Source organism: Nicotiana tomentosiformis, chromosome 3, assembly GCF_000390325.3.
Source record: "Nicotiana tomentosiformis chromosome 3, ASM39032v3, whole genome shotgun sequence".
NCBI lineage: Eukaryota > Viridiplantae > Streptophyta > Magnoliopsida > Solanales > Solanaceae > Nicotiana > Nicotiana tomentosiformis.
In genome coordinates, this window is record NC_090814.1 from 70,993,680 (window position 1) to 71,065,768 (window position 72,089).

General features: G+C 37.0%; 1 protein-coding gene, 1 long non-coding RNA gene and 1 pseudogene across 5 annotated transcripts; 2 read left to right on the plus strand and 1 right to left on the minus strand.

Annotated features, from left to right (window-relative positions):
- The first annotated feature begins 14,696 nt into the window (after positions 1-14,696).
- On the plus strand, positions 14,697-42,740 carry LOC104099667 (polycomb group protein EMBRYONIC FLOWER 2). Of its 4 annotated transcripts, XM_009606726.4 has the most exons (22): positions 14,699-14,910; positions 21,484-21,566; positions 21,695-21,863; positions 22,324-22,379; positions 23,550-23,667; positions 23,752-23,911; positions 23,993-24,034; positions 25,123-25,262; positions 27,719-27,781; positions 27,890-28,011; positions 28,817-28,881; positions 29,652-29,704; positions 29,850-29,903; positions 29,989-30,048; positions 30,475-30,521; positions 30,624-30,745; positions 34,709-34,895; positions 35,969-36,017; positions 38,566-38,649; positions 40,583-40,662; positions 41,764-41,853; positions 42,356-42,740. In XM_009606726.4, exons 2-22 carry the CDS (start codon positions 21,532-21,534, stop codon positions 42,477-42,479), a joined length of 1,920 nt encoding a protein of 639 aa, XP_009605021.1. In that variant the 5' UTR covers positions 14,699-14,910; positions 21,484-21,531; the 3' UTR covers positions 42,480-42,740. The 4 variants fall into 4 exon arrangements, with proteins under 4 accessions (XP_009605037.1, XP_009605021.1, XP_009605028.1 ...); XM_009606733.4 differs by lacking the exon at positions 21,484-21,566; XM_009606742.4 differs by lacking the exons at positions 30,624-30,745; positions 34,709-34,895 and having other exon boundaries at positions 14,697-14,910.
- On the plus strand, positions 28,018-28,648 carry LOC138907057 (uncharacterized). Its single transcript, XR_011414762.1, has 2 exons — positions 28,018-28,165; positions 28,300-28,648. It is a non-coding gene; the product is annotated as an uncharacterized lncRNA (long non-coding RNA).
- A 158-nt stretch (positions 42,741-42,898) lies between the features above and the next one.
- Positions 42,899-44,507, minus strand: LOC104099659 (acyltransferase Pun1-like; annotated as a pseudogene).
- Between the last annotated feature and the right edge of the window lie 27,582 nt (positions 44,508-72,089).

The following is a 72,089-nucleotide window of genomic DNA, read 5'->3' on the forward strand; positions in this document are numbered from 1 at the left end:
AATGCATAAAATGCATAAGAAATACGTTAATAAGATTTTCTCGGAATGTCATAAAATCAATATGCCTTTCGGATAAACTTTATCAAATACGTATTTTTCTGAGACCCATGAACAGAAGATATAATAATAATTCACATGGGGAATCAATAATATAGACACCCCTAATATTTCTATGAATAGAGTTATTTATGAAAATTATGCACTTGCTCGTTTCGTTCGTGTCGTATAGATCATGTCAAAAAGAGAGAAGGGGTAGCCTTAACATACATGTACCGATTCTCTTGATAATTTGTCTAACACACGTCAATTGTAACAACACATAACGGCGGATCGAAGTAGGAAAAGATTTGTATGATATTCTTGAGAAAGATTGTACCGTACTCCATTAGAATCGCAAAATCCCATTTCTCTAACATTACGTAGTCTCGTATGATTTTTGTAGCAAAACCACGTTGCCAACATCTAAACTTTTATGAAACAGTTTGCTGAAACTTTTCCACCATTACTTAGCACCATAACCTCTGATTTTTGATGTATGGAGATGTCTTCTTTGAGAAATACGTTACTAAGCCAATCTATCTTACTACATTATGTAAGAAAGGCTTTTAAGATTATGCCCTTGTGGGCCCCACAATAGGATGACTAAGCTTTGGCCTAAAGGCCCCTATTTGCCACTAATTTTTAACGACTAAGAGTCACTACATGGGCTGCTACGTTAAGGAGGGGTCAAACTTATCCAACATTTTATAATTACTTAATTAATCTCCCACCCAAAATCATTAATAACCCGATTATCCACATAATTAAGAATTATCTCAATTTACTTAAAACACTACTCACTTTTAATACACTTTACATACACTTCTATTATGGTCATGTGGTACCTTGTATGACACTAGTCTATAAATACGGGGTATTGTAGCTTGGACCTTATTTTATCTCAAAATGTCAAACTTCGACGAAAATTTATTTTCTTCGATTTGCTTACCCTTTCACCTTCACGAATTTACTCATCACTTGTTTGAAATAGCATAATGCTTATAATCTCAAAATAATCCCGTTCCTGAATTACGTCAATTAACTTACGACAAAACTTTAACGTACGAAAATGTGGGATGTAACATCTCATTTCCGAGCTTATATTAATTTACTTATGGCGTACTTTTTACGTACAAAAATATGGGGTGTAACAATGAGGACAGGAAGCTCCGTGATGTGTCTTTCATGGTTGGGGAGAAGGTGTTGCTGAAGGTATCACCCATGAAGTGTGTTATGAGATTTGGGAAGAGGGGCAAGTTGAGCCCCCGGTTCATTGGGCCTTTTGAGGTGCTTCAGAGGATAGGGGAGGTGGCTTACAAGCTTGCCTTACCACCCAACTTGTCGAGTGTGCAACCAGTGTTTCATGTTTTTATGCTCCGGAAGTATATTGGCGATCTGTCTCATGTTTTGGACTACAGCACGGTTCAGTTGGATGGTGATATGACTTATGATGTGGAGCCGGTGGCCATTTTGGATCGATAGGTTCGGAAATTGAGGTCAAAGGATATAGCTTCAGTGAAGGTGCAGTGGAGAGGTTAGCCTGTGGAGGAGGCCACCAGGGAGACCGGGCGAGATATGCGGAGCAGATACCCACACCTATTTGAGACTCCAAATATGTTTCTAGACCCGTTCGAGGACGAAAGGTTGTTTAAGAGGGGGAGGATGTAACGACCCGACCGGTCGCTTCGAGAGTTATAGCCCCGTTCTCCCCATATCTGCTTCCTTTTGTTCTTTTCAACTATATTATGATATATCGGGTTAGTTGGTTTGGGTCCGTAGTGGTTTCGGAGTAAATTGAGAAACTTAGTCTCTTTAGTATAAACTTAAGTTGAAAAAGTCAACCGGATGTTGACTAATGTGTAAATGATCTCGAATTTGAATGTCGATGGTTCTGTTAGCTCCGTTAGGTGATTTTGTACTTAGGAGCGCTTTCGGAATGTGATTTGGAGGTCCATAGTTGAATTTGGCTTGAATTGGCAAAAATAGAAACTTTGGCGATTTTGGTCGGCAGTGAAAAATTTGATATCGGGGTCGGAATGAATTTTCGAAAGTTAGGGTAGGTTTGTGGTGTCATTTGTGACGTGTGTGTAAAATTTAAGGTCATTCGGACGTGGTTTGGTAGGTTTCAGCATCTTTTGCGGAATTTGGAAGTTTAGAAGTTCTTAGGCTTGAATTCGAGGGTAATTTGGTCTGTTGATGTTGTTTTGAGTGATTTGAAGGCTCAACTATGTTCGTATGTTGTTATATGACTTGTTGGTATATTTGGTTGAGGTCCCGAGAGCCTTGGGAAGTGTTTCGGATGCTCAACGGAAGGAAGTTTTGGACTTAAGCTTGGCAAATTTTTCTGGTGTTCTAGTGTTTTCGCACCTACGGTGGGACTTAAGCTTAGGAAGTCGCAGATGCGGGCAAGGCTAGGTTAGATTGGAATCGCAGATGTGAGAAGGGGGACGCATCTGCGAGCCCGCAGATGCGAGGCTGAGACGCGAATGCGGAAGAGAGGAGTTTGGTAATTTCCGCAGAAGCGGGGGAAAATGCGTAGGTGCGCGTCCGCAGGTGCGAGACCTGGGATACAGGTGCGGGGCCAGTGCGTTAAGTGAGTTTCCACAGAAGCGGAGTTCCCAACCGCATAAGCGGCTCCGTAGGTGCGGATATTGGATCGCATGTGCGGTTTTGCTCGGCAGAAAGTATAAATAGAGGACTTCGAAATTTTTCCTCATTTTCACAATTTGGAACACGGACTATGGATCTTTTGGAGTGATTTTTGGAAGGAAATTCGAGGGTTATCACTGAAGTAAGATCCTTGAGCCTAATTATCCTTAGGTATGGTATTTTCCCGTTGATTTCTCATCTAATTAGTAGGGTTTTGAAGTGAAAATTGGGGGTTAGGGCTTGGGACTTTGGAGAGTGTAATTTGGGGATTTAAGGGACCAAACGATATTGGATTTTGATAAATTTCATATGGTTAGACTCATGAGTGAATGGGCTTTCGGGTTTTGTAATTTTTGTTGGATTCCGAGACGTGGGCCTGGGGGGCTGGGTTTGAGTCGATTTCGGATTTTGGCTATAATTTGGTATTTTTCTTGTGGAATTGGTTCCTTTGCCTATATTGATCATATACTATTGCTTGTGGCTAGATTCGAGGCGTTTGGAGACCGATTTGAGAGGCAAGGGCATCGCGGAGTAGGATTTTGCTTGGTTTGAGGTAAGTAATATTTTCAAACTTGGTTCTGAGGGTTCGAGACCCCAAATTATATGTAATGTGATTGGTATTGAGGTGACACATATGCCAAGTGACGGGCGTGCGGGCGTGCACCGTGAGAATTATGACCTGGGTGATTCCATGGCACTGTTTAGTGACACTATCCTGTTGATATCCATGTTTTCATCATGTGATAAACAAGTTGAGCTGTAAATCATGCTAAATATCATGTTTAGGCTTTGTGCCGGTATTGTTTGGACCCTTAGCGGTCGTTTCTTGCTGTCATCTCACTAGTGTCATTTACTATTTCATACTCAGTCATGATTGTGCATTTTCATATCATACCTTGGTCTCAGTTATTTATTGACTCATCATATCATTGTTCCGGGTTTTTTCATGACATTGTGAGCCTGTGGTGAGACTGGAGAGGTTAATGACTGAGTGAGGTCGAGTGCCTGGTTATGAGTGATAGTTATAGGATCGGGTTGCACGCCACAACAGTTATTTTGATGATTATGATAACGCTTGGGTTGTAGGAGTCCCTCCGGAGTCTGTAACACACCCCGAGTGAGCGCGGATGATATTATTGAGGGATGGATTTCCCTGGACATGGATTTGTCCAAAGTACTTGATACCTGTAGATGGATTTCTCCACAGGGTTGGATTGCCCTTTTTCCTCGGTACTAGTGACTTATAGTCAGAGTTGTATATATTTCGGGATGGATTTCTCTGGGCCAGATGGCCATATACAGTACCGAGTGGTTGGATACTTGAGAGTGGAGCACATGATGCATTTCATACAGTCTGTGTATTGGCATGGAGAGATAGCTGAGTTGGTGTACTCGCGTTACTCCCTGCACCTCGTGTGTAGATCCAGGCGATACCGGTCGTAGCGACAATTGCTGATTGAGAATTCTAGCATTTTGGAGACTATCAAGGTAGCCGCACAACGTTCGTGGGCCTTGACTCTCCTTCTTTATCTTTGTCGTACTTTCAGTTTATATCTCTAGACACTATAATAGACTGGATTTCTGATCTAGACGCTCATGTGCTCAGTGACACCCTGGTTTTGGGCTGGATTGTATCACTTGGGGATTTTTTTATGTTTCAAATAGTTTTTCTTTAATGTTAAATGCTTCCGTTAACGTTTTCAACTTATTGTTGTTGGTGTTGGGTTGTTGAGTTGAGGCTGGCCTATTTCCATGATAGGCACCATCACGATAGTTGATTTTGGGTCGTGAAAATTATATACCAGATAATGATAGGATCGGGCTAGATGACACGACATTTCTGTAAATATCCTTCTAGGGAATCATGCGTATTAATTGTACAAAGGGCTAGTGTATCTGGGAGTTTTCCTAATATGAATTATGGCGACCCATCTGGTGAGATCCATTATATATATATATACTATTCGCAACAACCAGATTTTCGGCGAGGTATAATCAAAGGCTCTATGCGGGCTCAAAGGCGCAAAACAGTTATTTGGAAACTCTTTCAAGCAAATGTGCATTCCCCCCTCTTTCTTGAGAGAATAACCCCCCCCCTTCTTTTTTCTTTTGATATCTCTGGACTGATTAAACCAATTTTTAGAAATTGGTCAGGTAAAGAAGGAGAATTCAAGATTCTAGAGTCTAGAGAAGAACAAACAAAAAGAGAAGAGAAAAAGGAAAAGGACAAAAAAGGGGAGAACAAAAGAAAGGAAAAAGCACGGATAGAGATAGCAGAAGCCTGGGATACCATTCCTTTTGCGCAAATAATAAGAGGTTACATGTTAATAACTCAATCAATTCTTCGAAAATATATTGTATTACCTTCATTGATAATAGCCAAAAATCTCGGACGTATGTTATTCTTGCAACTTCCTGAATGGTCTGAAGATTTACAGGAATGGAATAGAGAAATGCATATTAAATGTACTTATAATGGTGTTCAATTATCAGAAACAGAATTTCCAAAAAATTGGTTGAAAGATGGCATTCAGATCAAAATATTATTTCCTTTTTGTCTGAAACCTTGGCATATATCTAAACTGTACTCCTCCCGTGGAGAGCTAATGAAAAAGAAAAAACAAAAAGATGATTTTTGTTTTTTAACAGTTTGGGGAATGGAAGCTGAACTTCCCTTTGGTTCTCCCCGAAAACGCCCTTCCTTTTTTGAGCCCATTTTTAAGGAACTCGAAAAAAAATTGGAAAATTCAAAAAGAAATATTTTATAACTCTAAAAGTTTTAAAAGGAAAAATAAAATTATTTCGATATATGTACTCGGGGGGAGGAGGTGGCTGCTAATCGAGAGTTGAGTTATTGTTGAGAGGAAGATTGTACCACATATTTATATTTGTTTAATTCGCGTATTTATTCTGCCCCATTTCTATTTTACTTCTTACTGTATTTGTCTTATTGGACCACTAGTAAGCGTTGATGTCGACCCCTCGTCACTACTTCTCTAGGGTTCGGCTAGATACTTACTATGTACACGTTGCTTACGTACTCATACTACACTTGCTGCACATTTTTGTGCAGGTACATATATGTCTAGAGGCCATGTGAGAGCAGAGGCATGTATACATGCGGGGACCTAGGTGAGCTGTATTCTATTTGTCGACTCGCAGCTAACAGAATCTCCTTATTATTTACATTTTTCCTCTCCAATTTGTATTTCGGACAACTGTTATATTTTGTTTTATATTCCTAGTTAATGCTCATGCACTTGTGACACCGAGTTTTGGGATGAATATGGGTTGTTCTGTATTGAATTTGTTTAAAGTATTATTATTTACTCTGTAAATCCCCATTCTTTACTATTTAAATTGAAGGAAAAATATGATTTAAAAAATAATAAAATGAGAACCCAGTTAAGTAATTATTGTTGGCTTGCCTGACAGTGGTGTCCGGCTCTATCATGACCTTTATGGATTTTGGGTCGTGACAGCTTGGTATCAGAGCATTAGGTTCACTTAGGTCTCACGAGTCATGAGCGAGTCTAGTAGCTTATTGCGGATCGGTATAGAGACGTCTGTACTTATCTTCGAGAGGCTACAGGGCTGTTAGGAGCACTTCTCTTCTTGATTCCTCATCGTGCGAATTGATTCCTTTGAGGCTTATTCCTTCGTTTCCTTCCTATTTAATCTTATGCGACGTGAAGCGCTTGTTATAAATTGGGAATCGAGGAAGTTTAATGGTACTACAGATGTGGGTGTTTCTCCCTGCGTATTTGATTGAGTTATTGCCGTTTCAGCTCAGTATCAGTATCTACTTGTGAGGTTTCCGGTTATCTGCATATTGTGAGTTATTACGACTAAGGAAAGAAAACGTCAGTGGTAGTTCGAGCAAATGATTGGAGGAATGTGTGTTATACTTAGGCTTTATCAGTTCATGTTCAGTTTTGAGAAGACTCAGGGTTTATGCTTCGTGTGGAGGTGATGTACAAGGAAAGTGATCCAGCCGGGTGCTTCTTTAAGAGGGTGTTCATGTGCTAGCAGGGCCTTGGAGTTGATTATAGTCGAGACCAAGTCAGGGTGAGTGACTTTCAACAACGGTCTTAGTGGATTCAAAAATTTAAGTGCGGTGCCTAAGGATTTCAAGCCAGTAGTATGGTTATGTATTTGATCTTTTGCAGTGGATTATGAAAGGTGTCTTGGAGTGTTCTACATTATTGTCGGTTTGCGGTGTGACATTTGAGGAATGGAAGAAAATAACTTCGGATTCATAGAGGGGTTTTCAGAATGGGTGTACCAGTTGAAGATGCAATTATGTGCATAAGGAGGGTATGAGATGGTTCGTAGGTTTTGGAGACAACGTGGTCTATGAAATAAGGTCACTCAGGATGAGTGCGGATTTGGGTTCATGATGTTTTGAATGGATCTATCATTATTTCTACGGCAAGTCCCGAGTAAATTAGAAGAAATGACTCGGTTAGTAATGGTTGAATCAGCACGGTTATGGCAGTGGCCAGTTTCTCCAGCGTTAAGTTATACATTTAATTTGTGGTTGTACACTTGGGCTTGAGCACCACCACAACTTGGTTGATTTGGGAGGTATTTGATTCGTATGGCTTTGTTATGTAAATGGATTTCAGGAAGAGTTATGGCAGTTTAGATTACGACATGAGGTTGTATTTTCTGCGGTTTGGGAATTAGGTTGCGTGTTGCATTGGTTCTTCCGAAATGAGCTACGTAAAAGGTTTCTATATAATGAAGTGTTTATCCTATTAGTGGATCATGGGTTATTATGGAATTCTGGTACTCTCACGTGTTGGCATGTTAGGTGCAGCGAGCGGCATGGAAAATTGGAAGCTGAGGATCAAGGTTGCGGTTCGGTGTTGAAACAAATGTCACGAGCTCAGATGATCAGGGAAGAATTCGGATGTTTAGAGTAAGTTGGTATTGTCTTTAGCGTCACCTGAGATCGATGTCCTGTGTAAGAGGCTTTGTATACTGATTTGCGGCTTCTTGATTTGCTTTACAACATTAGTGTGACCGGTGGTATAGATGTGCAGACTTGTTACCTGATGCGGAGGGTCGTGGGAGTGTATCCCATAGGAATATTGTATAAGTGTGACATGTAGTCACTTGATTGATTAAAGATTTAAAACCAATTATGGAGATTGTGGTACTATCGCTAATATGAGAATTTATGCCTGAAGGGCGCTCGGTTCATTTGGTTGTCGGATGTGGAAGTTTGTTCCGAATTTGACGGTTATTCTTATGTGTCGTGAATAGGTCATTGTGGGTCCTCGAGGGGCTATTTAGCCAAGCATGGTATGATCAGAATCAGTTTGAGGTCCATGGATGGATCTAAATGTGAATGTGGGCTCTATATCAGGCCGAATATGCTTATCTCAGCATAGCGTTGTTTTCGGAAGGGTCTTCGGGCCTTGGATGTTATTTCTGTCGTCAGCTATTCCATGTAATATATATTATACCAAGTGGGCTGTAAGGTGGTTTGATTATTCATACTCGTATTGAGATCCCGTATGGTTTGTGGTATTATGTGAGCAGGATGGCTCTCGAGATGCATGTCATATATTGCACCTTAGTGGTGCTTGAGTTTTGTAGCGTGTGACGCTACCCGTCTCCCTAGGATTTGTATTATTCACTTGGCGTGCTTATGGTTGATATTCGGGCATTTCATGTGTATGAGTGTTATGACTCGATGTGTGTTTTATTTAGATTATTATGTGTGGATCGGGTGGCACGCCGCCACATGTACATGGTTGGATAGGGTGGCACGCCGCCACAGATATGTTGGTTGGATCGAGTGGCACGCCGCCACAGATATGTTGATTGGATCGGGTGGCACGCCGCCACGGGTATCATGGTTGGATCGGGTTGCATGCCGCAACGGTATCATGTGTGGATCGGGTTGCACGCCGCAACAATGTGTTATTGAGTACAGTTTCCCATATCTATTATTGCGTATTTTGCTTCTCATTTCCTGAGGAAGGTTTATAACATCCTTTCGGTTGTTTAATTAGTTACGTGGGTTGAGTAGTTCTTTCCAGAGTTCGTTTTTCCTTATGTATCGCCTTCGAGTCTATAGCTTGTTGGCACATTGTGGCATCATACAAGATTTTTGGCAGTGTTTGAGGTGGCTTATTGCTTGAGAAGCTTGTACTGGGTGAGACGAAATTATTGGACCTGGGATTAGTGCGATCAGATTTATATGAAGCATATTAAAGAGTAAATATTGTAATTCGGTCCAGAATGAGGTAATGGTTCTTGTCGGGAGGAAAGACTCCATAAATTGTGATTCAGCAGGTGGTTATGAGTTCTACACATCTTCTCTGTCGTGGCAGTATTGCAAGAGTTGGAATAGGACTTACATGGGTCATTAGGTGTGTTGTGAGCATCAGATTCGTGGGATTTCAGCTGTTATTATAGGGGATGTTATTATGGTCATGTGAATTATGCAGTGCATGGTGTGGATTTCGCGAGGGTATGCAAATATGTATTGGTGCATCGTGTAGTGATTAATATGGTAGCATGGGTAGGTGCAAGAGGTATTAAATAGCGATTTCAAACAACTCCAAAGCAGTTCTTAGCACGTTCGCGGACGAACGTATGTTTAAGTGGGAGAGAATGTAATGAACCAACCGGTCATTTTGAGCTCTACTACGTCATTCAGCGGTTTGAGACCCAGAGCAGCTTCACTTCAGGTATTATGACTTGTACGCGTGGTCGGAATTTAATTTCGGGATGTTCGGAGTTGATTTGAAAAAAATAATCTAATTTCAGAAGCTTTAAGTTGGAGGAATTGATTAAGGGGTGTTTTTTGCGTAAACGACCTCAGAATCGAGATTTGAAGGTTCCAACAGGTTTGTATGATGATTTTGGACTTGGACGTATGTCCGGATCGGATTTTGGATGACCCGGGAACGTTTCAGCACATATTGTGGAAGTTGCCATTTTGGAAGGATTTCATAAATTTGGGTTGGAGTGAATTTCAATGCTATCGATGTCCGTTGGGATTTCTAAGTTTGGGAATAGCTCCGTATGGTGATTCCGGTATTGGGAGCGCGTCTGGATGTGGATTTGGAGGTCCGTAGGTCATTTCGGGGTCATTTGGTGAAAGTTGGAACTTAGAAGGTTTTTTTTCAGAAGTTTGACCGGAAGTGAACTTTTTGATATCGGGGTCGGATTCTGATTCCGGAAGTTGGAGTAGGTCCGTAATGTCAATTATGACTTGTGCGTAAAATTTGATGTCAATCTGAGTAGTCTAAGTACATTTCGGCGCATTTTTAGTGAATAGAAGAACTTGAAGTTCATAAGTTTGATTCAATTGGTTTTGGGGTGCGATTCTTAGTTTTAATGTTGTTTCGGATGTTCCGAAAGTTTGATCAAGTCCGCTATATGATTCTAAACTTGTTGGTATGTTCAGGCGGGGCCCCGGGTGGCCCCGAGTGTCAATCGGACGAGGCTCGGACCAAGTCGGAAGCTTGGAATAACAACTGAAGCTCCCAGGTCTATCATAATCGCACCTGCGCTTGGTCAGCCGCAGGTGCGGGCTCGTAGGTCTGATCCACGAGCTGCAAAAGCGAGAAATGGAGGGCAGCCCAGAATCTGCATATGCGAAAGATTGGGTGCACCTAAGTGAGCGCAGGTGCGAGAGACATGGTTGTAGGTGCGACTAGGCTCGCGGAAGCGGCCCTCCTTGTTCGCAAATGCGTACCCATCCAGATGAGGGAAAGGCGCACCTGCGAGGCATTTGCCGCAGGTGCGGGACCGTAGGTGCGAAAGTCGTTCGGCAGTGAGGGTTCATTTAATGCGGGACTTAGGCCATTTTTATCATATTTTCATTCACTCTTAGGCGATTTGAGATCTTTCAAGGAGAGCATTTTGACCTAGCTTTGTAAGGTAAGTAATTTCTACTTAATATGAGTTTAATACATAGATTATGGGTAGATTTTAGCATGAAAATTGGTAAAAATTGTGGAATTTTGATAGAAAAACTAGAAATTGGTATTTTTGGATTTTGACCACGAATTTGGATATGGAATTGGAAATAAATTATATAGTTGAGTTCGTGAGGTTATGGGTAATAGTTATCTTCACAAAATTTCGGAATCTGGCCACGTGGGCCCGAGGGTTGCTTTATTGATTTTCCAATGGAATTGAAAATTGTTATAAATTGATTAATTATGAGTATTAGAGTACATTTTGATTGGGTTGCATCTTAATTGACTAGTTTGGAGCGACGAGCACCAGTTTGAGGTGTTAGAGAGGCTTTGGAGCCGGTTATGGAATTTCGGAGCGAGGTAAGTCTCATGTTTAACTCTGTGAGGAGGAAACTACCCCTAGGTGTTGTAATTGATATTTGCTACTTGTTGCGGGGGCTACGTATGCACGAGATGATGAGAGTCCATACATAGCTATATTCATGTTATTGTCCGGGTAGACTCAGGTTCATGCCATGCTATAATTATACTATTTGAGTTGTCTCTTGCCTATTAAATTCCTTATTACATGCAAAAATTTGAGACTAGACTTGTGTAGAGCGGTAGACTCATTATTGTAGAGATTGGATGAACTTTATGACTTGTCACAGAATAATTGTACTCCTTTTATGAATTTCCCTCGCGTTACGTGTTCTCATCGAAGGGCTTTCCCCAAAACTTTCCTAAAACTCACATGTCCCTTCGTGAGTGGGGTCAAGGACCCGTCAAAGCTTTCTTATTCTAATAGGAGCGGGCCGTTCGCCTCGGCATGATAGATACATCTATGGTTCTTGCCGTTCAACCCTCGGCAGTGCACACACTTTATGGGATCGGGTCGTTCGCCTCGACAGGATTATGTACCACACTCTCATGGGAGCGGGCCGTTCGCCTCGGCAATATATATAATAGATGTATCTATGGTTATATACCAGATTATGATGGGATCGGGTCGTACGCCTCGGCATTTATGTAAAAATCCTTTTAGGGAATCGTGCGTATTAATTGTACAAAGGGCCAGTGTATCTGGGAGTTTTCGTGATTTGAATTATGGCGAACCATCTGGTGAGGTCCATTATAGATATATATGTACTCCGGGGGAGGAGGTGACTGCTAATCGAGAGTTGAGTTTATTGTTGAGAGGAAGATTGTACCACATATTTATATTTGTTTAATTTGCGTATTTATTCTGCCCCATATCTGTTTTACTTCTTACTGTATTTGCCTTATTGGACCACTAGTAAGCGTCGATGTCGACCCCTCGTCACTACTTCTCTAGAGTTAGGCTAGATACTTACTGGGTACACGTTGCTTACGTACTCATACTACACTTGCTGCACATTTTTGTGCAGGTACATATATGTCTAGAGGCCATGTGAGAGCAGCGGCATGTATACATGCCGGGACCTAGGTGAGCTGCATTCCATTTGTCGACTCGCACCCAACAGAGTCTCCTTCAGAGTATTTACATTTTTCTTGTCCAATTTGTATTCCGGACAACTGCTGTATTTTATTTTATATTCTTAGTTAATGCTCATGCACTTGTGACACCGGATTTTGGGATGAAGATGAGTTGTTCTGTATTGAATTTGTTAAAAGTATTACTTATTTACTTTGTAAATCCCCATTCTTTACTACTTAAGTTGAAGAAAAAATATGATTTCAAAAATAATAAAATGAGAACCCAGTTAAATAATTATTGTTGGCTTGCCTGACAGTGGTGTCCGGCTCCATCACGACCTTTATGAATTTTGGGTCATGACAATTGTGGCGAGAATGAACTTTTCAAGCAATTTAACGTGAGTACTTCATTTGGATATTCATTTTTGAAAAAAGAAGAAACATCTCAACTTATATGTTCAAAACCGAAAATTCAAAATATCCAAACCGATTAATCTAAAATCGAATTTAAAAAATTTGATCCAATTCGAGCTTATTTGGATTAGATTTGAATTGTCATTTTTTCAATCCGAAAATCGAAAGTTTCATATTCGATCTGAACTGCCCGAACGCCCATCCCTATTTGCAAATGACATAAGGGGATGTAACGGAAAGGTGGAGAAATATGTTAGTAGTTGCTCCCTTCGAGAAAGTTCAATGGATTAGGTAAAGTGAATAATTGTGTTCTTTTACTTCCCTCTTAATGGCACAAAATAAGTAGAAGGAAGAATTAATAATTCCACAATGATATTCTGCCAAATTTCTAAAATCAGCTTATTTCGAAAAGTGTCTTTTAAAAAAATATTTTTTGTAAGAAACAGTTTGTATTTGATTAATTAATTTAAAAAATACTTTTGAATAGCAATTTATGTATTGCCAATCTTTTAAAAAGTTATTTTGGGAAGAAACTATTTCTTTTGCTTCTCAAAATAGGTTTTGCTTCTACTCAAAAATATTATTTTCATTTTAAAAGCTTAACCAAACCGCTTAACTTTAGGAAAAAAAAATACTTTTGGCAAAATAAAATAAGATAAAGCACTATTGACTCAAAAAAAGCTTTGCCAAATATGCTATTTAAGTAGAAAAACTCCTATCCCTTGTTCTAGGGTCACACTGTAATGCAATTTATAGTGTATTTTCGTACTATTTGGTGGATACAAATGTGATCATTAATAGAAGTAGATAATGTACTAGAAAAATATTAAAGTTCTAGGTTTAATTGCAATTCTCGGTAGGTTCAGTTCTAATTGCAACTCTTGGTGTGAGCTTTTATGCCCTAGATTAATTACTTGGCAGGACTAATTTGATTACTTGTACTTCTGAATTGAACAAACTATCCTATAAAATATTGAGATTCACCTAATTTGATCGGACATCGTCATTATATAATTTCTTTTAGAAAAGAATGATAAAGATAATATGTATATATTTGTTTATTTATTTGTCGCTTTGGTCAATAAATTTGATTAAAAATAATTATTGCTTTAGAAAATTTAAGACATTAATTCTTTCTTTATCAAATCCACCTTTGTCAAATATTTGATCTATATAATTTATTAAAAAATCTCAGGAATCTATCAGTTTTCAGAATTTAAGCAAAGGCAGTGAGCAATGTAGTCAATTAACACTTTTGATTAATACTAGTATTAAATAATAGGGAAAAGGCCAAATATACCCCTCTATTTTCGAAAATTATTCACATATACCCTTCGTTATACTATGAGTCAAAATATATCCCTGTTACTATACTTTGGGTTCAAATATACCCCTCATTTAAACGGAGTGACACGTGTCATCGTCCTATTGGTCAATTCTAAATATCTTATAATTAATTAAAAAGACCAATACCTATTACCCATACCCGAAAAATAATTTTCTAAAGCAAAATTTTTTGTAAAAAATTGAAAAAACTGAAAAAAACAAAAATATTTTTTCCCCCAGTTTTTACAAAAATATTGCTTTAAAAAAACTGAAAAATATTTTCTAAAGCAATATTTTTGTAAAAACTGAAAAAAAAACTGAAATTATTTTTCAGTTTTTACAAAAAAATATTTTTCAGTTTTTCAGTTTTTTTTAAAGCAATATTTTTGTAAAAACTGAATTTTTTTTTTCAGTTTTTAGCAAAAATAATTTTATTTTTTCAAAAATATTGCATTAAAAAATATTTTTCAGTTTTTTTTAAAGTAATTTTTTTTGTAAAAAGTGAAAAATAAAATATTTTCGTTTTTTTCAGTTTTTAGTAAAAATAATTTTATTTTTTTCCAATTTTTACAAAAAAAGTTGCTTTAGAAAATTATTTTTCGGGTATGGGTAATGGGATGAGTCTTTTTAATTAATTATAAGATATTTAGAATTGGCTAATAGGACAATGACGTGTCACTCCGTTTAAATGAGTGTTATATTTGAATCTAAAGTATAGCGATAAGAGTATGTTTGAATTCATAGTATAATAAAGGATATATGTGAATAATTTTCGAGAGTAGAGGGATATATTTAGCCATTTTCCCTAAATAATACAACAATAATAAAATGTGCCCGTTTTATTTTTCTGGGTGGTCAAATTAGTCACAACTCACACATTGTTCTTGTTCCCTTGTTAAAAGTTTTGACCCATGCCCAAAAACGCCTCTGGTTGAGTGGTCAAACAAATCGAAACCGAATACGGATCCAATAAAATCCGACCGATTTTAGGTCCGCCAATTTCAAACGACGCCATCGTTCCTTCTTTTCGGCGATTCAATTGAACGGAGCCACCATCCACCACCAGCTGCGAACTCGTTTTCTCTGGCGAAATCGAACAGTAAGTTTCATTCTCTCCTCTCCTCATTTTCTCTTCTCTGTCTCTAATCCCTAATTCCTTTATCTGATTGTTCGGAACATTGCAATCAATTATAACTTTGTATATATATATATATATATATATATATATATATATATATATATATATATATATATATATCATTATTTTCCTAAGAACTATCATTGATTGGTGAAATCTTTGCATATGCTAAGCTTTGGTGAGCTAAGTTACTGGGTAGGTGTGCTTGTAGGGGTAGCAAGAATCGGAGGTGTGCGCTAGCTGGCTCGAACACCACCAATATAGAGAAGAAAAAAGTTGAAGACAGTCCTAGGTTTTATGTGAAAAAAAGATAACTTTTTTATTGATAATGAATGTAAATTTATTCGAACCTGATAAGCACTTTAGTAACTGTTCAACTGCAAATTGATTATAGCTTTTGATTGATTTGCAAAATTTGAAGAAATAGTCTTTAATGATAAAGAATAAAGTATCTCTAATTAGTTCATGTGAGTGAAGGGTGAAAACCAGCTTCGTTATATGAATTCAGACACTCATCTTTAAAATCAGGAACTAATTGAGAAGCAGGGAATCTAGAAAAGTATTAGATGTTAGAGGGGTTTTCAGACCTACAGAAGGTTCTCTAAATTGTCCTCCAGCAGGATCAGATTGTTAGAGAGAACAAAGTATCTTGCCTCCATGCATGTTTTGGAGGCTGACCTGAACTAGGCGAAGTTGTTGTTCAGTTTGATCAAAGTTTTTCAACAAATTCAGCAATTATTTGTGCTGGAATTGATATATTTAATGAGCTATTGATTGATTTACGCTAGATTGATAATTCCATTGGGTTAAGTTTGCGCAGAAGTAGTTTGCTCTGCTTCAAGGAAATGGAATTGCTAACTGTTGAGAAATTTGGTCTGGTGTCAGGTGGGGTGGGACATCGCTGGCAGAGTCTTCTTTCAAGAAAGGTAGTGGGGACTAAGCAGGGGAGAGAGTGAAGGGCATATCTGCATTAGTTTAGGAAGAATATTTGGGGTTGTGCGGTGGGAGGGAGAGGGAAACAGAAATTGGGAAGGTTAGAAGACTTGACTGGTTATCAGATGCTAAAAATTAAAATTTGTTTGAACTGTGACCTCGGCGAAAAAAGATAGCTTTCATTAACCCATGAATCAACGTTGCGCGAACATCTTTGTGATCTCCATAATTTTCTTTTCCTCCCTTTTGGTGTTTGATCACTATATGAAAGACACTCTTTTTTTGACAAGTTACTATATGGGACTCATTCATTTTTTTTGATTTTGCACCGGGTGTCCGAGTCTCTTTGAGCCCCGACTAATCCCGGGGGTGCACAGGCCCTCGGCAAGGAGTTTCCCGCAAGTGCACCACGGTTAATTCAGGTTTTACCCAGTCCGATGGCCCTCAGAAATTGTTTGCACCCAGTGGGTTTCGAACTTGAGACCTTGAAAGGGAGCAAACCCCAAGGCTCAAGTCAATTGCCACCAGGCCAACCCCTGAGGGTTGGGACTCATTCATATTCTACATAAGGACAAAAATATTGCGGATCAATCTCCCCCCTCCCCCCCCCCCCCCCCTTGTGTGTCAGTCTTGATTGTTAGGGAGAGAATGATTCCTGATCTTTTTGAGCAATTAATACTGTTAAAGTATCACATTTATTTGCTAATTCATCGCAGTTGACCGTTATGGGCAACTTATTCTTCCTTCAGTTGAACACTACTTTTGAACGGTTCCTGTATTTCGCTTAAAGCATTTGCACATGAGTTCCAATGGTGTATTGCTGTGTTCCCCCTTTCTTTATAAAATCAAAGAACAAAGTTTTATCTTGCTATAGCCACAAGTGTAGTCCCTTTCGCTTGATGAAGAAACTGCACACCAGTTGCCATGTTAAGCTCCGTTCACATGTTCTGCTTGGTAGTTCCAGTCGGTTCCTATTGGTTTTCTGCTTATCAAGGTTCCTAACATGTAATGTCATATTCTTCATTGTATCCTTTTCTTAATATGGTTATTGGGTTGCAGCTTGAAATGTGGCTATTTGTTTTCATAAAATGGTATAGTGAGACTTCATGATTATGCTTTTTCAAATGAAATGAGAACAATTCTTCTGGATATCTCTCTCTTTCACTTTCCCCGCCCCCAATCGAAGAAAAGAGAGAAGTAGGCTTCATTTGTTTGCACTTAATGGAGGTCTGAATCTTAATCATTCAGATCTCAGACATTAAGTGCGTTTGTTTTTAAGTCTGAATCTTAATCGTTCAAATCTTAATTATTAAGTGTGTTTATTTTATTTATTTCACAACCACTTAATGGGTCTGATATGTCTAAATGATTAAGATCTATAACAAAGACTTAATTCCATTAAGATGCTATTATCCACATTCGCTACTAACCGCCGCCACCGTCCACCACCATACTTAATCACAACCACAACCACCCTCCACCACCATCCTCAATCACTGCTGTCATCGTCCACCATTATCGCTACCCCCACCCCCACCATTATCGTTTATCACGATCTACCACCCCATCTTTATCAACTACCACCACCCAACACCCTCAACACCACCACTAAATCAACCTCAACCACTCACCCACCTCAACTACCACCACCAACCACCACCACCACCATCATCAACTATAGCCGTCATTACCCGCCATTTTAGAAATATTATGTTGATAGAACATTAGATTAATTAGTATTTTATTTGAATTTCGTATTTATTAACTTTCAAATAAAAATAAATTTTGTACATTTAGATGTTAAAAAACAAACAGTCTTAATTATTTAGTATTCAGATCTTAATACACATCTTGATATTCATATGTGCATTCTGATTCAGATATTTTAAACTTAATACATATCTTAAAATTCAGATGTGCATCAGACTCACACATCTAATATTAAAAAAACAAATGAGGCTAGACTCATGTACAACATGAAGGAGAAATCTGAATTAGATATTTGTAACACCCTAATTTTTATAAAATATTATATACATTAATTGACTATTTTATTTAAATATGTATATGTTGTTTAAAATTTTTTCACCCTTTCTTTAAATTTAAGTTTTCATGTTATTTAAAAGCTATTTTGTTAAAAGAATTAATTTTCTTTGTTTAATTCATATATGTATTTGTATTTAGTTCATTAGATACTTTAGAATTTCTAGCTTAGTTAACTTATGAAAAATTATTTACTAGTGACAGACCTTTAAGGAGATGTAGAGATCTTTTGAGGGCCAATAAGGAGAATAGAAAGAAAAAAAATCTTATGGGGGCTAGTATATATATTTTGAAGAGAGTAATGACTCTACATATTAAAGGTGAAATGGGATTATAGTGTAAATTTGTAAAGTATAATAGAAAGAACTTTCTATGATTTTTCTTTCCTATTCGTTTGATATCTCAAAGTCTTCTCCTCCTTCCTCTATCAAACATCATTGAAGAGCTCAACACATACACATGCAGCTCTTTTTTTATCACTAAAACCCAAGTTTTAAAACATTAAAACCTATTTGCTTACCTATTGAAGGAAGATTCGGATTTTACCTTCAAGAATCAAGATGGGTTGAGCTTATTTTTGAAACCCTAGGTTCTAAATTTTGTGGAGAAACTCTCTAAGCTTCTTACTCTATCTATATGTGAATTAATACATCTTTAGCATGGTGAATTTTAGTAATTTAAAATCAGAATATAATCCCGTTTTTGATCGGACAGCAGTTAGTATTTTGGGCATAACTTTTTCTCTAAAAATCGGATTGGGGCGAGTCAAAAGGCTGTAAAAAGATAAGAGATATATCTGCAATTGTTGTAGAGACCAAAACGTCCAGTTCTGTGGTTTACTGCCTAAAAAATCTGCTGCAATACAGGGCAGAGCTGCTGCCCAGGTTTTCTCCTTAAGAATTGTGAATTGTGGAGACCCATTTAGGCCCAGGGGTTGGCCTGGTGGCAATTGACTTGAGCCATGGGGTTTGCTCCCTTTCAAGGTCTCAAGTTCGAAACCCACTGGGTGCAAACAATTTCTGAGGGCCATCGGACTGGGTAAAACCTGAATTAACCGTGGTGCACTTGCGGGAAACTCCTTGCCGAGGGCCTGTGCACCCCTTGGATTAGTCGGGGCTCAAAGAGACTCGGACACCCGGTGCAAATCAAAAAAAAATTTAGTTTATATGTTCTTAAACTCCAGACCTTAAGTAAATATTTGATTATGTATACAAAGGACATTCGTATAAGCTAAGAAGGTTGGCTTAATGGCTTGACTTGCTTTGAGGATCTATACTTAATACTTGGTTGAGCTTTAGAAACTTGAATTTTCATTCTCTTTATTTTGTTGGAGTACTTGAATAGCTTGAGCCTTGGTAAAAATTTCCTTTACTTTAAGTTGTTATATTGGTTGTTCCTATATAGTACCTTACTTGCTATGACTAATTTAGAAGGTATGTTTTGGGACATTTTAATTATTTGTCTACCATTGAGGGTGAATTTTTGTAGGTGAGTTAAAGAGATATTAGAATTGGTATTGATTGAAGTATTTGTAAAACTCATTAGCTCGCCCACATATACGAATTGCTTGAACATTATTGTATTCTCATTGGGACTTTGTCCTTCTTGTGATAGTGACTTTGTCACTAATATTGGCATTGCCTCTTGATATTATTCGGATCTTGCCCCATTTTGACTTTGGATTCACTTTTCATCTTACTATGAACTTTTGTCCATTTTAAGTATGAGTGAGAAAGCCACATTCAATATGGTTCTTGATTCTCTTGATTATTGGGTTTTGACTCTACTTGATTGGGGACCTCGGTCCTTCTTGTTATTTTTCATGCTTGATGTGATTGCAAGACGTATATGTTGGGCGAAAGTGACTAATTAACTAATTGATCGATTTATTGAATTAACTTGAGAAGCTTTCTTGATACTTTGGATATGAATGTTAGCATTTTTGACTACTACTTGGTTAGATATTCATTCTCTACAAACATTGTATCCTCATTATGAACTTGATGAAGATTTGATGAACTTTTATTTATGAATTTCTTTGTTGTACTTTTGTTGATACATAACTAACTTATTAATATGAACAACAACAACAATAACAACCCAGTATAATCCCACTAGTGAGGTCTGGGGAGGGTAGTGTGTACGCAGACCTTACCCCTACCCTGGGGTAGAGAGGCTGTTTCCAAATGACCCTCGGCATCCTTCCCTCCAAGAACTCCCCACCTTGCTCTTGGGGTGACTCAAACTCACAACCTCTTGATTGGAAGTGGAGGGTGCTTACCATCAGAGCAACTCACCTTATTAACATGAAGAATTAGCTAATTTTATATTTATAAGTTTCATATAATCTATATATTATAGGAATTGGAGAATTTAATGGCTCCAAGCCTAAAGTTATGTGGCAATAAGTTCTATGGTTAGCGATAGTTTGTTACTATCATAAGCGATGTACCGAAAGAGACTTGAGGATGGTCATACAAGTAGACTCTTTGGAAGCTTAGATGAAGATCATAATTACGTTAGCATATATATATATATATATATATATATATATATTTAAACTTTTCGAGACTTGTACATGATCCATAAGATACTTAGATATGTACTTCTGAATGAATATGGGGTCATGATTCTATTATTTTGGTAACTTGATTTTGTGAATGATTTGACCATCTTGGCGTTGTCTTTGCCCAAATCTTGTGCTATGTTTAATTTGGTACTTGCATTGACCTAGAGACTTAACTAGTTTGTATTTGAGATTAAAAGTTAAATTTCATGCTTAGAATAAGTCTTGAATGTTGTAGTATGAGGAATATTCCTCTACTAGTTATCAGTGTTGTCAAAGGCTTATTTAAGGCACGCTTAAGATCCGAAGCTCAAAACAGCTCAGGAAGGGCGCTTCGCCTCGCTTAAGATGTGCTTCAATGTAGGCAAGACACTAAGGCATGTGCCCTATTGGCCATGGGTTCTATCTTGAATGGAAGGTACTAAAGGACAAATATAATTTGCAAATAACTATAGTAGTTGTTGAGGAAAATATTATAAATGAATTTATTTCTTTTTTTTTTTTGAACTACAGATAATTATTTTTATTTTTTCCTTCATTGCGCCTTTTTTTACTAAAGCCCGCACTTTGGTTGCGCTTTGCGCTTAAAGCCTCAATAGACCTGGAGCGTTTTTTAGAACTTTTATCCTCTGACAACACTGCTAGTTATTTAATACAACCTAAGGTGTTGATTTAATTCAAATAGGTGCTGCTCACTCTTTTTAAAAGTAATATTCTCGTACTTTTAAGAATATTATGAGATTTTACTATGTTGAAATGTCGTATTTTGTACCTCGTTCATGTGGGCCTATTTCCGCTAATAGATTATGATAATTATATATTTAAATTAGTTTCAGATAATAATTGCTAGTAGCTTAGCTTAGTTTTTTTGTATAAGTGGCAACCTCCCTAGGGGGTGCTACAATATTACCATTATCTTTCCTTTCCTTGTTGCCCATTATGTCATGTACTTTATGATTCTTTGCTCACATGTTTTTAATTTCTGAATTTAGTGAAGTTGAAAGAACTATGAATATACATTTGAATACTGTCTGACAAGGATGCCAGGCATACCTTTAGTGGCTCGTGAAACCACGTAAGATATTCCCTGTGCCCTGCATTTGAGGTCTTATAGTTATGTTTGTCAATAATTACATTTTAAAATACACCAATGCACTTACTGAAACATGGATATTGATTGTTATAATATAATTTGTGGAACAGGCATTACACTTGCTACTGCAGTTACTCTACAGTTACGGACTCAATGTGCAGGCAAGATTCTGCTACACATTTGTCTGCAGAGGAGAAGATTGCTGCTGAAGAAAGCCTTTCAACTTATTGCAAACCTGTTGAACTCTACAACATTCTCCAACGCCGTGCCGTTAGAAATGTAATGTACTTAAAGACCATTTTTACCTATTCCTCAAGGCTAACATTTTTGGCATTAGTTTCCTTGTTGATATAAATGGTCTTGGAAAGATTGTTGATTTTATTGTTTTGGTTTATATGCATCAAACATTCATTTTAAATAAGCACATCTTGTTTAAGTTGAAGTGTTTCCGGTAATACTCAAGACTATTGTCATTCTTCTCAGAGCTGATGTTTCATATATACGTATCTTTTGTCAGTTCAAGCATTCTTGACAAAAGCATACTCAAGATTATTATCTTTCTCTCACCCATGATTTTGAGGGGACGTTTTTGGTCCTGACTCCCTCCCATTTTTGCTGGCTGCCAACTGTTAAGAGTTTTAATGTAATTGGTCTCGTCAGTTTTATGATGTGCTAATTATACATTCATCATTGGCATTTCGTGCAAGATGTTTCTAACAGAATGTAGAATCTCATGCAGCCTTCCTTCCTTCAAAGATGTTTACAATACAAAATTCAAGCAAAGCACAAAAGGAGGTATATTTTGATTGTGATTGCTTTCACTCCCAAATTACCCCTTATGCAAGGTTATGTCTCATATGCTCTATACTAGAGGCTCTGAGGTACTTCTGATTGTCCTGTAATATAGTCTATGCTGATTTGGAAGTGAAGCTCTAAATTTGTGGGGAGACATGCCTTCCTTTACTTGATTCTATTGGGAATGTTTGTTTGAATTATTTCGCAATTATCGTTGCTGTTTACTCATTATTACTGTATTAAATTTAAAGAATTTGTATAGATGATCACGAAATGATTCAGTGGTCTATATCAAACAAGTCCCAAGTGATAATATAAGTCTTCACAACCTGATTCAGTGTTCATACTTCGTAGCACTACACTTGACTCTTTGGTAAACATTTTTCTTTCAAACATTTGTTCATGGGTACTTACACCTTATAGGTGCAAAGTAATTTCTTAGAAGACAGACCTAATTACTGTGGCCAACTTTGTCTAAGTCGAAGGCAAAGTCTACTGATTACTGTTTGAAATAGCTGATGAAACACAATTTAGTTCAGTCTGTAGTTGGCGATCAATATGATACATGTTATTCATCATATCACCTTATAATATCATCCACTGTTTTAAAGCAAAAAGCGTAAAAAAGCAACGAGGTCCATGAGGCTTGAGGCGAAAAGCGAAGTGAAGTGCTTGCTTTTTTAAGTGAAACACACAATTTCATAAGATTAAAAAATGCAAAATGTATATTAATTTTATACTATAATAAGCAAATTTCAATTAAAATAACTAGTTTGAGCAACCAATATACAATACCTTGACTTCTTTTAACAATAAAAATAAAATAAAATAAAATATACCTTTACTTATCGCAAAATAAAGCCAATTCCTTAAAGGTGAAATTCAAATACCTCTATTAATAAAATACCTTACTTATCTAAAAAATCTAAGTCCTTAAAGGTGAAATTCAAAGAATCAGCTGCTTCTTGGTAGGATCACTTTGTGGGTAATTGTTCGAAGCCCACGCTTCACTGAAACACATGGCTTCACCATGAAATGATAACCCCTTGCTTCACATCACTTCATCGCATTAAGCAACCAAGCGATGACTTTTAATAACATTGATTTCATCAGTGTATATATACTTGCAATTAGATTGCTTTGGTTTACCACTGTGGCTAAATTTTTTAGGATTCAAATGGCAATATCTGTACCAGCAACTGTGAACGATGAATCACAGGTCCAGAATGTTTTTCCTCTGTGTGTAATTTTGGCAAGGCCAGTATCAAATGCTGCAGGTGCTGAGGCAGTAAGTTCTTATTTTGTGCAAATACACCCAGTAAGTAGTAATCTTGTATGCTGTTGGGTACCTCGCTAATGCCATTGGTTACAGCATTCTGCTGTCTATCAATTTAGGCGGGCATGCATATCAACTTCTTTCACTGGAGTTGATGGAATAAATCGAGCTCAAGCAAAATTCTTTCTCCCTGAAATGGATAAACTTTCAGCTGAAATAAGGGCTGGCTCTCTTGTCATCCTGTTTGTCAGCTTTGGTGGGTATAAAGTGTTTTCTGAAACTTTATTTGTTGAGATTCATTATGAGGGCCAACTATAAAAGGTTTCTTCCTTTGCAGCTGAACTTGCTAGAGATCATTTGGATACATCTTCATTTCCATGTAAGTAGCATGGAAGTTGGAAAGATCCTTATTTTGTGCAGTTACCGGTATCAAATAAGCTTTATGATTGCTGGCATTTGTCAAACTCAGCAATTTTTCATTTTGTTCTCTCTTTTGGTATTCATATTGATGCTTTAGAATAAGTTAAGCATATATTGAAAGTCTAACGATCTATAATGTGCCAAATCTAGAAGCATGTTTCTTCAGTTTTGAGTGACCTATTTCACAAGCCTGAAGTAAAAGAAAGAAGACTATAATGAAATGACATAGTATTTGCAGTATGGTAACCTAGGTCTATAGTATTTCTTTCCTATTCTTGTCTTTCTTAGAAAGCATTTCCTTCTGGATCTTCATACTTAACTGATTGAGGAAAGTTCAGAGTATCCTTCTACTTGTCCCTTTATGCCCTTATAAAGTGATTCTCCTTCACATCCACTAACACCGTCTCTTTAATTTTCCCTTCTTCTCTTTTCTATCTCTGTGGACCTGACAAGATTTGGACGTCTTTTAATTCAATGCTGGTGGTTCTAGCACATTTAGGACCTTGAAACATGATTTGATGATATTATTCCTAAAGTCTACAGCAACAATTGTGTGAAACCAGTCAAATTCAAAAGGAACACTGGAAACTTTTTATATCTCAATCTTATGGCAGCACAGGCCAGCTTAAGAAACAACCATAAACCTAAACATGATTATGAATTCATGTTTGTCGTTTGATGTTTAAAATATATAATACAAAGTTTGAATGTTATATCTGGAATGTTGTCAACAAATGGATCTCAACGAAGTCCACAGACTTTTCTCAGCACTTGGAACATGCACTCATTGCTTAGCTCCATTAGCTCATGAAAAGAAAAACCACATAATGGTTGTTGTTATGTCAAATTCCGTTGTATTAGGCTTTCTGCAATCTTTATTGTCTTTTGCTGCTTTATACTTTTTCATTATGTCTGATAACCTCCTTTTTTCTTATTTAGTTGGTTTGAATGTTGGGATGTTTTCCCTCCATCAAGAACAACTTTTCTTCAGGTTTCTCACGGTCCATCTTCTTTCTTGTTCTAATCTTATTTTCAAAATTGTGATAGTGAATCTTGAAGGGCACTGCTTGTTGGGAAGAATGCCGATGGAATTACTTCATCTATTGTGGGAAAAGTCTCCCAATTTGAGTTTAGGGGAGAGAGCTGAGATGTTGTCAACTGTTGACTTGAGCCCTTGTTTTATGAAGGTACACTAGCAGAAGTTTCTAATAGAAGTATGTAGTACTTGTTTAATATTGCTTAGTGACTTATTGTGAACCAACATCTCATTGACAATCTGGAAGAGTGATCGAGTTGATAACTAATTTTTCTCTCCTTCAAAACTTGCATTCTTAGTTTAACAAAACTTGTGGTTTTTGGAAATTTTCTTCAACCAAATACCATTAGAGCATCACCTCAATAAATTGAGGTCTAGCCACTGGTGAGGGTGTTGCGATTGCCCTAACTCAGTTCAATATGCCTCCTTTTTCTTTAACAATACCGAAATAGATTTAAAACCAGCTTCTCGGATTAAAAACACGACAAATCTTCCATACAAATGTTGAATCTGGATATGATCTATCTCCATTATTTGCTCACTTGACTACATCGGAAGCTCTGAATCAATGTGCCTTCTCTGAGGCGTTACTCTATTTGGAGTTGGCTTTTGTTAGTTAAGGCAGATATTTTTTCTCTTCCTCATGTTGCTCCTTTATATTATCTTTAGTAATTCCGGAAGTGAAAACGAGCAATTTCTGGTCCTCTATTATTTTAATCATAAGTGTAGGGCTTGATAACCAAGTCATCGGTTCTTCACATATCTGGTAGAGAGGATGCTTCTTCTAGGTAGACTGTTTTCACTTAGTGTTTCATGATGTAGAATCCGTTCATAGTGGGCATTGCAAGATGTTCTGCAGAGGCTAGTTCTTCTGGACAAATGATACTGAAAGGGCATTGCTGAAGTACTTCTGATTGATTTGCGCATGAAGTTATTCTGGTATTGATATTATGGTCACACGTAATGAAATAAGTAATAGTGATGCGTAATCACACATAATTTGTTGCCGATAATTTTTTTCATATATTTTTTCCTGATAAAAAGGAACTTTATCTTCTTTTAATATGTGGAGTGCAAGTCAGTGACGTGACCCATGAAGCGGACGTGGATGTGAGACTTGATACACAAGTCATCCCCAATAGAGGAAATTTCAAGTGCCTTGGGTCTATAATCCAAGGAAATAGGGAGATTGACGAGTATGTTACACATCGTAGTGGAGCGGGGTGGATGAAATGGAAGCTCGTATCCGGTGTTTTGTGTGATAAGATTGTGCCACCAAAACTTAAAAGTAAGTTCTATAGAGTGGTGGTCAGACCAACTATGTTGTATGAGACAGATTGTTGGCAGAGTGTTGGCCAGTCAAGAATTCCCATGTCCAGAAGATGAAAGTAGCAGAAATAAGGATGTTGAGATGGATGTGCGGTCATACCAGGATTGATTAGAAATGAAGATATTCGGGTTAAGATGGGAGTGGTCCCCGTGGAAGACAAGATGCGGGAAGCGAGATTGAGATGGTTTGATCATGTGAAGAGGAGGCATAGATGCCCCAGTAAGGAGGTGTGAGAGGTTGGCCTTGGTGGGTCTGATAAGAGGTAGAGGTAAGCCAAAAAAGTATTGGGGAGAGGTGATTAGGCAGGACATGACGCTGCTTTAGTTACCGAGGATATGACCCTTGATAGAAGAATGTGGAGGTCGAGAATTAGGGTAGAGGGTTAGTAGGTAGTCTAGCGTTTTTCTTTTTCATACCAGTAGTGTTAGTGTTAATCTTGTATTTTCTTATTCTTAGATTTCTATTACTACCTGTAGTAATAGAATAGATAGTCCCCCCGTTTCAATTTATGTGAACCTATTTCCTTTTTAGTCCGTGCCAAAAAGAATGACCCCTTTCCATATTTGGAAACAATTTACCTTTATGCAATGATTTGTATACACACAAAGTATAGGTGTCTCATTTTACACCACAAGTTCAAAAATCTTTTCTTTTTTCTTAAACTCCGTGCCCAGTCAAATAGGCTACCTCCCTCTGGTCCTTAAGAAGTGACCTTTTGGCCTTTTTATTTTGGTCCAAAATAAGTGTCTTCTTTACAAAATCAAGAAGAAATTAACTTTATTTTTCCAAATTTGGTCTTATTTACATATCCCAATGTGTTCAGTTAACAATATACAAATTTTAATTAATGGTAATTTAGTCAAAACACCTTTTGTTTCTTTCTAGGAGTTAATATTTTTTTAAGGGGTGTTCCAAAGGTCAAAAGGTCACTTATTATGGACCGGAAGGAGTATCACTTTTGTTTACTTATAAAAAAAAGAGATTTCTATTACTACCTGCAGTATCTTTCGCTTCGGTTTCTTGTTATCTTCCTGTTGTTACTGAACAACGTGTCTATCTTCTGAAGGTAGGGGTAAGGTCTGCATACACACTACCCTCCCCAGACCCCGCTAGTGGGATTACACTGGCTTTGTTGTTGTTTCTTGCCAAGAGATCCTTGATTTCTTCCTTGAGGAAAAAGAAACAATTACCCCCCCCCCCCCCCCAAAATCCCAAAAAGAAAGGAAGAAAAAAATAAAACCAAGATTCTCTGATGCCTATTGTGTCTTCATCTGCAGACAAGCTGTTTGGACAAAGACAGACATATTTCCTTGCAGTATCCCCGCAGTTCTGTGGCTCTGGTAGGCCATTTTGTACTCAGTGCTTATGTCCTTGAGGATTGTAGTAAAGATTTTTCATCTCTTTGCTTATATAATTGATTTTCTTGAATAATGGTTGGATTATGAAAGGCAACAATACAGCAGCTGCAAGTCAAAATAGCTGCAGAAGAAGCTGGTGCTGGAGAAAAATCAGCTTATGATTCATTCTCCTATGATGACATTCCTACGACTTCATTGCCTCGAATAATACGGTGAAGTTACCCATTTCTGGTCTCTTTTTTGCATTGCATTTCTATTTTGTCGTGTATTGCCCTTCTTGTATTTCTGTTTATGCAATGCTCCTTTCACCTAGCTGTACAAGAAATTATCAGTACTACTGTTGTTGACACCGATATTTCCAACATTGTCCAGCATTGTGTTAACTCTTCCCCCCTGCACCTATTTGCATTCAGTTTATTGCTTATTTAAGCCCGTGCCCCTAGGTAGATTTGGCTCTTTAGATCAGGTCAGCATTCAGGGCCATACTGCTCTAGCAAAAGTTACTGACAGATCCCACAATTGTACTGTTGTATATCTACCTTGTTAGAGCAGGATTAACTTTTCCTTTTATATTCCCAGCAAGTTTTGTGCATGTCTGGTAGACCTTATCATTCTTACCCATTTTTGCTACCTTCACTCGTTTGTAATTGACTCAACATATTCACCCAAATTGATCAAGCCTGTTGATCCTTCTTGTTTCCCAATGTGAATGTAGTGACGCAACTCAATATCATAAAATTGCTAAATATCGAACCATGCTCTCTGTGGTTTTGAAAGATTGCTGATTTTTGTCTTTTCTGCTGCATGTCCCTTTTCAAAATTTTCTTTTCTCTTTAGCAAACAACATATCCTTACCTATAAAAGAAAAAAAAAGTTCTTTTCTTTTCTTTCCTTTTGTTTAAAGAGAATTTTGGAAGTGGCTACTTAGCTTTCTACTAAGTTAAAGAGATTCAAAAAATTTCATGTGCATTGTGAGGTAGACATGTAGCTAATCCTTTTACTTATTGCGCTTTCTAGGTTGAGGACAGGAAATGTTGTCTTCAACTATAGGTACTATAACAACAAGTTGCAGAGAACAGAAGGTAAAACTTCATTTTATTGTAAAGCTATGGCTTGTTTGACTTCATATTTAGCTGGTTTCATTTTATTTATCGTGATATTGCTACTGATATCTTTGGTTTGCTCTGGGTGGTTAGTTTCTTGTGCTTTTGAACTTAGCTCAGACTCTATGTTGGTTAGTTTTGTTTTATAAAGGGTTTCTGTTATTTTGATGGATTTAAAATGATTAAAGCAGGCTTCTTTTCCAGTTAAAAGATCAGCTCCATTTTGTTGTTCTCTTCAAAATAAAATGTTCTTGCCTAAACTGCATCCTGAACTCACTGGTATTTTGTTACTTGGACGTCTCACTTTACTTTGATGTACCCTCCCTTCCTTTACTGACATGAATCCTTTATGTTGTTGGGTCATGTAAAATGCAGGCTAACGTCAAATTTTGAGTACTATCTCTTAGTCACAATGTTAGAGTCGGGGCATAATAAAGCAAAATAGTGCACAGCATATGTCGTTTTGAAATTAATTGTAGGAGCAAGCAGCTAAAGGTCTCCAACTTACTAGTCGGACTTTAGTCTTTCCTATGTCAAACTGATCTGTTTGAATTGTCAGCATTCTACATATATCAAGATATATTCAGCCCTTGGTGTGCATGCAGTTAATGGCTTTTAGAATGGTGAAATTGATGAAATTTGCATTACTTTCTTCTATAGGAGCGGTATTCTTTTCCATGATTAAATTCCTTCCATACACAACTTATGCAGTTCAAGCTACTTAGTTGCTATTTTTTCTAAACTTGCAGTGACTGAGGACTTCACATGTCCTCTCTGCTTGGTAAAATGTGCCAGCTTTAAGGTAAAGATTGGGATAATCTTCTTTTGTTTCTTTAACAAAACTAAGCTATACTGTATCCACCCTGAAATGTTTGGGCGAGAAATTTGATTTAGATTGATTAAATAAGTAGTTTAATATTTTTGTATCTTTGCTTTTCTGGTTTTAGGGTTTGAGATATCACTTATGCTCATCTCACGATTTGTTCAACTTTGAATTTTGGGTTGGTAAACTTCAGCAAGCTTCAAATTATCTTTTAATTGTGGATTTTGTCTGAGCTGTCAAATTTAACCTCGTATCTTTTGTAGGTAAATGAAGAATATCAAGCTGTAAATGTATCTGTGAGAAGTGACATGTGGAGATCTGAGGTCAGCTCTTTTTCTTTTAATTCAGAGGTGAATCGTATATGGTCTGTTTCATCTGCTCTGAGCACCTCTGCTAAACTGCAAAGTAGTTGCTTGATATGACTGTAGGAGATGGATGCTTATCTCTTATTTTAGGTATTTTGATTTCTGTAATCGTGTCTGCAATTGATCTTCTAGGAAGCTTTACTGTTCTTGATAAAAAGAAAAGCCATAGAGTTTAATGGTGAATTTCCTTAAGAAGGTCATGTCTTTTATTTGCATGATACCTGGTTAGATTCTAACGTTCTCTAAAACTTTGTGAGGCAAAGGTTTGAGAAGTCAGTTCTCTATTATTTAATTCATTTCAGATACTTGAAATTGCTTGACTAATCTTACTAGTCATGCTTTTTCTAATGTGCGAATTAATTTTCTTTCTGGACTGCTGTTCAGATTGTTGCTAATGGCGTTGATCCTAAGCAACAAACATTCTTCTTTTGGTATGTAACTATCATGCTCCTTCAGTTTGTATTGTAGCTATTTGATGTTATTTCAGAAGTATGTTATGATATTCTACTGGTTTACCTGTAATTTGTGTTCAGTTCAAAGCCACTAAGACGGAGGAAACGACAGGATTTAGTTCAAAATTCAAAGTATGTGCACCCACTTGTTTTAGATTCAGAGTTCCCTACATCAACGAATGGGATCAATGACAAGATTAATGGTAATGATCACCCATTGTGTTCCTTGGATTATTCAATTTGTTGTTAGTTCTGTGTTCCTTGTAAATGTGGTAGATCATGGTTTCTTAATGGATACATGTAAATGAATATTACTTGTTTTCAAAGTATCACCGACATCTTTTTTGTACGTGAAAGGTGCATATTTGCTGTCTGAAGGTGCAAATTTGTTTGGTTCTTGTAGATAAGAAACTTCCTAGATGATCTTTCCTTGCATACTTTGCAATAAAATTAAAATTGTCTTGTCTATGGCAAAATGGTAGCAGATGTTCCCTTTATACACTCGTCGCTCAGTGAATACATAGCATACTACCTTGGTGGAATTTGTGTGCTACTGGCCCTCAGGGCATGGTTGGCATGTGGGCTGGGCCAGACCCAATTCAACACATTAAGCGAAGGCACATTGAGCCAGTGTGCCGAGTCGAGTTGGTCTTCCCTTTGTGTGCCGGGTTGTGGGCCAGCTCTTTGGGCCAAAGTTGAGCACACTCCATTCCACGACCTCTTAAGGATGTGGGTTGAGTGTCAGGCTAAGTGGGCGGGGTTAATGTATTGGAAATGTGTGTTGGGGATTTTTTTTACAACCTTTTAATTTTAATACAAAGGTGAATTGAAGAACTGGATTTGGAATTTTGGTATTTGGATACATTTCCTCAAAGGCTCAAAGTTTTAAATTTATTAAGTTTAAACTTGCAAATTGCTTACTAACTTTAATGTTTAAACTTGCAAATTACTTACTAACTTACATTCTACCACAATAGTTTTCTACTTTAAACTTTAAAGTTTGATGAGGTAAAAAATGAGAAACTACTAAACTGAAGTTAAAGTATTGGATTTTGTATTTGGACACAAATTTTGAAAAACAAATCCTCAAAAGCTCAATTAGCCTTAGATTTTTAAGTATAACTTTGAGATTTGAAATTTTCAAGTTCAATACAAATTGCAATTTTGTATTTTGATTTTTGAACTTTAAACTTGCAATTACAACAAGACTCGAGAGTTTCTACTGAAGTAAAAGAAATAAAGAGTAACTTCAAAGTACAATAGATGAATGAAAAATATCAAAAGTTTCTTAAAGAATTAGACATCTCCTCAATATCAATACAAGGAGGATTAGTTGGTATTAGACTATCTTGATTATCGCTTCTCGCCACTTTGGTCAGATGACATTGTCATGACGTCTTCATGTGCTTCGTCATCCGGTCTAGGGCTGTTCAAAATCGAACAGTAAATTAGTTTATTGGTATCCGATTATCGGCTGAACGTTTGGGAAACGGTTTCGAATTTTCTAGTTAACGGTTTGTAGTAGCGGTTTGCTCACTTTCCTTATTGGTTTAGCTGTTAACGCATTAAGAATTATTAGATTTATATTTCTACCCTCATGTATATAAAATATCTTAAAAAACCCTAAAGCCCTTCGCTCAGCTCCACTGCTCCAAGCCTCCAGCCTCCGGCCTCCAGTCCACTGTCCACGTACATTCTCCAATCTCCATTCCAACTTCCAGTATCAGATAAGTTTCTTTGTCCACGATTAACCAAGGTGACGAATTAAGAAAAATCCCCTCTTTGTTCCATTGAGCTCGACTTCCCTAGAATACATCTTTCTTTTTTTAATTATAAAACAAGGGAAGATGCACCATCAATTAGAAAGAATCAGTGATGCTCAGCCATTAGCCAACCAGGGCCCAGGTTCTTAGCTTTTCTTCTTCAGTTTGTGTTTTTAATCTTGTATACTCTAAACCAGAATCTAAAGCTAATTAATTTAAACCTTGAATGTGATTTGGAATATCATTCAATCCAAAATGGCATTCCAATTATTTCTCCTTTTGAATCTTTGGTCGTTGGAATACATATCTTGTGTGCATTACCGATAACTGCTAAATCAAAACTGAACCGACCAATATCTTATTGGTTCGGTTAGCGGTTTGGTACATTTAAAAATTGATAACTGCTAAGCCGAACTGTTTAGCGCATATCTCCAATTGAACTGCCCGGTAAGCACCCCTACTCCAGTTGCTTTTCTTCTATGCCTTCATTTCTTGAATTTTTTCGCTCTAACCCAATCGCTGAAACAGACTAGCGTTTTCAATGTTGGCCCAACCAATGAGTGTTTGTTGTCTCAAAATTACATCCTTGTTTGGCTAAAAGCACTTTCTGACGCCATGGTTGAAACTAAAAGCACATCCCGAGCCATTTTGGAAAGAATAAGAAATTGTTTTAAGTTATCCTTCCACCATTTCAAAATGTTAAGAAGAGTTGGGTGTATTTTGTTTTTTGTACAATAGGGCCAAAGTGTAACTTTCTAAGTAGGGGGTTAAAAATATAATTTTTTGGTAGGGGTGGGGATGTTTTGGGGGTTGAGGTGCTGATTTAGCCGTTTAGGCCATTAAGCAATGGCCAACTTTGAAAGTTGTCCATTTCCAATGAACATATTTTGACCAAGGAAACAAAATTGGTGGGTTAGTGTGCCGGGCTACCAGTTTTTCTATATGTGGGCCGGTCCTGGTTCCGAGCCAAAGTGTACCAGCCCACTCCAGCCCCCTAACCTGTACCAGCGCACCCTAACCCCCTTCCTATATGTGGGCCGGGTCGGTCCGGTTCTTTTGTGTGCCGGTAGTGTGCCTAGCTGACTCGACTCGGCCTATTAGCCACCCATACCTCGTGTATTTCTCAGTTATCAATGAAAAAATATCTTGGTGGAATAATGATTATATAAATTTCATACCAAGTGCACACATGCTTGTATGCATCTATAAATATTAAAAATTAAATTAAAATCAGAGTAATAGTAGTTGAAAGAAAACAAAAGTGTTTGGTAATGGAAAGACAATAGGAGGGTGAAAGCAAAATGGAAAAAAATAAACCATTGAATGTTATGATCATGTGAACCCAGTCTCTCTCCTTGTTATTAGGGTGGGAGGGTTACGAGGGAGTAATAGATAGGTTTAAGCTACATCAATCACCTCCTTCTCCCCTATAGTACTTGCCGACAGAGTGAAGATCTTTTATGTACCTAAACGCGCTTATATAGAATTTTAGCTTTTGCATTTATGTATATGTGATTTATTTGTTCCAATGTTTTAACCGTTGGAACTGTAGCGTGCCCCAGTGCAAGGTGAATGCCAATCATCTTGCGGCATAGGTGGGGCGTACCATGAGACGCATGGCCCAACTGCTTGAGCGTGTCCCAGATGTGCCCAGGTCTGCTGACAAAGTATTTTCCACTTTGGCCCGACCCCTCTGGGCTATCGCAAGGCTTTTGGGCCTCACGTTTTTGTCCCTTTTGGGCTTTAACCCAAAAGGGGTCTCCACAGTTGAATCTTGAACTCACCCTCACGTGGCTCCTAACTTTCCCTCCCATTTTGATGAGGCGATGTGGGGTTTGCCTAAGACAAATTTCACAGCGAACCCCTTTCGAGTTCAACGCGAGCGGTCCATGGGTTGTTACAACTTGAGTTCTGTTCAATTTCCCCTCGAAATTTTCCTAAGTAACTCTGGACTCAAACAACAATTCATAATCCAAAATGCATAGGTTTGAATATCTGCCAAGTCAATTTTAGTCCTAATGTCCATTCATTTGCTAACTCAGATTCTTGCTTTGCGAAGTTAATTACCCAATTGCTTGATGGAAGAGGAGAAATTTGCCAAGTTACTAAGTGGCATAATCTAACGTATAATCTGAAATATTGGTGTCTTTATGCCAGCCCAACTGTTGAATGCCATTAACTTCTGTTTAACTATTGTTCCAGCGATATTGACTTTCTGTTATTTGTGTTATTTGAGAGGAGGGAGGGAAGGGGGTAGTGTACTGTTCTTTTCATACAACTTGTAGCAAGTTGTAAGATAAGGCTTATTCCTCTAGCACTTTGCATGATTATTGAAGAAGAATTTCATGAAATAACTGCTGTCATTCTGCTCATGTGTGGACACTTTTGTTGAAAATTTATCAGGCATTGCTGAGGCTGTAGAGTGTGATCCATCAAGTCCCAATGGTGCAGGCGTTTCCTCTGCAACTGGTCACTTGTATCCAGATCCTGACTCTGTGCAATCAGTACCAGGAAGCACCCTTGCACCCCCAGCACTGCTTCAGTTTGCCAAGTCAAGAAAGTTATCAGTTGAGCGCTCTGATCCCAGAAAGTATGTTCGAAGGCACAGTGTCGAGTAGCATTTTTTATTTAACTAAATTATTTTGGGTGGAAAAGATTTCACTGCAGAAGAGCTTCAGTACGGTGTCCAATAAATCATCAATTAGCTGATTTTGTTTGCTGCAGTAGGCATTAGTCCCTTGAACTTCACTGTGGACTATTGGCTGTCTAATGTGGAGCTATTATTTCCCTTTTATTACTGTACCCCATTGGGCCTACTGCAGTTATGGTGCTTGTTTTTGGGAGGTGGGGTGTAAACATGCTCCCATGTTTTGTAAATTTGAGGTTTTGATGTCTGTAATTTTGAGAATTTTAGGAAATTCTTGTGAGTTGTGAAAGATACTTCCTCCCCCTTTAGTTTTTTCTCAATAATTCAATGGTGCCCCATACCTTCAAATTCTGTCTTGGCCTCTAGTTTAGTGACCAGTAGGTTCACTGTATCCAACTTGGACCTACGTCAGTTATGAAGTTGTATCTATGAAGGATATACTAGCTCTCTAGTGTTTCAAAAAATCCAAGGGTGCCCCCATCTTCAAATATGGTCTTTGCCTTAGGTCTAGTGCCTAATAGTGCCTGGTTATGGTGGTTTTCTGTTCTGCCTTTTAGATAGCCTCAATCTTAACTTTATTAGAAACCTAGACCATGATCACGATTTTAGTATTGGCAAGACGGACTGGTTCTCGACTATCCTTTCTGTAGTTTGATGGTACACTCGTGTTTTGAGTTTCTCGTTGACTGCGCTTTACTTCCCATTTGATGGATGCGTCGAACCCTTTCCCTCTCTTTCTCTGTCAGCTGTTAAATCCTATTTGAGCTTATATGCTACAAAATTAGGACTGGTTCCTATCTAGGTTAAGAATGCTAAAAATTGATTGTATTGAGACTGTCCAGTGATGCTTTTCTGTATTATCTGTATTTTTGTGTTTCTTGGTTTTGCTTAATGTCTTTGATGTGATACTAATTGCGAGAAAATTGACTACACAATTTTCTGTATTATGGTTTACCTTTCTAGTTCGTAGATAAGATTGTCTGGCTTTTAATACAATGCTGTTTTTTCTTTTACAGTCGTGCACTCCTGCAAAAAAGGCAATTCTTTCATTCTCATAGAGCCCAGGTAATCAATTTCTTACCTTGTGCTCTGGGATCTTGGAATTTCTTTTTGGTTCCTCATAAAGCAACTGCTATTCCTACTGATGATGGACTAGAATGTGAAATGCTTAACAATCAGGATTATTTTGTATTTACTCAATGTATACAGTTGTCTTAGAGTCTTACAGAGTGGACGTTGCACTTAAAAATTCAGTCAGTGTGCCAATATGTCTGCTTTTGGTCTTGCTTGATAGGTTGTATAATTGACCCAAGGCTGAAGCAGAGTATCCTATCAGTGAATGATGGATTACCTCCTTGCAACTATATAGAATCGCCTTCTTAAAAAATATAAATGATGAACAATTTATACTTGGTATAAGAGAGGATCAATTGGCATCTCAAAGTCGTTAACCAACTTGTGGGCGCACTGGATATGAGAACATGGGAGGGTGTTCATTTATCCGGAAGGAAACATGGGATAATTTTTTGATTCACTACAGTCAAGTTTTGAAGGATTATTTGTTTCTAATGTTAGAACTATTTGATCATGTGTGTCATCCGTGATATTGAAAAATGAAGTAGCATAATACATTATTATCTGCCAAAAAAATGAATCAAAAAGAGGAGAATGTGTAGCCATCTTTTATTTTTCCCTGAGAAATTGCATACATATTTTGTTTACGGGTAGCATGCTCCTTGAGTGCTGCTTTATTTATTATGTTTACTTAACTGAAAAAAGGAACCTATTCCGTGAGAACTATTTTGTTCTCTGCATTAAAAACATATTGACCTATCACTTCTGTACAAGATGATTCATACATATAGTTGTAACTAGGAAGCCACACATTCTGCAGCTTGTTTAGATAATTGTATTCTAATTGAAGAAAAAATTTCTGTAGCTTAATTAGTTGAAGTACAACTTGTATTACACATGGTGAATTTGGAAGGACAAAAAAGGAAAATATAGTTCCTGTAAGTTTCCAAGTTTGTCAAATAGATTTGTGATACTCTATACGAGACAGGGTATGTAGCATTATAAATTACTTTCAATCAGGGATATATATGTATCCTTAAGATACTGAAACGATTACCATTATTGGTATCAAACCAATAACGTTTTATACAAGCTAAATCTTCTAATCTATATTTTTCTCTTTATAAAGAGGTTTCTTCATCCAAAAATTGACTCCAGCTTCTTACATTGTTTTTGTCGCTTTGGGAGTTGAAGCATCTGAAAAAAATAACAAGAGTTGAACTTAGGGGATACATAAATTAAGGAAGCCTTGGTGATGCTGAAATTATTTGAAAACTGCATTTAAATATTTCAAATAGTATCAGAAGATATATTTTTTTATACAAGTTAAATAGTATCAGAAGATATATTTTTTGGATTATATATTTGACGAATTGGAGCAATATTTGCGCTGTTTTGTCTGTTTGTGAAATCTGTGGGAACCATTGTAGTTTTGAGTTTAAATTGCCTGTGTGTTGATTAATCGGCTTCCCTTTTACTATCGTGTTTTGGAGGTAACTGAAGGATTTACATGGGTGACAAAAGATCTGAAGCTACCAGCTGGCTCCCTATTCCTGTGGAAAACTACTAATTTTGTCTTCTAATGTATTTGGTGTGAAAGCTTATGAAATATTAAATCAGCACTTGGAACTCAGTGTGCTAAGTAATTCGATATTTAAAATCTTTTATTACGGGATCAGAAATTTCTTAATGGTACCATTGTAAATACTTTACTAAATTTAATCTAAAGCAATCTGACTTGTTACTATATTTGAAGAATAGAAAATCATTAGATGTCGCATATCTCAAATAAAGTTGATGTTTAAAACCAAGAAGTTCAGATATTTAGTTCATAATAATTCTTTGACAATTACGTTGACTGATTTTAAGAATTTTCAAAAGTAAACCTTATAATAAAAAAAGAAATCTCAAATAAATTAGAAGCATAGTAGACATTAACAAGTCCTTAACTTTTTAGATTAGCTGCATATCAATCAATGGAGAGAGTTAAAATTCAGCAACCTAAATTATTCAATGATCAAGACTTCAGTCTCTAGGTTTCAATTTTATCAAAAAGCCCTACCACTGAAGGCTTTGCCACTGCCAAAGTACTGCTAGAGTTTGTAGTCATATACTGATGTGTTGGGTTTATTGTTGGAAGCTTCCTACAATATTAAGTTGTAAAAACTCTATCCCTGTTCACTTTTCATGTTTGTCGTTTAATCAGAGATGCGGCAAAATTCACTTGTTTGGGTATCATTCATTGGATATATAAAATTTCACTTGAACAAATCGAAGATCTAAATAATGACAGTTCAATATTGGCTTCCCTTGTGTGTGGTGTCCATTTGAAATAGCCCCAGTTCTTGGGGTCTGGGGGTGAATTATCTTGCTGAATATGACACAAAATTGAATAAATTTTGAAATGTTTGTCTACTTGTAATGAATCTTAAAATCTTCCGAAGAACTGATAGCCAATATATGTCTTTAGAAATCTGGGAAGCAATGAGGAGTCCTTTTAACCATATGTTTGCTAATGAAAATTTTTATTGGGATGAAGCCCATGGCACTGGAGCAAGTTTTATCAGATCGAGACAGCGAGGATGAAGTTGATGATGATGTTGCAGATCTTGAAGATCGAAGGGTATGCAGCATAATTATATAGTTTGCTTCTTTATTTTACTCTGCATCCAAATTAGTTGGCTGACTTTTTGGGATAGTTTTGTCCTAATTGTCTTGACCCTTCAAATAAATGGCAACAACTTGCTCTCTTAACTTATTTGAAGTAACTATATATTAGGCTTACTGTTATATCCTCTTATTAAACTTTCCCACTTTTCATTATCAAAAAAAATTAAACTTTCCCACTTTCATTCGTTGTAACAATTTTTTTAAGTATATTGTGTTAACTTATTTTTTGATAAGGGGTATTAACTGAACTTATTATGCCATTCAAAATTACTCTCTTCATTCTCAAATTGGGTCTTCCAAATTTTGGGCTTGAAAGTAGTGGGATTAATCTATAAAGGGTCTTTTAGTGTGCCAAACAGGACTTAGTAACCGTAATTTGGTTACAGTGACGGGATTATTAGCTGGACTACTTTCCATTTTTTTATACCAGGCTAATGACCGGATTGCACTTCTCCTGCAGTTATGCAGTCCACATTTTCGTCACAAGCAGATCACAATTAGCTCTATGAATACCCTGTGCCACAAGTCGATATTTGAATTGCAAAGTGCTGCATCTATTTTTTCTAATAATTCCATGGGCATCCCACCTTGATTATCACAAATCCTACACACTAACAATTCAATCGTCCAACTAAAAGAACTTACAAGAAAACACGTATAGCAGAAGAAATAAAAATCTAGCAAAAAGAAGAGGGTGGGAGGGAGGGAGAGGGGAGAGAGAAATTACAGCAACAACATTTGGATAAAATTCTGATAAATAAAGGAAAAATGTAGAAAATGAACAATTTGCAGAAAGAGATCATAGTAAAAATGGTGAAAATACTGCAAAGCGCATCCAAAGAAAAAGAAAGAGAGCTAGAAAAGTACGATTATAAATCATAAGACATTTAGAAATAAAGGATTGCTGATGAGAAGTTACAGAAAAACTGAAAAACACCGAATTACAGTAAATTTAATCAGATATTTAAAAGTGGAGATTGCCACTGTGTGACAGTGGAGGGAGATCGTCATCATAGAGGGTAGATGGAGGCAGGCAGACCATCATCAGTATCAATGCAGGTTTTTTTTGGTGGGTGGTGGTGGGCTTGAGGCGGGTCGTTGTCATTGAGGGGCTAGGGCATGAGTAAGGACACTTGGGAAGGGGATAAGGGTAGAGGAGAAAGGTCTGAGCATTTTGCAGAATGTTATTTATTCATGATCCTGGAGGGACATATGTATTACATTTCTCTATATTGTGTCAGTGAGTTATATTGTCCCATGTATACTAGAGTTTTGAAAATTATCAGCAAGCAGTAGCGTCAATATGGCTTGCTGCTGATGCAGTTGTAATCTTCTTAACAGCCGAGTAATTGAATCAAAATCTCATTTAACTTTTGATAAGTGGTAAATTTCATTGATCTAAAGGATATATCCTGTAATTGCTTAAAACTAAAATCAAGGTCTGAGCATTTTGCAGAATGTTATCTATTCATGATCCACCATTTTCCTTAAATCTGATACAGACTAGGCAAATCGCCTTTGATTTTTCTTCATATGAATGAAAATGGTATTTTGAATGGTTTGGATGAATATCGACCACTGAAACCAACTAGGGAAAGGTGTGTTCTGATGTCTTGTTCTGACTGGATGATAAACGTTTTTCGCCCAATACTTGCTTGTCATTTGAAGGAACTGTATAGTCTCAACTTGAATGTTAGGCAGAATCATGGAACTCCTTAAGCTGCTTTAATATAATGCATTTGAGAACTACTAAAGGTTACCCAAATTGTTCCCTCCAACTGATTTCCCTTGGGAACTGCTGCAAAGTTTAGTTAATTCAAGAGGCAAGATTTTGATTGTATAAGTTATTTGAAGAAATTGTTCAACTAACCTGAGACATATTACAGATGCTTGATGATTTCGTGGATGTTACCAAAGATGAGAAGCAAATGATGCATCTGTGGAACTCATTTGTTAGAAAGCAAAGGTACTATCTTATTTTGTATGTGATTTTATTTGCTTGTATGGTTTTTCCTATTATTATTCAGAGTGCTGGGGTATGGAGATGTGTGTATCGTCCGCTCTTTTTTTCTGTTTGGGTGAAGAGGGAGGGCCGGTGAAGTAATAGTAGATGGTGGGTAACTTAGGAATGTAGTAAAAGTGCAACAATCTGCGATTAGCTTCTCCAACCTTCCCCGAAATAGGTGGAGTGATAAGAAGGTAAGTCTCATTTACTTCTTTACCATTGTGCAAAAGAGAAGGGCGGGACAATCGTTTTAGGGAAGTAGATAGACCAGTCCACCTCCCTCCGCTACCTTTCATCTTCGTTTAACCAAAAACAATGTTATATTAGCGAGTAAATGCCATTGGTTACCAGCCAACTTGCTAGTTTCAGTATGAGAGTGACATCACCTTGTACCTTCATCTACTGCCTGGAAAATAGGAAAAGAGAAGACAAAAGAAGAGTTCCTTGAAAAAGAGAAGGCCGTCCTTTATTTGATGCTTTCAAATAGACATTTTTGAGAACTTCTGGAAAATGCTGCGTCATTTAAGGGTTTTCGAGAAGCAGCTAACCTGTTTCTCTGTTCTTATAAAGTTACACGAACTTCTCACTGAAGTAAATGTGTTTTGAAGTTGGGTCTGTCTTTCTTCCCTCTTCATGCACAAGCAGACTGGTAAAATTATCAGAATAATAATATATTAAGCAAAAAACAAAAGTTGTATAAAGCAACAAAGGGCAACAAGTGTGGTCTTCTCGTGCTGAATTGCATACTTGCTGGTGATAAAGGGATGCCTGTTGGAAAAGTTCGGTTGCTGAATTCCCTTTCTGCTGGATGTAAAGAGCAACAAAGGGAGAATTGATGGTGGAACAAGAGGATTGTGTGGGTCTGGGGGTGAGAAGAGGAGCTTAAGTACTATAGAGAAGCTTCTAATTCAAGTTGGGCTACTATGAGTTTGTTTCTTGGCTCATTCCCCTTTAGTTTCAGAAATTTGTTAATTTTGAGTCTCAGTTTATTTAAAGTGCGACCTTTCCTCTTTATTTTCTATATTTTTATATTTGTATAACATGTAACTGTTACTGTGGCAGGGTGTTGGCAGATGGTCACATTCCTTGGGCATGTGAGGCTTTTTCAAAGCTGCATGGTGATGAGTTCGCCCGAGCACCGGCCTTGTTGTGGTAATTAATCTTCTTAGTTACTTGTGTCGACATTTCACTGTTATTTCTATCCGATGCTATCCAATCCATACACCTATATCGTGCCTTTGTTTGGTTCATCTGAGATCCTGTATGTTTCCCAGAAAGAAACTGCTCTGTTTTTTGTTGAACACTACTAATATGTATTAGAATGTTGGTCTATTTCATGATCACGATGCTTATTGGGAATTTCTGAGCTTGTTTATCTTATTTACAGTTTTTTGGGTGGCTCATTTTTCTTTACTCATGCAAACAAATTAATTGTTGGTTTTGTCACATAAATACATGTTTTCTCAGATCTGATGTAGTAGTTATAGTGCCATCAACAAATGTCTAGACATTTTAGTGGCACTGGTTTTCCCTTAAAATTGCCGATTTAGGTTTATCTCAATATGTGATAATTGCTCATCATCTACAGTAGCATTTACTCGTTTTTCCTCATCTCTAGTGTAGCTTTTATGTATAATCCAGTGTTTTATGGCAGGTGCTGGAGATTATTCATGGTCAAACTGTGGAACCATGGTCTTATTGATGCGCGTGGAATCAACAATTGTAACCTAATACTAGAGCAATTCCAAAGCCAAGACAATGATTCTACTAGAAGCTGAATACCCGTGTGACAATATTTCACAATCTAGCAATGGATTTGGTAGTGATACAGCTTTGTGGCTGGATCTTCATCTCCGAATTTTCAACGTCTGTTTTCTTAATGTTATCGTGGCTAGATGACTTTTTTGTCTTTTAAGGGTAAGATACGCTAATTTAATGTTTTATAGAGGTCATACAGTGGCATCTGCCGTTCTAAATTAGAAATTAATGATTCACATTGTTCAAGGGCTCTATTATACCTTCAGTCTGATTCTTTTTCAGTCTCTCTCTCTCTCTCTCTCTTCAGTCTGATACCTTCAGACGATGCTTGTTAACAATCAAATGCTTAGGCAGCTGTGTTTCCATTCACTTCTGCGGCAAGTACAGATACCAAAATGTAAATATTCCTCAAAAGGAGCTTCTTTTGCGCCCCATAAGACGCGATTATGTTCGAGCTCTTTTTGCAATTCTCAGTGGTACATTTTGAATTTACCCAAAAACAAGTGTTTGCTATCCTTTATTCTCTAGTCCTGAAGATGTATTCTATACATTGCATATCAACAAAAGACAACTATGATCCTGGAGGGAACTCAACAGCAAAAGTAGGTCTGCGACAAGCTTATTACCCTAAAAAAATACAAGACACACACAAAAGCATGATGTTGATCCTCTAAAAATTTGGAACTGGAGTAGCAAATTCAAGAAGCTCCACGTCATATTCAAAGACAGACATATCTTGCTATCTCAGTGACACAAATGCATCAATCCCTCCACTTTGGTTACCCACCAAGATGATTAATCTGTTATTTGGGCCATTTGGTATGCTCACTTTTGCAGGCTTTCCCCAGCCAAAACCGATTTAATGAAGTGGAAATTTCACTAAGCTGCTAAAATGAAATGCATTTTCTTGAGTTTTGAAGAATGTTCTCTTTTGATGCTAGCTCAAGAAACTCTTTATAAGAAGTAGATTATCTCTGGCATTATCTCTACTGCAGACATGTTTCTTTTCCTTTTCTCATTTCGGTCACTATATTTGATAATGTCATGTCTTCCTCAGTGAGTATAGATATGAAAGACACTGTCACAATATTTTTGCTCTCGCAAGTCAAAAGTTTGAGTCATGACCCATGGTTGGAGTGGATTACCAGAGTTTGCTTTTACTGCAGCAGCGAAACTTTTAAAGAGAAGTGCGCTGACAACTTCATTGCGCGACGGATTTTTGACACTTGATTTAGCAGCTACTGAGGCCTTAAGTTCATCAAGTTTTTGGCCAGAAAAAGTGTACCTTCTGTGAATGCTTTCATCTTTGTTGGATGTGCAAAGTGGGGATAGGAAAGGACCACTAGGTGGCGGAGGAAAGATAGATTCCTCGACATAGTACATACGAGGTTTTGTTAACTGGTTTGGCTCGCGAGATGTCATGGCCCAGTCCTTAAAAAGATTGTAACCACTATTGTCCATCTCCAACTTTGTGGGATATACACATGCTGACAACTATTCCTCCACAATTGAAGTAGCTGATTTGAGCTACAACTAATGCACGATTTGTACAATTAGACCAACGCAACCCTTGTGGAAATATCATCTCTTCAATAGCATTATTATGCCATTGAAGTGATTCAGATATAGGGGAATTGATTTGGACTTGTACAAACTCAGCACCAGCATCATTACAATCCACAATAGTATTATCCTTAAGTCTTCCCGCGTATGGATAATATGACGATAGTGTTTTGGATAATGAGTCTTCAAGAATATAAGATATTTTAGTAGGATCCATTGAAACATCATCTAGTTGTTTTTTGGTGTAGAAAAGTGCAAAGGGAACGTATATGTTACTAAAGGCTTGATCAAGATAGGAGAGCTTGTGCCATCTTTTAGTAGGAGAAGTTAGAGAGGAGGGTTTGATGAGCTTCTCTGAGATTATGGATGCAGAAGGGGTGGGATTAGGAGATGATGAAGCCATCTTATGATTTCTTTCTGCGTTTGATACTTCGATCAATTAGTGGGGAAGCAATGTGTTTTGCTACAAATTATATTCTGCCATTGCCATCGTCTTACACTACTTATATAGGTTGCAATGCTGTATGTGATCACCTAATTTTTTATTGAATCCGGCTTTTGCAACCTTTTAGCGTAAAATTTTTCTTTTTAGACTCTTACCTTGATTTTTAGACTTTTTATTTCAATTTAGTGGGTTTTATTTAAGAAAATCGAAAACCATAAAAAAAGTCATATTTTTAGTGTAAGTTTTGTTTTCATTTACAAAAGGAAAGAAGAATCATCAAAGAAATATTATTTTCTTTAATTTTAGTAAGTTAACTATTTTAAATTATTCTTTTATAATTTTTAAATTAAAAGTAGCTAATTAGTATTTTATTTTACAATTTTGATTTAGTAAGAATAACATTTTTAAATAATATTCTACCACTTCATCATTCTTACCCACTCCATAAATCACTCACCACCCACTTTCTTGGCAATTTTCATCTAACTACATGACAAAAAATCATAGCTTGCTCACCAAGAATATTACATAAGATAAATACTACACAATCACATATGAAAGAGGGAGGAAGCTTTCTTTTAGGAAAAAGACCAATAATAAAAGATAAAAAAGGGAGTAATTGGAAATGGTACTCAAGCACAAAAAGGGACCCGGGGGGTCGGGGTGGGGTGTGGGGGCAGAAAAGGGCTAAGAAAAAGGGTCTGGGATTTTTCTCCGGACAGATTCAATCTAGAAGAGCAAAACCTAGAGAGAACCGTTAGTATGCTCTTAGGCACATGTTAATAATCCAATTATCATGGTTATGAATATAGTTAGCGTGGTATAACTATGATACACACATTCAGAGACCGATCCAGAATTTAAATTTTATGGGTATAATTTTTAAGATTTTTAATATTGAACCTATCATATTTTTAAAGTTATGGGTTCATATCTACTATTATTATAATTTTAATAAATTTTTATACATAAGTTTGTATTCCGCGCCGAAGGTACCGGATTCAGATGAATCCAGTAGTAAAGGGCTGGATACGCCCCAACATAAATCCTAATTCAAGTGTGCATTTACGTGATTTGACCAATTAACTTTAAATAATAAGTAATAAAGTGTCATTAACCATAGGTACGCCGTGACATGATTTTTGACACACAAACACAATAAGGGTACCGTTCGCGTGTATTAGTGAAAAATAGACTTGTCACATGGGTCTATTAAACGACGACATTTGTCAGCAAAGTTATGAGAAAAGTGAAGAATTACATGTAAAGATGATATGTGAAACACCCTCGGGATTGAACATACTGGTATCGTGCCTGTTAGTCTAAGAACTGATCATCATAGAATAGCCCCACATCAGGTACGATGGAATAGCTCATACTTACAAATGAGGAAAGAATCAATTAATCCCGGATTACATGGGATTTACCGTCATTACGCTATCAGTTACAAATCAATTAAGTAACGTACAATAAATGCAATAAATAGTTGTAACGAGCATAGCAAGGCAATCAATTAAATTGACTCAACATGCACGAGATTGACTCAACAGGCACAAGATTGACTCAACAAGTATGAGATTGACTTAACATGTACGAGATTGACTCTTCAATTACGGAATTAACTCATCAGTTACGGAATTCCAGCATTTACTACGTTGTTACAACTCTTCCAAAAGTAACTGATGGATTGAGTAAATTATCGTAATGGTCCCATAATTCAAGGAGAATGGTTACCTAGATCTAGTTCTATAAATAGACACACTTTATGACCATTGTAATCATCTAATTTTCTTCTCTACAGTAATTTGCATTGTAATTCATAGCATTTTGCTCCCAAGTAAGCCACAGTTCGACTCTTCAAGCTCTGTTCAACTCATCATCTTATCAAAGATCATCCAATAAGAATTATTTCTTTTCTACTTTATTTTTATTATATTATTTGTCATTAAATTTATTTTTTACTTCTCTATCACGTTGTATTAACAAAAATTTACATCTTTCAGATTGAATCGGTTGCTTGTGACCCGTCATATGAAATTAATTGCTTTGACCTTGAAAGTTATTTTTTGGGTTAAATAGTTTGGTTCTATTATTGGGAATCGAACCCGAGTCTCCTGGGTGAAAGCCAGATATCCTAACCATTAGACGATCAAAAGGCAAGTGGCCAGAAGTACTACCAGGGGTATTATGGGCTTACCGAACCACCGTAAGAATAAGCATGAGAGAAACCCCGTTCTAGCTCGTATATGGAACTGCGACTTTAATTCTAGTGGAGATAGGAGAACCGAGCACACGGTACACTCATACAAATGAAGCATCAAACGAAGAAGAACTTATTACGAACTTAGATTTGACGGAAGAGAGAAGGGGGCAACTTTGATTCGGTAGTGGCACAAAAGCAGAGAATTGAACGGTACTACAACAGGAAGGTGAACCTGAGATATTTCAAGATCGGGAACTTTGTTATCAAAAAAGTGTTTCGATCAACACAAGCGACAAATACAGGAAAGCTGAGTCCGAATTGGGTCCCGTACAGGATTAAAGGCATTGCTGAAAAAGGAACATACGAGTTGAAAAACATGGATGACAAGGTGGTACCATCCCATTGGAATACAGTTCATTTGAAGACGTATTACTTTTGAAGAAGCTAATACCCACGGTAAGGTATCACATAATTTTGTATTTCGTTCGTTTAAATTTTACTAACCATTTTGGATGATAGGTAAAAAGCTTACCCATACCAGATGATGACATTAGACTTGAAAGACACGCGAAATACTTAATTATTCCCGGTTTAGGTTATAATAATTCTGATGGCTAGGGTTAAGCAGTCATTATCTAAAACGTTACCTCCGAGTTCTTTGTGTATTTTCTTTTTCAGGAAAATGACCAAAGTAAGGAGTTGATCCAGTGTTCAAGATCTCACGCTTCAATGCTCAAACACTGGGAAAACTATTCATATGGACAAGTACATAAGGAAATAAGGTGTACACCATGAAAGAATAGCTTAGCCAAAGGAAAAACCTTGAAGAAAATGTTAAATTTTCAAGAGAAAGAATGGGCAGTAAAGAGTTGAAGAACTTATAAAAAATTCCCAGGAGCTTTTACGTTAAGGCCATAGATTTAGTCACGGAAAAATACACCTATACTTGTAAACCCGCTATAAAGCAAGCAGTTATGAAAATATTGTACATGAATATTTGTTTGAAGGTTCAAAAATAAAACTTCTTCGAATTACGTCATATTTCATATCTTTGCACCAATATGAAAGTGAGACGTCATCTTAATTAGTGTTGTTAATATAAAAGGGCCTTCTTTTATGAAAAATCCATGCATATTAAATATACGGACTATTAAAGCATTTTTGAATGCAAGTATAAGCTCGAAAACTTAAAGAGCAAAAAAGCATAATATGCTGCGAAATGATATTAATGTCAACATCCCAAAAATAGGGAGGGAAAAACTTCCCTAAAACCACTTTGAAACAAAAAAGAAGTAATTACAAACACCAAGTCACTTCTAAGACAAAATGTGAAATATACTAAGGAGCATCATCAACGGGAGTAGAGCGATCAACTTGAGAAGACGAAGGTTGGGCATCTGCTTGACCAGGAGCGAGTCCATCTCTATCACCTTTGGAACTTTCATCCTCGAGTGTTGAGAAGCTTTGACATTGTTGAGTTTTCTCAATTGCTTCCTTAGCTTTGGCAATTTCAGTATTAAGGTCAAAACCCTCCTGGTTAACCTCAGATAAAGTCTCAAGACGAGTATTCAAAAAAGCCCAGCTAACATCAAGTGGTAACTTGCCTTCAAGAGCTTCATAATCGTTTTCCAACTGCTCAATCTCAATCCTCAAGTCTTCTTTCTCAGCTTTTGAAGCTTCATAAAACGCCTTTAAAGGTTCAAGAGAGCCCTCAAGGAACTGGATTTTATCAGAAGAGGCACGAAGATCCTCTTGAGCTTGGGTGAGTATCTGTACCAAATCACCCGCGTACACCTCCTTATGATTTAGAAGTTCTTTCAAGATTCTAATCTCTTTAGTTGCCTTTGAGTGTTGCTCAGCAAAGGAAGATTCCAATCTATCCTTATCCTTTTCAACTTGATTGGAATAGGCCTTCAAAATCGCTAATTCAGTGGTGGTTATCTTCAGTTGTTTCTCCAAAGCCCCATTTTCTTCAGCAAGAACATCCTTTCAAGTTGAAGGCTTTCATACCGTTCTTTCCAATTATCAGCTTCGATGCACAATTCAATCACTTGCTGATCAGTCCAGGATATCCTTCTCATGAGTTCTGTACCTGTCAAATTGATCTGTAGAAAGACAAGGAAGAAAAGTTATAAACCTAGAATAAAAGAAAGGAATATGAGGGAATAAGGATATACCTTGAGAGCAGAATGGATGCCATTATTCATTTAGATCAAGGAGCTGCAGGATTTAAGTTTCTCCCTTTCCACAAGGCCTATCAATGGTTTCAACCATATAACAACTCGACTTGATTTATTTAGCAGATTCTCACCATCGGGGACTTTAATCAAAACTTTCTTCATACCTTGTCTACCGCTAGAAGGTCTGTCTTCTTCACAAGAAACGACGATAGGAATGGCAATAAGAGCAACTGATGGTAAGGTAGCAGAAGAAATGGGAGGTGTAGCAACAGTAGTAACTGGGGTCATTGGAAGAGTGGCAAGTGGTGGCTCTTCAGAAAAGGGGCTAAAATCTTCTTCACCCTCAAATCCTTGGGCAAAGAGTCTATCAACAGGACTTGAGGGTGGATTACTAGAGTGGTCACCATCTTCATCCTCAGAGATGTCCAAGTGAACACTCTCTGGTTCATCAACAAAACTAAAAGGCACAGAGCCCGAAGGTTGATCTTAAGAAACATTGGCTTCATCATCTAAAACCATGCGTCTTCTGACTCGTGGCTTCCTCACTAAGGAACCATCTTCATTATTTTGTTCTTCTTCGGAGTCACGAGTTTCAGCATTCTTTCTCTTAGAAGAAGATGCGCTTAGAATTTGTTCCTATGCAGAGCTAATAGAGAGCCTAGAAGAAGGAACAGAAGCAGGGTTGATGCCACGAATGACATACCCTAGAAATATTAAAAATAAAAGGGATCAAATGGGAGAAAAAAGATCAAAGGAAAAAAAACATGGTAATAAAAAATACCGTGAGTCTTTACTTTCCATCCAAATTTCTGAGAAAGAAATTTTCATGATCTCTGGTCCATGGGATCAACAATCAACATTTTATTACCTAGTCACAAAAGTCAGGGATTTCTCCAAAAACTTTCATGATTGCTGAAAAATAAACATAAATGCATGTAAGAAAAATTGAAACATAGGGAGAAACAAAGAAATAGAGAAATACTCACGTGCAAAGTTTCACTTCTCAGGGAAGTACATATTCCCATCACACACTAATTCACGAGAGAGAACAACTACAAAACGGGCATACCAACCACGATTACGGTCGTCCTCGGGGCTGACTAAAACTCTCTTACTTCTTGCCACAAAAGAGAAAACACCCTCGTGAAAGAGCTTCGGTGGGTATAGGTAGAGTAAGTGATGAAAAGTAAAAGGAGCGGAGATAAAATTTGACAAATAATGAAGGTAAGCTACTACCCTTCAGATGATCAGACCTATTTGACCAAAGCAGACAATGAAGTAATGATAAAATTCAATGATTACTGGGTCAATAGGAGGGTTGAACCCTAGAGTAAAATGGTAGGTATAAACAAATGAATAACCTTCACGATAAGAGGTAATTCTATCATCAATACTAGGGGTTACCACATGGAAATTTGGTTTACAGTTGCATTCACGATGGACTAAGGGAAGGAGACCGTAAGTGATCAAACTAGGGTAATGATTAGCGGGGTTAAGTGATGCTATGAAAGATACATGTTTTCTCATAGCTTCACAATTTGATATGAAAGAAACTTCTTGAGGAACAATCTCAGACACAGTGGACTCGTGCATGGGTTCGTTGTGGTCTTTCCCTCTAGAGGAAGATCCAGGGTTATGGAAGTTCTTGCTCTAGAAGAGGAAGGTTTGGCAGTGTTATTCTGAGAAGGGGTAGAACTACGGTTAGAAAAAGAGCCTAAGCTATGAAGTCTACCATATCTTCTACTTCTGGTTGGGGAAGAAGAGGGTGGACGTTCATCAACAATCACTACCTTGCGGGAGTCCGATAATGAAGAAGGGTTTGAAGAACGGGAAGTCATCTTTAATGATGAAAACACAGAGAAAGAGGAAGAACTGCAAGAAGAGTTAGAATATGAATGAAAGAGAGAAGAAGATGTTTTTAAAGCTGTGTATGGTACAGTATTTATAAGAAAAAACTGTCATCAAAAACCATAATTATGAACTATCATCATGGAACCGTCACTTTACAACTGATGCACCCGCAGAAAGCCCTAAAAAGGCGTTGAAAATTGCAGAACCAATTACAACGAGACACTTGTCTTGGGAATTAAATGGACATGACACACGTCTCATCGTTTATGAAGAAAGAATTATGATAGTTGTGAAGAGGTGGCAAGACATTTCCGCCATAAATAAACTTACCACTTTCCGAATATTCAGAAAGTGGGGGGACTATCTGTATTGGTAAAAAAAAAGCATTACACATGGACCAACAGTGAGGTGACAAATGATACTAATAATTGGGTAAGTAAAGAAAGATAGGGAGGCACGGATAAAAATACCGGCGTTGTTTTATCAGAAAAGGTACCGGATTTGACGGCTGAAAAAGAAAAAATGGGCACGAGATGCATGAACACCATAAAAGGGAAAGAATCATGAATCAGTTATAAATATGAAAAGAGAATCTGCGTTAGCTCTGATTATGCGTGATCCTCTGATATTACCATAACCGTTACAAGTAAATATTGTCAAGACCCAATTTCACCTATAGGTCGTGATGGCCAACACTACAGCTACCTCAATATCTTTTCTTTGAAAATCTATCAAAAATCGCCTCTCCTGAAACTCCAATTTATTAAAAATGGCGAATGAGACGAATGCCTTCCTTTATAATTCTGCCCAGGCAGCCTTCGATCATGACCCTCCATCATGGCCTCGATCCCCGGCCTCGATCGTGGCTTCGATCATGGCCCTCGAGCCTTTGCCTTCGATCATGGCCCTCGAGCATCGGCCTTCGATCATGACCCTCGAGCCCTGCCTTCGATCATCACCCTCGATCATGGTCTCGACCTTGGGTCTCGATCCTGGGCCTCGATCTTGGGACTCGAACTTGGGCTCGATCACAACCCAGAATTTCCAGCAGAAGAGAAAAATTGCAGCAACTGTTTTAAGTCCAACTTTTGATCTGTTAACCATCCGAAACTCACCCGAGATCCTCGGAACCTCAACCAAATATACCAAAAAGTCCTAAAACATCATACGAACTTATTTGAAACCTCAAATCACATAAAACGACGCTAAAACCATGAATCATGCTCCAATTCAAGTTTAATGAAACTTAAAATTCTAACTTCTACATTCGATGTCGAAACCTATCAAATCAAGTCCGATTGACATCACATTTTGCGCACAAGTAATAAATGACATAACGGAGCTATGAATATTTTCATAACTAGATTCCGACTCTGATATCAAAAAGTCAACTCCCCGGTCAAACTTCCAAACTTAAATTCCTATTTTAGCCATTTCAAGCCTAATTTAACTACGAACTTCCAAATAAAATTTCGAACACGCTCCTAAGTCCAAAATCACCATACGGAGCTGTTGGAATCATCAAAATTCTATTCTGGGGTCGTTTTCTAAAAATGTTGACAGAAGCCAAACTTAGCATTTTAAGGCCAACTTAAGGAACCAAGTGTTCCGATTTCAACCCGAACACTTTCAAATACCGAACCAACCATACCCGCAAGTCATAATTCAATAAAAGCACATATGTGAGGTTTTATTTTAGGGAACGGGGTTCTAAAAGTTAAAATAACCGTTTGGGTCATTAGAAATATAGTAACGGGGAAACTAAAGCAATTAATGCCAATAACGAGTCTGAATTGAGTATGGAAATCGTTACAGCTGTATATCCTTATATAAAGACTTTTACCTCATTTTGTACGATCATCTGAATATCTTTAAATATATGCAATCAACCTTTTATTTTACTTGATTCAAGATTTCAATCCGCAATTCTAGGAGAAATTAGCAATCAATAATAAGCATTCTTACCTTTACTTATTATTTAAATTATTTATTTTATTCCTGTATTTCTAAGAAAGTGAAGTAAATTTGGTTATCACTCAGTAACCCGATTTTCTTTAATATTAGCTTTGACCATAAAAATTATTTTTGAATTAAACAAATTATATATGTATTGGTGGAAAAACGACATGATACATGGACCAACAACGAGGCGACACGTGACACTTATAATTGGGTCAATAAAGAAATATAGGAAGACACGGATAAAATATCCGTGATATTTTATCAGAAAAGGTACCGGATTTGACAGCTGAAAAAGAGAAAATAGGCACGAGATGCATGAAGAACATAAAAGGAGAAGATTCATGAATCAATTATAAATATGAAAAGAGAATCGACGTTAGCTCTAATTATGCGTGATCCTCTGGTATTACCATAACCATTACAAGTAATATAGTAATAGGAAATTAAACCAATTGATGCCAATAACGAGTCAGAATTAAGTAATAAAACCATTACAATTGTGTATCCTTATATAAAGACTCTTACCTCATTTTGCACGATCATCTGGATATCTCCAAATATATGAAACCAACCTTTTATTTGACTTGATTCAAGATTTCAATCCACAATTCTGGGAGAAATTAGCAATCAACAATAAGCTTTCTTTTGCTTTACTTATTATTTTAATCATTTGTTTTATTCCTGTATTTCTAAAAAAGTGAAGTAAATTTGGTTATTAGTAACTCGATTTTCTTTAATATTAGATTTGACCACAAAAACTATTTTTGGGTTAAACAAATTGGTTCCGTTACTAGGAACTCAAGCAAATTTGCTATTCATCCAAAGATACTAACAAATTTTATTAATATTCACTTATTTTCAGTTAAAACATTCGTCATGGACGAAATTTACCAATCAACACAGTTGAGGACAACCAAGTTGGAGATAACTTTACCATGCAAAGTGAAAATGGAAGAATAGCCATGATAATGATAGGTAAGCAACAAATAGAGAAAACTGGAGAATGTACATTGGTATATTGGCACCGCAACTATTAGTACCAGAACTAATTATAATGAATCTGCGCCAAACAGTTCCGGTACAGGAAGTTCAGATACATCAAGTAATTTTAATTAGTAAAATTTAGTTCTAACTTTACAGAAGTATATCAAGGAACAAAACGAGTGGATAGAATACCTCAAGGAATTCCCAACTATCCCACGAGAATGATATGCATAACCATTATAGCATCGGGCTTCAAATAGTGGAAGACATAGAGGTTCAATAAAAAGTCAAAAATAGGTTCGAAGACCAAATAGAAGTGGTTCGTGGGTGATCCGAATCTAAACGCAGAATTCTAAAAAATAGGTCCGAGCAAAGAGATACGGAATTTCCTTCATGGACGGAAAAAGATCCAGACTTTCTGGAACAGGTAAGGAATTACCTTGCTAAATTAAAAAATTTCACATGAGAAGAATAAAGGTTGGAAAAGCATGGGTAAAACACCCACATGATCGCTTACAAAGATACCGCACCTAACAAATGGAAAAAAAAAGATAGGTGCGAGATGGATAATAAAAGACCACGGGGAAGAATGTTCATTAATATTTATGGACAATTCGACAAATATTTTCAAAAACAGTCATTGAAGAAGCCACGAGGTCAAATGCTGAAGAACTAGAAACTATCATTGACTTTCCAAATAGGAAGGTTTATGTTGGTCGAGATTCGACATCGAATTTAAAGGTAAGTTGATTGAATTTTTACGTGATGATGTAAATTATTTTGCTTTCCCCATGCTAACATAACAAGTATACCACCGAAGGTAATGATTTATATGCTCAATATTTACTCGCGGAATAATCCGGTCAAATAAAAAAAGAAACTGGAGTTAATAAAAAAAGATAAAGTTACAAAACTTTGAAAAGTTGGTTTAGTCCGAAAAGTCGAATCACTCGGACTCGCTAGCTAACATCAACCCATCATTACTTTTAAAATTCTGAGGAGAAAGATGATTGCTGGTATACCAAATTGTCCCGGAGGTTTCGGTAAATGCAATCTAAATTCAAGAAGATAAATGTGTACAATCTCCTATCTATTATAAAATGCTCCTAGACATGGAAACTACATATCTATGTTTGAGAAGTTGGGATTAATAATAGCTGCCCTAAATCTAAGGCTTTATTTTCATTGTCATCCAATTCCTGTAGTCACTATATTTTCATTACGCAATATTTTGCATAAACACAAACTGTCAGGAAGGCTAACTAAATGGGTAGTTGAACTTAGTGAATATGATGTTATTTATCAACCAAGTACGCTATAAAATTATAAGTTTAGTAGATTTCGATTAATCTTATACATATTACCTGAAGCTGAAAGGAAGTACATATTTCTCCTGGGATGATTATCGGATCTGGACCTTCCACACAATTAGGTCCACAAGTATTAAAAGTCCAGGGTTAGGGATAATACTTAATGCCTATCAAGGAAAGTAGTTAGATAATTCATAAAAGTTATTTTTATTACTAAAAACAAAGCCGAGTATGAAACATATGTTACATGGCTTGAATTAATTGGGAGATTCAGAGCCAAAATGTTGATTTAACGATTGATTCTTAACTCTCAATCAAATCCATGAAAACTATGCATTCCAAGAAAATCGAGCCAGATGTGCTAGTCTCGGATCTACTACTGATATCACAGACTACGGAAACAACTACAGTCTCTTATTGAGAAATATCGTTACGGATCAGAAAATCTCGGGATCGAGTCATTCCTTATTCGGACGATCCCTGATCTATCATCAATTAGAATGAAAGTTAGGTAAGCTCGACTAATTTAATTTAGAATTGGCATAATAAATTCATTGATTACTTGCAGAATGGGACTTTACCGAAAGACAATCACGCTCTCGACAACTCTGAATGTGTCTCATCATGCACTGCCTTGTTGAAGAAGAATTATTTGAGAATATTCAAGGGTCCCAAAGCTAAAATGCCACAAGGACCCAGACAACCAGAGTATATGATGCGAGAAATTTATAAAGAGAGTAATAAAAATTACTCCAGTAATGAGGCTTTAAATCGAGAACTCATCAAAGCAGTATGACTAACTCAAATCAAGATATGGCATGATCCTCGACAATATTTTGGAACCTCCGTAGTTCCCGGCCAGAGTAAATAATATTTGATATAAAGAGCTCTGGTACTGTCCCTATATTAGAACTGGACCATTTGAAAGTCTATCAACATCGAGACTAGCTATCCTATCGGTTACTATTAAACTGGGGACTGTTAAATCATGATTCTAGTGTTTGAGTTCTCATACCTCAAAACTCGAACACTAGGGAGATTACTTATACTTGAAGATTAGTCGATTTGACCTGACATTATAAGAAGTGATAAAACAGTCGATTGCCTTGGGAGATAGAATTCTTAAGAGTATTCTGACATTATTTACCACCATATTAATTCAGTTAGTTGTCTTTCTCATATCAAGCATAAATACTTCAAATAGTGTTGAATCAACTCTTTAAGGATACATATATTACACATACATAAAAATGATCGAAACTCCATGTCGGCATCAAAAATCCCACGATAAAAAATGAGAGTTTTATATCCAAGTCAAGATAAATATATGCAAATATGCCAACAGAATAAAGTTCACTTTAAACAAACACGTGATTTATATTCGGTCCAACGTTGATTGTATTATCACTCAGATAGATTATCCCATATATATTAATAGAAATCTCAAATATTATTTCGAACATGTGTCCCTCTGTACTTGGAAGTATGTTCATATACTCCAATTTGGATTCAACATCCAATCAGATTAAATGTCTCTTCAAGACAAATCTACTAAGATATACAGTTATTTGGGATCAATATTCCCTCAGACTCAATGCCTTACCAGGATCAATACTCCCGTAAATCCTATCAGGATTAATACTCTCTCAAACTAAAAGTCTACTCGGATCAATCGATCCTATTTTACGCCTGAATGAAAATGAGACGTCTTCTTCATAGCATTTGAAATATATAAAAGTGCCCTCTTTTATTTAAAAGTTAGACACCCACAGGTGCAACTTTAAGATATCGCACATGAAAGTATGCATCTAAATATATATTTTAAGTCTATAAGACTAAATATGAGTAATAAATTCTTAAAGTGCCAAGAAAAATCAGTACTTGGATAAATTTTCTATAATACCAAATAATAACTAGACAAGCGTGATTACAATACTTATATTTGTAGTACTTATATATTTCTCAAATAAAGGAATTCTCTCTATCATCTGCCATGATAATAGAAATATCATCTAGCTTGGAGACATAACTGAGTAGGCTGGGGATTGGTCCAACATTTACTCTGACTATCCTCAGAAAGCTCTTTCCTCCCCTTGTCAAATTATTTTTTGGAAGATGTGCAAAGACACTCTCCAGATTAGTATACATAGTACTCTTCTTCTAAAGTCATCCAATCAAATGGCTAATGGTCAGATACTTTATTTTTTGATCATAAAGTTAACCGGTTGTATTAAATTCCTGGACTTGATCAAAATAAGAAGTATAAAATTCTTGGTTATTAACATCCCCGACCTTTAAGGCTTGTGAGGTTATAAAAGTTTCAGGTACAACTAAAATCCAAGAGTCAAAACTCAAAGATTAAAAGTTTCGGATGAATAATAAAAACCCGAGATTAAGGTTTCTGTAGCAGTGGTACTTTTTCAGCACCAACCGATCATTCACAAAAGGAAAATAAGTGGCGAATTTCCCATCCGAATCCCTAAGTTCTGCACTCGTTTTTCCTTCGCCCGATTTTTATCCCCATTGGAGTTTTTCGGTAAGGTTTTTAATGAGGCAGAGCTGAGGGTAAAAAAGATAAAATCTTTCACTTTCCAGTCATATCATAGTGAGTAATTAAAAAGTGGGGGGACTATCTGTATTAGTAAAAAAATAGACTCGCCACATGGGTATATTATATGGCGACATATGTCAGCAAAGTTATGATAAAAGTGAAGAATGACATGTAAGGATGATATATGAAACACCCTCGGGATCGAACATACTCGTACCGTGCATGTTAGTCTTTGAACTGATCATTATATAATAGCCCCACATCAGGTACGTGAGAATAGCTCATACTTGTCACACCTCCTTTTTCCCTAGGGATATAGAGTTTTTCCAATTTAAGTGACAGTATTTGAAAAGGGATTAATTTATTTTATTTTAAAGAGTCGCCACTTGAAATAAATATTTACGGTGTCCCAAGTCACCATTTATTTTACAATCCCAATTCAAGAAAATTGACTCTGTTTAAGTCTGCGAAACACAGAAGACTGGGTAAGAAATTCTGTTAACCCGAGAGAAGGTATGAGGCACTCCTGAGTTCCGTGGTTCTAACACGGTTGCTTTAATAATTATACATGGCTTAACAAATTCTGGATATTTTACGTTCTAGGGAACTTTATGTGTTTTTGTCTTAAAGTACTTTTAATTGCTTGATTATTTATAATTATGGAATTATCTTGAAACGAATCACACGTACGTGTATTCACTTTGTTTGGTGTGTCAGGAATCATGTCACGCGTACGTGTACACAATTAATAATACTTTATTATTTTTAAGATTATTGTGTCAAAGTTACGCAAACGCATACTTTGCCTTTAATTTGGGAAATCATAACTATATCACGCGAACGTGTACATAATCACGATGATTTGATTAAGAGCGCGCCAAGCATACTACCGGCGATTCATGATTGTTTCTCTCCTAAGTTGAGATTGTTGTAAGGCATAAGTTATGGTGATTATAGTTAGTGGAAGGGCTTGAATTAGCTATTTTTAGTAAGTAACTAATTATAACTTAGCATTCTATTTTTTGGAATTGACGTAAACGGACTATCTAGGAGAGTTTTTCGTTGTTATGGAATTAACTATTATAGAATAAAGGAAGAAGATGGGCGAATTCATTATTAAAGAATGGATTGTTGGACTTGGATTAATCGTTTCAGTGTTTCATAGGCATAGCAGAATAAGAAGATTTGGCCTGTACATATTTAAAGCGTACCAACAAGTGGGAAAAATGACCCACTCATTTATTTATCTTACACAATACAAATGCCTTAGTCAAAATCACAAATGAAATCATATAGACTAATCAACTTGCATTTCTAAATTCTATAGGACTAAACAGAATACTAATATCCACACACGTGATTAAACAAATTCTTCAAAATACCAAAACAAGAAACAAAAATCATGGAAAACAACTAATTAAGACTAAAGAAAAGATACTCCAACACAGAAAAAGAATATACTTGACCAAACATTTACCAAGAATATCGCAATAATAGTAAAGGACAAGTTGAGAAGTGACCTTCCGTTAGCAAAATTCCTTCATTAATACTAAAAACCTCCAGCAAACAACTTTTACATCTACTGGTTTGCTCAGATGAGCGCGACAATCCAAAAGAACTTGAAAGAAACAACGAACTTTCGCCGGAGCTCGAGACCTCAACGTGAAACAAGAACGAAACTAGCGACCAACGATCAAAGCTTTAACTGAACTCGATCCCAAAAACGCTGCACTTTTTGTGAGGAAAAGAGGGTTGTTTTTGATCTGTTCTTTTCAGCTGTATTCTGGACAGTTTCGAGAGTAAGTTTGGGTGATTTTTGAGGCTAGAAAGCTGCTGGTTTTAATGGAGAAAAATGGTGATATTTTGGGTGGCATTAATGGTGCTTTATTGCTGATTTTTGGTGAGGGATAGTGAGTTTTACATGGCTGTAAATATGGTGAAAGTTACTGATTTTTTGGGAAAGGAGTTGTTGCTGCCTCTCTTCGCTAGCTCTCTCTCTCGGTTTTTTTTTTTTTCAGAACTATTTTTGTCCTCGCCCTTTTATGTAATGCGTGTGTATTATATATAGATGTATGGGTGAGGAAAGTTAATGTGTTGGTGTGCGTGTGTGCGTGAAAGAGTGGGGGATATGGGGATTGGGCTGTGAGTGTATGCATTGGTGTAGAGTGACGTGAGGGGTGGGGAAAGTTGGGATTGTTAGATCAGATAGGAGTTAGCTAAGATCTCTTTTTTTTAATTAAAAATATATTTTTTTATTTACTTCTTTTATTTAAAGAAAAGGTAAGGTAAAATACATAAATAAAAATATGAACCCACTTCTTTTAGACTAAGAAAAATATAAGGAAATTAAATATTTGTATATTATTTAAATAATACTAAGAAAAGATATCATAGCTTACTTATTTGAATTCAAATTAAAAGAAACCAAGTATTTTTTTGTAAATTTTCTTTTCTCTTGTAAATAGAAATAAACTTATACCCTAAGAATGTGAATATTTTTTTATTTGTAGTTTTTCAATATTTGTTTTTCAAATAAAACCTATTAAGAGTAAGAGAAAAGTTTAAAATATTAAGCTTAGACCTAAAAGAAATATTTACACTAAAATAGTATCGAATTTGGGTGCGGTCAAAAATTAGGTATTCACAGCATGCCCCTCTTTGCTTGGAAACATGAAAAGTTTTCAGGCAAAGAAATGAACAAGGTGACTGATTTTTGACCTCACTATTATTTAAAAAGGAAAAGAAGAGAAAAGAAGAGGTTGCGACTGAGCCTTGGTTTTAGGCACCCTACATATCCCGGGTTATAAGGGAATCAATTTGCGTGTAGTTCAAGTGGAAGAAGAGTGATTGAGTATGCTTAGAGGGAGAGTTGAGTGAAGTTTCGTTGAGGTTCCGATCCGCACTTCCTACTATTACATCAAATTGAAAAAAAAATTACATATTCTTGAAATCTAAGAGTTACAAAATTTCTATTTAAATGCCATCTGGAGTCTTGTCTTGATTCTTAACTTGCTTCCCCCATTGACTTTAGACTGAAACTTGATGCTCTCGATGTAACAAACTATGAAATATTCTCCGAGGCTTGATTCTTGATCAGATGATGAGAAGATGGATCTTGAGACCCTATGTCTCCGCATGCATTACGTCAAAGCTGGTTGCAGCTGGTATTGAGATCAAACGTTCCAATTTCTCTGGCGAGAGTTGGAGTCTTTTCTTGCACATCAAATTCGTACTTTGCAGAAAAACCTGCAAGCCATCAGAAACAAACAAAACGAACAAATATTTTCTGCCCCAGTTTGTACTAGAAAAATTTTGTGAGTTATTGAAAATACAATAAACTATATCTCTATTGCAAAATAAAGAATTGAAAAAGAAATGAGAGAATTGTTTTATATATATTTTATAATAGGGGATATCGTACTCTATGTTAACAAGAAGGAAGGCAACCAGGGGATGTAGTACCCTATGTTGACAATAAGATGAGGCTCTTGGCACTCTGGGATACTACTTGGGAATGTCGTACCCTATGTTTGCAATAAGAAATGAAACCAAGGGATGTAGTACCCTGTGTTGGCAATAAGATGAGGCTCGAGGCACTCTGGGGTGCTATTAGGGAATGACGTATCCTATGTTTGCAACATGAAATGCAACCAGGGGATGTAGTACCCTGTGTTGGCAATAAGGTGAGGCTCTTGGCACTCTGGGATGCTACTAGGGAATGTCGTACCCTATGTTTGTAACAAGAAATGCAACCAGGGGATGTAGTACCCTATGTTGGCAATAAGGTGAGGCTCTTGGCACTCTAGGATGCTACTAGGGAATGCCGTACCCTATGTTGGTAGAAAGGAATGCAGTCAGGGGATGTAGTACCCTGTGTTGGTAATAAGATGAGGCTCGTGGCACTCTAGGATGATACTAGGGAATGTCGTACCCTATGTTGGCAGAAAGGAATGCAACCAGGGAATGTAGTACCGTGTGTTGGCAATAAGCTGAGTCTTGTGGCACTCTAGGATGCTATTAGGGAATGTCGTACCCTATTTTGGCAGAAAATAATTCAACCAGGGGATGTAGTATCCTGTGTTGAAGCTAGGGTATTGGTTCCCTAAAATGAAACTAAAAATAAAATGATTACATGTATATTAGAAGAAAATCAAGGATTTGAGAACTTCACTTGGTAGTGTTCGTCTTTTCACGAACTGTTTCCTACAACTGTTCTGTTCTTGTTCTGAACAAAGAAAGATTTGTTAGTTTTACAATGGAGGTCTGTTTGTGGCCTTGATTATTTCAATCTCTTGATCTCCACTCATCTTCTTTAATGATTTCAACTGCAACTGCTGATTTCCTGAATACCAACTCTATTTCTGACCCTGGAGAACCTTTGGCTTTTCCAAACTTTGCCATGATGGTTGGTCGCGTAGGACTTCACCTTTTTCAACTTTATTTTGCCTTTGTGCGCATTTCACTTTTGGCTTCTTTCAAAGTTTTCCATTTCAAAGCATCGACCAATCATGGTCAGTCGGGGTCGACTAGATGCCCTTGCCGAGGCTGGGCACCTTTTGAATATATCAGCTTGGTTCAAACGAGAACCCTGTAAATCGGTCTTGCCATCTTTTCTTTGCCTTATTTTTTGAACAAAGTTAGATCGAAAGGGATTCAAAGAAAAAAAAATGGAATAGAGAATGAGTTTAAAACAAGAGGTGTCCCTTTGGGGGAACAGAAAGACGAACTTATCTGGGAGTACATGCGGACTTCAATGAACATGACATGCCTTTTGGACTGGATGCCTGATCTGTGTAAATCGTCTGACTCTCAGAAACTCATCACAACTTTTGATTTGAAACAGAGAAACCTTGCTCAGGACTGTGTTGATGTCATGACTGTGTGGATCCTATTTTCGATCAATAGTGCCCTTTGCGGGTTTTCACTAGCTGACCTCTCTCATTTCTCTTCTCGCCATCGCCTTATAGTGCCCTTTGCGAGTTTTCACTAACAAGACTCTCTCATTTTTATTTTCTTTATTCACCATCGCCTTACAGTGCCCATGAGGGTTTTCACCAATAGGACTCTCTAATTTTATTTCTCTCATTTGGTTGCATCGATCCAAGTAATCATATCCTGCAATTCTTGAACATTCTCGCCAATTGATCGAAAGGACTTGAAAGGATTTGGATAGAAAGAATTTGGATTGAATTACAACTTTGAAACCTTTCGGGCGAAATGATCACCGAACCATTATAACATCTGCCCCAATTTTCTCTTTTAGGGAAATGTGGATTTTTGTTTTAGTGTGACCAAACCCCAGAGTGAGGTTGCCTACGTATCTTTTCGAAATCACGTCAGACGTAGTTCAATTAACTTGAACTTGTTTTGATTTTTGTTTTGTTTTTCTTCTGTTTTTCTTTTGCTTTTTTTTATTATTCTTTATTTATTTTTTTGTTTTTTTCCTCTATTGTTTTTCATTTTTTTCTTTTCTTTTTTTTTCTTTTTCTTTCTCATTACATACAAGATTCCAAAGAGGGTGGACAAGGAAAAAAATATCTGGCTCAAAGGGTTAGCAAAGGGTTAATAGTATTTGAGTAGTGAGAATGAAAGCCTTTGTCATCCCAATCAGAGAGCATTAAAGCTGCGTAATGGGTCAAATATAGTACCTTTTGACCACGTCTGCATTGACAGTTGTATCGGGAACATTTCCTTCGATGTCTCCCAAATACAATACTCCCTTTTGGCAGTACTCTTGTTACAATGTATGGACCTTCCAATTCGGGGAAAATTTTCCTTTAGCTTCCTCATGATGCGGAAGAATACGTCTCAGAACGAGTTTCCCTACTTCAAATTTCTTGGGCTGCACTTTCTTGTTGTAGGCACGGGCCATTCTTTATTGGTACAACTGCCTGTGGCAAAATGCAGTCAATCGCTTTTCATCAACCAAAGTCATTTTCTTCAATCGGGTCTTGACTCAATCTTCATCCCCGAACTCGGTTTCAACAATGATCCGAAGAGAATGAATTTCAACTTCTACTGATATCATGGCTACAGTGCCATAAACCAATCAAGTAAGGACAGTTTTCATTTGGACTTGGTTTAGGCTTGTTGTCCCTTCTTTGTTTATTTTCTTACAAGCCTTATCTTTGGCACATTCTACTTCTTGATTCATTATTTCAAGGTCTGACATCGTTTTAGGATCTGGGCATCAAGTCCGCAAGCATGTCATGTTATTAAAATCTGCATTAACAAAACTGAAAAGAGAATAAGAAAGGTGACAAGATTAATAAAAGAGACGTTCATGGATGATGAAATATTGATTTTATTTATTTGAATTTTATATGTAAAAAAAAATAATATAAGGGTTTACATCAGAAAGTAAGATAGTAAAGTAAAAGAATTCGGATTACACCCTGAAATAACCCGAAATATAGAAAAGATAGCAAGATCGGCTACCGATATTCCCGTCTGATAGGGAAAGTTTTAGGTTTGGCGCCCATTTTTAGGTTTCTTTTCTATTGCGGCAATGGCTATAATGGCTTTCAGAGCCGGATCAAATTCTTCAATTGCCCTTTTGAGGGTCCAACAGTCCTCTGTATCATGTCCCACTGCTACAAAATGGTATTCACATCTAGCATCAGCTTGGTGCGAGGGGACTCGGGATTTGGCCGGTTCGGGGCCACTGGCTGCAGCAGACCTAGCCCGATTAGCTTTTGAAACAAACTTGAATATGATTCACCAATAGGAGTGAACTGATTCCTTCTGAGGAGCTCTCTTGGGCGAGGATTGTATTGGGGAATATTTGGTTTGGGATTATATGGAGCTTGGTAGGGACTGGCATTTCTGGGAGGTAGAGCTCAGTTTTGTGTATAATGTTGTGGCCGCGTGTAAGGTTGCGCGTTCATCACCGCATAGGGAGGCAGTGCTACTGCATAAACAACATCTTGATGGGGAAAATATTATTGTGGGACCTTAGGAAGCATATATGATTGGTTGAATGACCTGCGAACCCCCCTCGAGCTTAAAGCCATCATGACTCCCTCTTCCCTCATGTTTCTGTTCATCAAACCCCCCGAACCATTCTGAACGGTCTGTGATGTGGCCTTAAAGGCAGCATGACTCAAGATTTGGCCCTTTTTAAACCATTTTTGAATATCTCCCCAATTTTGATAGCCTCGGCGAACGGATTACCCATAACAGACATCATGTTCTGGAAGTACTCCGCCTCTTGGGCCTGTAGGAAGACCGTAACCATTTCTGCTTCATCCATTGGAGGTTTTACCCTGGCGGCTTGCTTGCACCATTTGACAGCATTCACGGAAACTTTCCACAGTTTTCTTTTTCGAATTGGACAAAGAGTTTTCTTTTTGTAATTTTTCACTCTTGTTTTTTTTTGGTTGTTTTTCGCTTTTTATTTTTCTTTGTTATTTTTTCACTCCTTTCTTTCTTTTTCTTTCTTCTCTCTTTCTTTTTTCACTCAGTTTATTTGACAGCAATGATCGAATCCGATGGGGATTGCCTATGTATCATGACGCCGCATGAATCAGATCTTGCGTAGTTCGAGAATACCGAGAATAAAGTACATAAGCTAGCTCTTTTGTTTCTTTGGGAATTTTTGAAAAGAAGACTTCTTAAAGGAGAAAGAAAATATTTTTTTTTGATTTTGATTGATTTTTCTTTGAATTTTTGGAAGAAAGACTTCTAAAGAAGGAAAAACATATTTTTGGATTTTAATTTGGAAATCATTATTTTTTTCAAATGAAAGACTTTGGAAAAAAAAATATTTTTGTATTAAATAATTTTTTTTTTGAATTTTCTAAGGAAAGAATTCTAAGAAGGAATTAAGGAAAGGAAAAATATTTTTGGATTTTTTAAAAATTGGGGGCCGGAACCGATGAGGTTTGCCTACGTATCTCACATCCGATGAGAATCACGTAGTTCGGTCATGTTTCAGGAATAGGATGACACTTTTTGAAAAATTCAAGCTTATTTTGTAATAATCTTTTTGGGGTAAACTTTTGACAGGATTTTTGGAGTTTTCAAATACCGAGATTTTTCGAAAACCGTATAAATTTTCTCTCTCCTATTTTCTTCCCTATTGTTTCCCTTAATTTTTATATTTTTATTTTTATTTTAGAAAACGGTCAACATGCACAAACCGAATCAAAGAAAAATGCACATGTAGCATATAAGATGCATCATGATGGTCTTATAATTTTGGGTACACCTGTCCTAGACTGACCCAACCCCTATGTTGAGTCCCCAAAGTCAAATGCACATGATGCAAACAAACGTTCCTACTAGGGATCCGGCATGAGGCTATATTATTTTAGGTTTAAACCTGGGGGTGTGTTCTAGACATGGCTTACCCAAGCGAACAACTCGAGCCGAGGTGGGAGCAATGTACCGGAAGCACGAAAGTTTATCCGGCCTAGTTACTGACCCAGCCTCGTTCTAATTGGTATGACTTCTAACAGAAAAGTGGGCCACGCGCACGTGTGCACCATAAATTCAGAAGACTTAGAAGGGAGGCGTAAGAAGACAATTTAATACTGTTCAAATAATATCAAAGCGGTAATTAGCACATTAGGCCTAAAAACACAATAATAACATCAAATCAATAAAGCCAAGTATATATCACATTACAAGCTTGAATTCTGAACCCTAAACCAGAGATTTTGGGTTCTTGGTCCCCAGCAGAGTCGCCAGAGCTATCACACCTCCTTTTTCCCTAAGGATAGGGAGTTTTTTCAATTTAAGTGACATTATTTGAAAAGGGATTAATTTATTTTATCTTAAAGAGTCTCCACTTGGAATAAATATTTACGGTGTCCCAAGTCACCATTTATTTTACAATCCCAATTCAAAAAAATTAACTCTGTTTAAGTCTGCGAAACACAGAAGACTGGGTAAGAAATTCTGTTAACCCGAGAGAAGGTGTGAGGCACTCCCAAGTTCCATAGTTCTAACACGGTCACTTTAATAATTATACATGGCTTAACCAATTCTGGATATTTTACGTTCTAGGGAACTTTATGTGTTTTTGTCTTAAAGCGCTTTTAATTGCTTGATTATTTGTAATTATAGAATTATCTTGAAATGAATCACGCGTACGTGTATTCATTTTGTTTGGTGTGTCAGGAATCATGTCACGCGTACGTGTACACAATTAATAGTACTTTATTATTTTTAAGATTGTTGTGTCAAAGTTGTGCGAACGCATACTTTGCCTTTAATTTGGAAAATCATAACTATATCATGCGAACGTGTACATAATCACGATGATTTGATTAAGAGTGCGCCAAGCATACTACCGGCGATTCATGATTGTTTCTCTTCTAAGTTGAGATTGTTGTAAGCCATAAGTTATGGTGATTATTGTTAGTGGAAGGGCTTGAATTAGCTATTTTTAGTAAGTAACTAATTATAACTTAGCATTCTATTTTTTTGGAATTGATGTAAACGGACTATCTAGGAGACTTTTTCGTTGTTATGGAATTAACTATTATAGAATAAAGGAAGAAGATGGGCGAATTCATTATTAAAGAATGGATTGCTGGACTTGGATTAATCGTTTCAGTATTTCATAGGCCTAGAAGAATAAGAAGATTTGGCCCGTACATATTTAAAGCCTACCAACAAGTGGGAAAATGACCCACTCATTTATTTATCTTACACAACATAAATGCCTTAGTCAAAATCACAAATGAAATCATATAGACCAATCAACTTTCATTACTAAATTCTATAGGACTAAACAGAATACTAATATCCATATACGTGATTAAGCAAATTCTTCAAAATACCAAAACAAGAAACAAAAATCATGGAAAACAACTAATTAAGACTAAAGAAAAGATACTCCAACACAGAAAAAGAATAAACTTGACCAAATATTTACCAAAAATATCGTAATAATAGTAAAGGACAAGTTGAGAAGTGACCTTCCGTTAGCAAAATTCCTTCATTAATACTAAAAACCTGCAGCAAACAACTTTTACATCTACTGGTTTGCTCGGATGAGCGTGACAATCCAAAAGAACTTGAAAGAAACAACGAACTTTCGCCGGAGCTCGAGACCTCAACGTGAAACTAGAACGGAACTAGGGACCAACGATCAAAGCTTTAACTGAACTCGATCCCAAAAACGCTGCACTTTTTGTGAGGAAAAGAGGGCTGTTTTTGATCTATTTTTTTTTCAGCTGTATTCTGGACAGTTTCGAGAGTAAGTTTGGGTGATTTTCGAGGCTAGAAAGCTGCTGGTTTTAATGGAGAAAAATGGTGATATTTTGGGTGGCATTAATGGTGCTTTATTGCTAATTTTTGGTGAGGGATAGTGAGTTTTACATGGCTGTAAATATGGTGAAAGCTACTGATTTTTTGGGGAAGGAGTTGCTGCTACTTCTCTTCGCTAGCTCTCTCTCTCGGCTTTTTTTTTTTTTTTTTATTTCAGAACTGTTTTTGTCCTCGCCCTTTTATGTAATGTGTGTGTATTATATATAGATGTATGGGTGAGGGAAGTTAATATGTTAGTATGTGTGTGTGCGTGAAAGAGTGGGGGACATGGGAATTAGGATGTGAGTGTGTGCATTGGTGTAGAGTGACGTGAGGGGTGGGGGAAGTTGAGATTGTTAGATCAGATAGGAGTTAGCTAAGATCTCTTTTTTTTTAATTAAAAATATGTTATTTTATTTACTTCTTTTATTTAAAGAAAAGGTAAGGTAAAATACATAAATAAAAATATGAACCCACTTCTTTTAGACTAAGAAAAATATAAGAAAATTAAATATTTGCATATAATTTAAATAATACTAAGAAAAGATATCATAGCTTACTTATTTGAATTCAAATTAAAAGAAACCAAGTAATTTTTGTAAATTTTCTTTTCTCTTGTAAATAGAAATAAACTTATACCCTAAGAATGTGAATATTCTTTTTTGTTGTTTTTTAATATTTATTTTTCAAAAAATACCTATTAAGAGTAAGATAAAAGTTTAAAATATTAAGCTTAGACCTAAAAGAAATATTTACACTAAAATAGTATCGAATTTGGGTGCGGTCAAAAATTAGGTGTTCACAATACTTACAAATGAGGAAAGAATCAATTAATCCCGGGTTATATGGGATTTACCGTCATTACGCCATCAGTTACAAATCAATTATGTAACGTACACTAAATGCAATAAATAGTTGTAATGGGTATAACAAGGCAATTAATTACGAAATTGACTCAACATGTACGAGATTGACTCAATAGGTACAGGATTGACTCATCAATTACGGAATTAACTCATCAGTTATGAAATTCCAGCATTTACTCAGCTATTACATGTCTACCAAAAGTAACAGATGGATTGAGTAAATACTCATAATGGTCGTATAATTCAAGGAGAATGGTTACCTAGATCTAGTTCTATAAATAGACACACTTTATCATCATTGTAATCATCTAATTTTCTTCTCTATAATTATATATATTGTAATTCATAGCATTTTGCTCCTAAGTTAGCCATAGTTCGGCTCTTCAAGCTTTGTTCGACTCATCATCTTATCAAGGATCATCCAATAAGAATTATTTCTTCTATGCTTTACTTTTATTATATTATCTGTCATTAAATTTATTTTTCACTTATCTATCATATTGTATTAACCAAAATTAAGATATATAATCATAACAAGAACAACTGCATATTCAATGAATACAAGGACCTAAGAACCCTAAAAGGCCAACTTTCCACAAATAAGTCTGTGCACGCATTCGTCACCTCGTGTACATGGACTACAATCAACATAGAAGACTCAAATCCTAAGGGGAAGTCCTCCACACCAGGTTAGACAAGATACTTACCTCGAATCAAGCTCAAATAATCGGTCACAATGTCTTTTCCATGAATAGCCGGCTCCGAATGGTCCAAATCTAGCAAAACACAATTGCATAACATGAATACAACAATAATAGACTCATCTAATCAATGAAATCAATATTTTAACAAAAATTCCAAAATTCAACCTAAAAAGTCGACCCGGGCCCACATCTCGGAATCAGGTAAAAATCACAAAATACGAACACCCATTCACTCACGAGTCCGACCGTATAAGAATTACTCAAATCCGACCACAACTATAGATTAATGCAATAAAACCAAATTCGAGTAAGAAATCGTTACCCACAAGATTCCTCTGAAAGTCCCTCAAAGAATCGCCTTCTCCCGAGCTAAAAATAAAAAATGGAGTGATAATGAACTAACCCTCGATTCCAACCCCTTTCTGCCCAGCGATCCTTGCACCTGCGCCTACCGCACCTGCGGTCGAACCAGTCGCACCTGCGGTCGAACCAGTCGCATCTACGGTCCAACCAGTCGCACCTGCGGAAGTCACTAACTCCCACAATCTCCGCACCTGCGAGCCTTCTGCGCATCCGCGGGCATCGCAGATGCGAAACTTCCTCGCACCTGCGACCCAAGGCCAACTCTCAATTCTCGCATCTGCGCTTCCATCTCCGCACGGGCGAGTACGCTGATGCGCACAAATTCTCCGCACCTGCGGAGACTTCCAAGTCCAGCTCTTCTCGCACTTGCGCTTCTATCTTCGCACCTGCGACCATCGCACCTGCGCCCAAGGTCCGCATGTGCGATTACACCAAAACTCAGACCTCCCCAAAACCATGGAAATCATCTGCAACTCATCCGAAAAACACCTGGGGCCCTCGGCACCCCGTCCAAATATACCAACAAGTTCTATACCCTAACACGGACCCGCTCGAGGTCTCAAATCACATCAAACAATGTTGAAACTACGAATCACACCATGAATCGAACTTATAAATTTTTAAATCTTCCAACTTCTAAAACCCGTGTCGAAACCTATCAAATCAACCCGAAATGACGTCAAATTTTGCACACAAGTCCCAAATAACATAACAGAGCTGTTCCAACTCTCAGAATCGCATTTCGACCCCGATATCAAAAAGTCCACTTCCGGTCCAAATCTCCAAAAATTCGATTTTTGCCATTTCAAGCCTAAATCAGCTACAAACCTCTAATTTACAGTCCGGACATGCTCCTAAGTTCAAAATTACCCAACGGAGCTAATGGAACCGACGTAACTCCATTCCGGAATCGTCTTAATATAGTTCCGACTACGGTCAAAATCCTAAGACTTAAGCTTCCGTTTTAGGGACTAAGTGTCGCAAATCACTCTGAAACATCAGGTAACCGTATTCAACCATGCACGCAAGTCAATACACATAATATGAAGTTGCTCAGGGCATTATGCCGCCGGATGGGACTTAAATTCTTAAAATGACCGGCCGGATCATTACACTATCGCTTTTGTGGGTCTACTTTTGCGGTCCAAGTCCCGCACCTGCGGGACCGCATCAGTTGATCTCCTTCGCTTCTGTAACTCAAGCTCTCCTAACCAAAATCCTCATCTGCGTCAGGTTCTCCGCACCTGGGGCTCGCAGATGCGAAAACTACCTCGCACCTGCAGTCACTGGCCAGCCTCCGCATGTGGTCCTCCTGTCGCTTCTGCGACTTCACACATGCGACCCCATTCTCGTAGGTGCGATCGCACCCGGCATGAGAAAGGTCAGCCAAGTTCCAAGTCTAAAAGCAATCCGAAATCAATCTTAATCTCACCCGAGGCTCTCGAGACCCCATCTGTATATTCCAACAGATCCTAAAACATGATACGAAACCTTGGGACTAAGTATCCCAATTTATTCCGAAACATCCCTGGAACCAAACCAACCACCCCATCAAGTCACATAACCACAAATGAATATAGAATAAGCAATAAATGGAAAAACGAGACTACAATACTCAAAATGACCGGCCGTATCATTACAACCACTAGTAAGTATCGATGTCGACCCCTCGTCACTACTTCTCTGGGGTTAAGCTAGATACTTATTGGGTACGCATTGATTTATGTACTCATGCTACACTTATGCACTGATTGTGCATGTACTTTTGGTGGTCATTTAGGCGCATGGGCACAGCTGTTGAGGGGACTTTATGGTAAGGTGTATTCTATGTTATGATTCGCAGCACACAGAGTCTCCATCATATTTATTTATTTTGTCATGTCTATTTTACATCCTAGACAGAAGTTGTATTAATATTGTACTTTCTAGTAGATGCTCATGGCTTGTGACTCCGGATTTTGGGGAGAATTTTTCTGTTTATTGTATTCCTCCATGATCGTTTGGTTTATATTTTTGCTTTATTCGAGCATTTAAGATAATAATGTCTATATTTTCTATAAAAATAAGCAATTTCCACTCCTTATTTCTTTAATCATTTTGAAATGCATTTTGGATTAACTATTAATATGTTGATATATTTGTTGGCTTGACTAACAATGGCATTAGACGTCATTACGACCTATAGTGGGATTTGAATCGTGACAAAAACATAAGGAAAATATTTTCCTCCATACCAAACACACCCTAAAATTCTAGGTTGGGTGCTCGAATTCTTTTTCATAGATTGAAAAAGAAAAGGTAGTCTTTGGGCCTCCAAAATAGATGTTTCATAAGAACTTCGGAAACGACATGTTAGATTAAAAAAGAGCCTAGATGCAAATAATATACGGG

What these genes read in the sequence shown, in the direction of transcription:
- LOC104099667 (XM_009606726.4), top strand. Translation starts at nt 21,532, where the DNA reads ATGCCAGGCATACCTTTAGTGGCTCGTGAAACCAC. An exon ending in TTAGTGGCTCGTGAAACCAC is followed by an intron (nt 21,567 to 21,694) that starts GTAAGATATTCC and finishes TTTGTGGAACAG; the next exon opens with GCATTACACTTGCTACTGCA. An exon ending in CAAGTTGCAGAGAACAGAAG is followed by an intron (nt 28,882 to 29,651) that starts GTAAAACTTCAT and finishes CTAAACTTGCAG; the next exon opens with TGACTGAGGACTTCACATGT.